We start from the raw sequence: 72,089 nt of genomic DNA, 5'->3' as shown, positions 1-72,089 counted from the left end.
GAGAACAGGAGAAAATACTTCTATTGAGATTTCTGAACGGTCCAGAATGCAGCCCATGTGAGTGGTTCCTACTTCACTGAAGCCCATAAGCCGTGCGCGCCGCCTGTGCTCTGTACACCAGCTGAAGCTGGGTAGGCAGAGAGGGGCTGGACAGCAGCATCTCCCATTGATCTTGTTTGCTAGTTGGCGGAAAGAAAGGAGGGTGCTGAGGGCTAAAGATGCAAACCCCGATTATGTAGCAGACTGTTCCTCTTTCTGAGCAAACTTTACATTCAGCGTCAAAGCGATTCGCGTGCATTAAGTGAAGACGCCTCGGGTGCGGAAGGAGCTGAGTTGTATGAGCCTTACGGTACTCTCTCGTTCTCTGCAAAGGTCAGGGTAAGGCGGAGGAGGTTAGTTCAGGAGGTAGCCACGATGATGGCGTACTGCTGCCCTCGATGTTGGGTGGCGTCTGTGTACATAGCTGCATGATCCCCACTGAGGGTGGTGTTGAGCGCGTGAGCCCGTGCTTTTCGGTGACCTTCTTCGTGTGATGGGTTTATATTTCTAAGCAAAGGGAGCGTCTGTAGTGCTTGTTGCCAAGAATCCGGGAGTACATCAAGCGGAGTGATATTCTGTGCTGCCGAGCCAATCTGGTGAAGGTTGAGGTGACCCCCCGCAGTTATGCTCAATCGTAACTTCTGGTTAAAAAGCTGGCCCTCTATTAGCTCTTTCACTGTATTATGGAGCCCCGTGCTAAGCAGCCTCTCTGTTGACGCAGTCATGGGAAGACCAAGGGCCTGCTCAACCGAAATTCTAATCTATATATAAAGCATCTTGATGTCCTCACCGCGAAGAAGACTAGGTCGACGTAAGTATTTCTCCAGAGGAAAAAAATGCTTGAATTAATCAAAAGGTATTGGATTCCTTGAGGCGAAACTTCTTGGTGGAAACTCGCCGGATCATGTGTATGATTCGATTGATGCTGTGTTTCAGTCGCTGCAAGGATACGTCACGCTTGGTACTGGCCTGAAGATGTAGGCCCAGGAGCTTGATGCTCGGGCTTAGAGTGATGACCTGGCCATCAAGGGGTATTCGAATGTGTTTTTGATGTTTGCTTTGACCTTAAGGCGAATGACAAGGAGTTGTGATTTTTTTACGTGAGGAGTAGAGGCCACAGGCGTTAGCACATTGGCGTACTAGAAGTGGGATGCCATGCATTGGCGTGAGTTTCCTTTAATTTTTGTAGCTCCTAGAACATGCCCAAGCCCGCACAGGGCCGCTACACCTGCCGTGGGCGGAGCGCACAGCGGCGTGAGAGGTCGCGTGATGCTATGACATGGCTCTTAGCGAGAATGCACGGGGTAAATCCGTTGGTGCGCTTGGTGAGTGTACCACCTGTATCCTGCATTTGTGCTTGGGCTTGTAGCTAAATCGGTAAGACAACGGGCTCTCACTTTCTTATATTATTAGTTGTAGGTTTGATTCCTGGCGGTGCCAGTAAATTCTTTTATTTGCTCGCGGGAGTTTTCTGTTCGCGGGAGTTTCCCCAAAGAACCTTTGGGGGGGTAGAGGTAAAACACTTTGCTTTAAAAAAAAGTGTCCCTTGTGTGATTTCAACCTGAGGACACCGGGCCAGTCCAACCTTACGGGTAGCCAACATTGCTGTCAGACACTTTACCAACTACCTTATCGACCCAAGAAGTGCGCGTGACAGAAAACTGCAGCATAAAAGCCGCTTTACATTTGTAACCCACCACTCAGGTGTGTTTTCATAAATACTAGTCAGCTTAGAGCTTTCACTGCCCACTTATGGTTAAGCGTTTCCGCAGTGAGCCAAAGGGGAGCATACCCAATCAACAAAACAGCTTTAACAGCATTGTTTATTAGAGGAAACAGGAAAGCAATCGCACTGCGTGATGGCGGGACTCAGCGCTGTGTCCCTGCTTCTCGCTAGTTATTTTTGTGCTTGATGAGTAAATGACGGGTTGGTTTTAAGTTTCCACTCGTCGAAGTTCCTTCGATGAACGTGTTGGGTAGTAAATTCTCCTTTTAAGCTTTTGGTCATTAATCTCCTCAGGTCAGAGGCTGCACGTCCGCGCAACTCGCATTATAGGCTACGTGAGACAGACGTCTGCGGTTTAAACTCGTGCGAAACAGAGTAAACAGTTTACAAATACCCAGTTTACTTTCAACCTGCTTACCTGAGCCTGCGTCACTTGCCCGCATTGTTAACTGCAAGTTTGACCATGTTAATCAGTCGCATCAGAGATCAGACATTACCCGTTCAGTTGCAAGGTGAATTTTATTGTGGTGCAGATTTATCTGACCCTTTGCGAGCCCGCTCTTTGCCGACATATGCGGACAAGGGGGAACTGTGATTGGCTTCTTACCAAGAGGTGACTTCACAATTTGAGCAGGAAAGCCCCGGCAGACATGAACTGCGTTTTTTTCCGATTCGCCAATATTGGACAGAAGAACGGTTATGCACTGTTTATTGAGGTTCCACAGTTATAAGTACCCACACAACACAACTTTTTTAGAAAATCTCTTCACTACCCCTTTATTGTGCTTTGCTGTAAGCACTATGCAGTTCTGCGCTTGAGACTAAGCTCGGTTGTTGTTGCTTTGTTTGTGGTTTTTCCGGAACAGAAAATTTATCACTCATGGAACACTGCTTGGTACTAGATCCACTAGGCCTGAATAAAAGTGAAGGGACATGCGGGTAGCTTCTCCAAGTCATCCCGTTTCACCTTCAGTTATTGACGTAGGTGGCCATAAACACATGAAGTACATATGGGGAAAGTACAGATAATAAATAATTTAGCCTCCTACTTTAACTAAATTGAGTTAAAGGGACAGTGTAAATAACTGGGATTCATAGAAATCTTAGAATTATTGCAACTAAAGGAGGGAACTACATGGTTTCAGTGTCTTCTCTATCACCTTGAGCAAAAAAAATCGAGCTTAAGTTCATGTATGAAATTGCAATTGAATATTCTTCCAGCTGCATCACCATAGCAGACTTCCCAGTGAACATTTTGCTTTTGCTGTTTCTTTTGCACTGCCCAGTAGTTAAGCCACTTTTGTGAAGAGTTGCCATTTTTCTTTAGTTACTAATTATCTTCGTTCAAATATCCACCAATTCAAATTTTTACATTTTTTGCTGGCCAAAATCTTTGTGTGTTTCTTTTTAGGCACACTATAAAGGTGCAAAAACAGTCACCTCGTTTGATAAAGTATTGAGGAAAAAGTTGAAGCGTTTTATTTTTGTAATAAAATCCGGGTTTTTTTATTTATGATACAAAAATTTCGTGAGTGCAATTAAAGTGAAGACATTTGATGCAGACCAGCACAAGATTGAAAAAAATGTATTCATCAAATTGCAAATGTCATCCTCACTAAATATGGCATGTGTTCATTTGACAGACAGATTTGCTGATTTGTAGATGTAATAGTAAAAGGAGAGCAAGATAATGCCATTGTTGGTGTACAGTTGTCCTTACAGTTAGGTAACTGGGATAGGGAAGCTAAAATAATTTTCTACAGTGATGGAGACAAGTTGAATCTTGGAGGCACACTTTCTGGGTAGAGTTTGTTTTAGATAGTTCTAATGGATTCAGTTGTCATAATGGGGCTGTTGGATTGCCTTGTAGTGGAAAAGTTATCTGGATCACTACTCAGTATCTGCTGTATGTAACTTAAAAATGCCGCCTGTGCTTGGCACCTTTGCAAAGAAATGAAATTTTTAACAGTTTAGGTTTTAACTCAGGTCATTTCCTTGCATTGAAGCAGAAAAAGCAATTCACCATCTTATTTCTTGCTACACTTTAAGTTGTTGTTACCATCCCCATACACCAAAAGTGTTGGGTGAGCTTGTTTTGCTTAGGGTAAATTGTGAAGAGCTTGCGCTCTCTGTCCCTATTCCTGTTCACACCGAATTTGGGGTCTGTATACTAGCGCGTTAGCTAATGGGAGCAGAGTGCCTCTATGGTCAAAACATTACTTTAACAGCCTTCATTGTACTGTCTCAGAACCAATTGTCCAGCTCTGTTTATTATTGCAGCAAGCTTGCATAGTTGCAATAGCTGAATAAACTTTTTTCCACGAACCAACAGCCTGCAATTTGAAGATGTGGCACTTGGGCTCAAAAAGAGGTTTCAAGTTTCTTCACAATGAAGTAGCGCAGTTTAAATATAAAATATTGAATTGGAGCATATGTTGCTTTTTGGAGTTGCAGTTGGTTTGTTAACTACAAACGAGGCACAATAATTGCAAGCGTAAATGATTTTGTAGAAGTGTCTTGCTTGTTGTTTAAGCCAGCAAACAAGTCATTGTCAGTGAGCTCATGTCGGTATGAACTATTTGTGTACCGACTGCAACGTTCTGACAGCAGCCACTGAACTGTGGGAAACAGCCTAGCTGTGCTTTATGAGTAACGGTTATGGATAAAAAATGGTTTAAATGATAACTATAGTATAAATTTAGAAACTCCCACCGTTGTCTTGTGTCAGTGAGGCTGGGGAGGCCGGTCTGGTAAAACATTGTGAATATGGTTAATTTGTATTGTTTCCTGTGTACTGGTTCACTTTTTTGAACCAGCACATGTTTGAACCAGTTGTATGTTTGAAAAATGGCTTTGGGCCATACATTGTTTGAACTTCCCCTAAAGCTTGTCGAAATTCCTTGTAACTAGACAACAGGTACTGGTAACTGAAGATTCAGGATAAACGTTCTTTCTGGAATTTTTGCATTCTTAAAGGGAGGCTGCTGCACTTACCATCGACTGTTTGGAATGTGTTTTGGTTTAAAGTCTATTGTCCCAGCAATCTCCTCCCACAATAATTATTGAAATCTGGTCACTATAACCGAAACTACGCGCGATGGGAAATCGCGCTAAATTGTTCGCTCTCAACTCGACTGCAGACAACCGGACGAAAGCTGTGCGCTCTCTCCTGGAGTGAGGGCGGGTGGCGGCATTTTCGTTATGTGCCTTCACTGTATCACAGGCCGGGGAGTTTTCTTCGGTTCTCCGCAATGTGGAAGGGTATTTCCGATGTGGTGCCACAAAAAGGCTGGTATTGCATCGTGATAACAAGTACGCGCCCAAGCTGCTAGGGCGCATTTAAAGCAATGAGCGTTTGTTGTCGAGTTGTCTCGTTGAAAGAAAGTATTTAGTTCATCTCTCAAACTCCGTGCACTCAAAACACAAAAAAACCTCAAAACTGTGCATACAGGTTCAGGCTTAGAAGAGTTTGGTCCACAGCGCCGACGACGGCGGATCGTCGAAGGCGGATTTGAGAAATAAGCCGCGAAGTTCACCAGCAGCAGCCAATAGGACAGCCATGGCTGCAATGACGTCGTTTAGGCCATTCCAGGGGTGCATAATGAGAAAATTGAAAGCACAGTTGGTTTTTCTGCGTCTTTCACAGTGATTTGCGCGCCCACTGCTTCACATCAATGTGTATTATTTGGCTCAGGTATCCCTGGCAGTGTAATCTAAACGTCGCGCAGGTGTAGTTCTGCTCAAAGAGTGTGGCAGGGTCCCTTTAAAGCAAGATCCATTGCACATCTGCATTTCAAATATCTGTAGAAGCCTCGAACTGCCTTGCTGAGTGTGGGGACTTTTGGCTGTACAGTGGTGTAACTCATGCTTTTTTTCTTTTTGTTTCGTGCTGCAGGCACTCCTGAGAATGGCAGCTGTGATTTCCATTGGACCAAAGCAGCTGTACTCTGTCCATGACCACCATAGAGGTGGCATCAAATTGAAGCAGCATCCCTGTATGGGCAGCAATTCAGGGAATACATCTGCCGTACATTTTGTAATAAATACAGTCTTTGTCAGTTGCTGAATTTATTTTTTTCCTTAAAAGCATGAATGATTGCTGTTACAAGGTTATACATTCTGCTCTTGGCTGTAGAAACAGCTTGGCTATACTTATTTTAAGGCTGGATGAGAGCTGCAACACCACAATTAAAAACCCTGCTGCAGTGGAACGGCTGAAGTTCAACCACGGTTGAGGAGCTATGGTTTGACAGCTGGCCCCTGGCTAGGATGAAGAGCCGTCGTCTGTGAAAGTTGAAGGGCCGTGGGTTATTAAAGGTTCAACTGCCGTCGGTCAACAAAGGAACGGCAGGACGGTGGCGAAGTCTGGCGGCCGAAGGGCGGTTGAAGGCCCCTTGGCGATTCGCTGGTCAAAGGTGAGCAGCTGTTCAGCTTATGCCAGGGAACTTTCAGCACATGGCCAAGGCCCACGTTTGAGTATGGGCTTTGCACTCTGATGGGGGAATGGCCGTGCAGTAATTACCTGGCTAGACATGCTTAGCCGTACATGCGTGTGCTGCTTGGGTAGGCGGCTTCGTACTGCTTCAGGTAAAAATCAGGTTGAGAGTGTACCGCTACTATGGAACGGACCATGTGCATTCGTGCGCCTCCATGATTCTGGTAACCTTTCTGAACAAGGTACCAGCGACACGCAATCCTGGCGATCGACTCCTGTTCGGCATTACTACTCTTTGAAAGCTGACGCAGCCTGTAATAGAAATCGTCGCTATGCAATTCTGGGCGCCTGAAGAGCGCAACTCTTTTTGGGATTCTCCAGATTTCTGTAATATTTCCTCCCGTTTTAAGTTTAATTATAAATTGTAATGACAGTACATTGGCTCTTCTGAAAGCGTATGTTCTGCTTCATGCCTATTTTTATTTTGAATTGGGTTAGAACATTCAACACCTGCGGTTGGGGGATTAAAACCCCGTGGTATAATAAATTATTGTTTCATTTTGACAGCTTGGAGCAGGGAAAACAAATGGGCTGGATTGCTACTGTTGCATTTAATGGATAGGCGGAACAGCCAATATGGGCAATTCATAAACCACTATAAAGCTGGGGACTGTTGGTCGTGACTTGGAGAACTGAAAATATTCACATTTTGCAGATTTCAGTGCCCAAGATACACGTAGAGTAAGGCACTTGCGTTAGCCAAGTGTTCCGAAATAATTTAGAGAACTTGTGCATATCTAAGTTGCGACAGAATCCCGACACACGGCGATTTGGCTTTGGTTTCCATTTTGAAGTGGTGGCTCCAGAAGGGACATAAAATGTCAACTATGGGCTCAGGAGCAGGAGATTTCTCTAGTAACAAGCAGCAATGCAATGTAATGAGTATGTTTATTAAGCCATCATGTTTTTGGGTTGTAATGAACGTAAACACTAAAAAACAAAACAAATATGAATATACGAATAATTTTTTTGTCATATTGGAAGAGCAGGTACCAACTGTTTTTGCCCGGTGCACTCATTTGGCTTGAAGTTTTTAACTGCCTGTGCTGAACCAACCTTCGCGTGCAACGGACTTCGCCAATGCTCGACAAAAACGTAACAACTGACCGTTAATACCTATGAACGGTGAACTTTTTTTACAGTCAAAGTTATTGCAATTCTTGTTTCTTTACGCATTGCTCAATTTAGCAGTATGTTATGAACGCCAATCGTAATGGGAATATATAGTCTGTAGTGCATTTGCCTGCAGTAGAATGTGTTGAAGTGGGAGTAGATAAAAAAAACAGCTAGAACTGCACGTGAAATATGCGAAATATAAACTTCCCGTAAAATGGAGTTATTAAACGTACTTATCACGAGTTAAATGTTACGCGATGTTTCGAATGAAACTCGTACTATCCAAGAAATGGAAGACAGTCACCACAAAATCATACATAATCCATGAATAGTGCTTGGAAGCAAAAGGCAGTTGTTGTGATTATTCCATTTATACAAAAAATTGTTGAAATTGTGCGATGCCACTCAGAATAAACAGTGCTGAAATTGCACTGGTTATTTTTCAGGACGGCGAGGTTGTTGATTACTGTGCAGTGTGGGTGGAATGGATGTGCCATAAAGTACATGCAAAAAACACGCTGTGCAAAGTAAGTAACCAGGTTTCTTCACAAAAAGGGACAAAAGTCTTTGGTCATGGCTTGAAACTTGAAAACAAAACTCAGAAAGTTCATTTCATTATTTTTTTAGTTCTCGGGGGTGTACGAAAAAAAAAGCGACCAGAACCTCCAGCGTCAGGTATATGATAAGATTAAGACGAAGCTCTACACAACGCTCTAAGAATTAAAAAGAGAAATAGTAATAACGTAGCAGGGAATATCCAAATCCTTGGTCAGAATAAAAAAACAAAAATAACCCCTCTTTCGATTTTGTTCGTGACGCTAGCCAGTAAGCCTATACACACTTCCTCTCTGCTGTGCGCGGTGAATGGCGACGTTTGCTGAGGTGGCTGCGCTAGCCAATTCGGGATCATTTAGCTGGTAATGTGCAACACATTTTCGCGACCCGGGTTGTATGTTTCGCGTCGCTCGTGTACACGTGTTTTTTTAACTAAGGTGTAAAAGGTTTGTTGTTACGAATAGGCAAGAAAAAATATCGTAAAGGGAGCGTAAGGAAAAGAATGCTGTGGGCAAGCAGAACAACATTTATTTCCCGAATGGCAATAAAGCAGCAAATAAAACGCCGTGTGCCCGCATTTGGTTTTGGTAGGCGGTCAAAAGTAACCACTGGGACGGCATTAAGCACCGTCGTAATCTTCCCGTCGGGGATCTGCTGAAGAAGAAGAAGGAGAAGAAGACAGAGCTTCGAAGAGAAGCGCGTGTAACAAATACAGTGACAGCGATGCCGAACTGAGCGGGTACATGGTGTGTGGTCGAGCGTCATGTACAAACAACATCATGACTCCCAACGCTCAAGGCAACGTTAGCCGTAACGTTGAAGAAGACAATGCTGCGAACGCAGTTATATCTTGCGCTGATCTCATATTAGAACTTCTATGGAACTTTGCGGTGGCGCTCATTACAACTTCAGCAGCTTCGCGCACAGCACCCTCCAGAACTTTTACTGCTCGATTGGCATCGCCAGAATACTCCGGGTGATCTGCTGTCAAACGTTCGGTCGAACACTTTGGCGGCACTTGTCACCACTAATACAACAACCTCCGAAGCGCGTTCCAGTCACTTGCCATTGCAGGAGAATACTGTTTTCCTGCTCTATATTAGGCTTCAGAGAATATGCGCCCGTCACCACTTCAACAGCCTCTTGAGAACATCCTCCTAAGGGGCATTGCGTTCGCAAGCGCAAACTATTTCTTGGGCACAGTCGCTTTTTCGACGAAGCATCATCCTACACTCCTGTTTCATTGGTTTTTCGCGTTCCTAACACGCAATCCCAGGGCCACGCTGCCAACTCGCGCCCTCCTCTGGTGCATGAACCCTAGATAATGCCCACCGGGTCGGGAAAGATGAACTTAAAAGGTATGAACCTGAAATATTCTTGTTTGAAGCACTCGCGTTCTGTGTATTATCTACTCGCGAAGAAATTCTCCCACTGGTCTTTAGAGTTGTGGAAATATTATGCCTTTTTTCTCGCTCATACCAGTAAATGCCTCTCTTTTCTGTATAGGGACCGTGTCACGCACTTGTCTCCTCGTCCACAATAGAAACGCTGGAGGATTACTGAAGTGTATTCAATTTGCCGTGTTACACTGCTTCAGCAACATTTATTAGAATGTTCTGTTGCGGGTCAACTTGGAACGCCATCGACAGGCTCAGATGCCAGCGCTCTCGATTTTCTGGGTGAAAGTAGTAATCTTAACGAGTAATCAGGGGCGGAGCTGCTCTTGCTCGGACACTGTCCCGGCCGTACACGGCACATTGTACTTGGCCCATTGATGATGATTGTTGCAGGATCACCCTAGAGATTGTGCAAACAAAGATTTGCCGAAGAGGTCATAACGTTCAACGCGTTCGTTGCTACCCAACAAAGACGAAAGGAAGAGATTGTCGTTCGTCGCCCACGAGCTGAAATCTCTTGTTCGGGTCCTGTCCTGTCCCTCGTTGCTGCCATACATGGCGGAATGGTGTTGATTGTGGCAGGATCCCCCCAGAAATTGTCCAACGAAACATTGGTCGAAGAGGTCCAAACGTTCAATGCGTCCGTTGCTTCCAAACAAGGAGGAGAGGAAGAAGAAGAGGTGGTTCTTTGCCTGGGAGCTGAAGCCCGGGGGTACGTGACACACGATTGCGTAGAAGAAAGACGCCGAACAAACTCTTCGTCGAGAAGCACAGATTCCAGGCCAAACATGACTGAATATATAGAAGTTTTAAAGATGTAGCGCATTGTCCGCCAAAATTCCAGACCAGGACAAAGTTGGACAGGCGCTCAAAGGCTTTGCTGAAGGCGAGTACCGTTTCATTGTTACCAAGGAAGAGCTACCCCAGCCACTGGCGTTGCAGGCCACTACCACGCATTTGAAGCACTGAAGACTACGCATTACACCCAATTTTAGCCCCCTTTAAAACGTCACTTCCATGGCCACCGTGGATATCAGTGCTACTCAAGACATCGCCATGTTTCTTCGACAAATATTCCGAGCAAAGCTTGAAGAACACTTCTGGACGCAGGCACAAAACCTGCGTACAACAATCCGTACAGCAATCCAGATCTTGTCAATTTCCAATGCACCCTACAGCAAGCGCTTTCTGCCAAGCCTGTTGCACCGTGAATTCGGCCGAGCTATAGGAAGCGTCTGCTCTAGGTGTGAGCGGTATGGGCATCGCACTAACTGTGTGTACAAACATCTGCAAAATGGTCTCAGCACTACCACAACCAAGAAAATTGTTATAGTCAAGTTATCAAATCCAGAAACGGCAGTGTCCCTCAAATAAAATGCTCAACGACATAAGAAAGATTTAAACTAGCATACAAAACATTCAACCCTAAAGTAAACACAACATTCTATAGTAAAAAGTGCAAAACGCATGAGGGGCTTCGCTTCCGGAAAGAATGCGGACGCAGCTCCCAGGGAATTGGAGCACCGTATAATTTTTGCAGGCACTGAATGCTGCGTGTGGTACTGCCTCCTCTATCCGCCCCACCCGGTTGCCTGCTCATCCCGTCACTGCACATGTGAACATACACCAGTTTTCGGTGAGACTAACGGCGTCGGTAGCAATACAGCTGTTTCCGGCCCACGCGTTCCCACTACACCTAAGGAAACAGAGGAGGTGGGCAAGGGGAAATTGCCCTTACTGCCTGTACCAGCATTTGTACCCCTGACGACACGACGGTGACGCCTTAGGCAAAGGACCCAGGATGATGGACACACCATTGTCTAGCTTCAAATGGCACCCATGCCTAATGTACATGGGCAATGTCGCGGTATAGCCAAAAGCATTTCAAAAGCCCTTGGTGACCCTCGCTAAGTTTTGGAAGTCAGTTCCGCCAAGCTGTGCCTGAAGTCGGAGGAGTGCCGCTTTGGTCACGCTGGATGACCGCGGCCCAGAGGCAGTCGTACAGTGCCAGATGATGTGGACCTAATTGTGCTGAACAGATGGTAGCGCGCTTCCACTTGCATAAAACGTACCCGCGTGTTCCGAGACCAAAACGCGATTAGCGAAGGGCTATGCACGAGCGTGGTACCAGCGTGGGTGGGCGAAGTTCCTTCGTGGTCACCGCACGGCTACAGCTTACTAGCACAGTCTGACTGGGCCGAATGGGTAAATATGGCATAGTAAGAATTGGAGACTTCAATTCACGTCACAAATTCGTGTTGCGACCGGTACACTTCAATGAGCCCTGACAGCGTGTGGGCTCAAAAGGATTTATTGAGCCGCGAGAGCCCACGTCAGCGTGTGTGTCGTGAGGGGTGCCCGGGGTTGTCAAGGCGTGGCATAGGCTTTGCCGCGTGAGCCGCTACCACCTTCGTCTTCGCATCGGGCGGCGAACCCTACGAGTGCCATTCGCTACTGGACCATTTGAACAGGTCGCCATAAACCTGCTGGGACCTTGCCCTCTGTGGTAGCCACGAATTATCAAACTCGGTATTCCAAAACAAAGGCTCTTTCTCGAGGCACTGCTTCCAAGGTTGCTAAGTCCTTTATTGAGAATGTTGTTCTTCGCCACGCTGTTTCCACCGTAGGGATCAGTGACTTAGCTACAGCCTTCACAGCACATCTAAATGAAACGTTTTGGCAGGTCAGTTGCCGTAGCCATCACCGAAAGATAGATTACATTTTATAGGCCAATATGCTGACTAAAGGGCTTACCAAAACCTTTATAGAAACGCTCTCAATGTACGCACACGTAGACAAACAGAACCGAGAGTGCATATTTCCGTATGTAACCCCCACCTATAACACTGTGGCGCCGGAGACTGCACGCCTCAGTGCTTTCCGCTTGGTCCACGACCGGGGCATGATGATAATGCAGGAGTCGATGCTCTTGCCTCAAGAGTCTACGTCTGCTGCCATGGACACTAAAAAAATCACCCGGCGAGCAGAGGTCAGACGCCAGCTTACACGCCAAGGAATTAGTTCCAAGCAGGCAAGCTACGCCCAGTGATATGAGCTGCGACACCGACAAATAATGTACAAGCCAGGAGACCAAGTCTTAGTTCGCTGCTGACAATTCGAAACGGTAATGCAAAGATATTTCAGCCGGTACACGGTCCTCTGGGGAACAAATTACATTAAAAATGAAGTTCTTCCTGAGGGAGTGTTGTGCTCCTCTTGCATGACACCATGGTCGGCAGTTGCTCACGTGGTAAGGATAACGCTTTATTCTTCACGTTAACCCGCAGCACCGGTTAGGTGCAGCACAGCAGCAGCCTGTCGCATTTCCTTCGGCACGTTTACATGTGCAGTGGTTTTTTCTTCCAGTTCCGCTCTCCGAAGCACCGGGAAAACACCTGCGCAGGGAGGGAGGTGATGGCACATGTTGGATTCTGGAACTTTGCGAAGAATCACTCTCGTTCATATGTTGCGCGCATCCGACAATGAAAACAATGCAAGACGAAGAGAACGCAGAAGAGTCGTGTGGAAGTTCGGCGATTTGTGGTAGTGCCGGCTGCTACCTTAGCTTTACGGATTCGCAGCGCGTCGTTACCTAAAGCCCTATTTTTCTTTGAAGTGTTCGTGATAATATAAGGGTGTTTGAAGTGTCGGCGGCATTGAATGCGTTTGTACTCCGCTGGGTGCATAAAACAAGAGACCCTAGACAAGCGTTGTTTTCAGTAATATGTGTTTGTATATGGTGGGAAAAAAGGGTTTTTGGAGTTATAAGCCAATCCTAATAGTGTTCGTTCGTGAATTAACCACGCGCGCCGAGTAACCAGGCGCTCTTTTTTGCGAACTTAGAAAAGTCTGATACAGGCCTAATATCTCCCTCACCCTGGACAGATTTTTGCTCACAAACACTTGGAAGGCATCATTGTGGGCCTACTTCACGACATCATTAGAGTTATATGCTTCGCTCATTGACACATCCATGTTACCAAAGGCTGAGTACATAGTCACGGCTGACCGGGAGGGTGGGTTCCAGTACCACAGATTAGCAACACACCTGATGCTCAATATCACGTTTTTAACTTTCCAGCGTCATCCCATTTGTTGTATGTATTTACATCCTGCAGCCATTCGTCAATGGCATGGTAATCAGTTCTACGGAAGATTGCGGTATCTTGTTGGTAAATGTAGCCTCGCAGAAGACATTGGATTGTGGAATGGCATTAAAAAAAGGGTTGCGAACAAGGCGTCCTGTCATTCTGGTTGTGAGAAGGAATAGCAAGTGGTTGTTTTCTGATTCGCAACTACAGGCGCACACTCAACCACTTGCAAAGAGGTGTTCACGTGGTAGCAATAGGCTCGCAAATACCGATAGTCCGGTATTGTTAAGGCAGAGCGCGACAGCTGACGTTAGACGAGGTGCAACAAGATCTGGGTCAGCCTCTTGCTTGCGCAACGGGCGGTGCTGCGTCACCGTCGTATTCAGGGAAAGCCTCCTTCCTGATCGCCCAGTACATCAATAGTGCATGATCTCACTGGGCATGGCACGGGCCGTTTTGCAACATACTCGTGTATGATAAGTAGTTCTGTTTGTGATGGTTTTGAGCACGTAAAAAACGTTACTTCACGCTAAGGAGCATTGCTTACTATTGAAGCAGAAGAGAACGAGAGCCGAAAACCGACATCATATTATCGAAGATGAAAAGAAAAAAAAATGAAGCGCATTCCTACACAGACTTACTGACCAAGGCTTCATTGTGGAACCTAGAGCGAATACATCAGCGCATACAACAACATGAGCTTACAATTTGCATAAGGAAATTCTGGCAGATGCTCAGTTGCATCCCTATGATGGCGGAGTGGAGCTCCTTTTATGGCACGAGAGCCATTCGTTGTCTAACCAGGGCAGAAGCTACAGCATAGCACAGCCTCACCACCTGGTTAGGGATGTAGTGATTTACACGTGAATGGAAACCTCAGCGTGTGGACCCTACTTATCAACTAGGTTTTTGTGATATCTATGGTATGGCAGAGGGAGCAGGTAGTAGGCTCTCCGAGGGTGGCCGGTACTTCTGAAGGATCGGTCGGCTGCAACGAAGTTCCTGACTTGCCGGTGCGTGGGAACCTATTGGTGATTGCTGTGAGGTAGCTAAATTACGTACGAATGGAGAACCTATAGGCGTCTTAGGGGGTGGGGCAGCATTATATGCCTGTCCGCAAAAGTGTTTCTTAAGTTTTTATCTGCCAGCCACACGATTACCCCTACGAGCTCTAGTTGGTGCAGATACCGCCCCTGACATTCTTTAATCGGCTTTGCATACAGTAACCGAAACGGAAGAAATATGAGTGTCAAGGGAAAGAACAAGCTTTGAATTGGCGGATATGCCGAAATTGCAATTGGATATGCCGAAATTGATGCAATTTACAGTAATACAGTGCGAAAAATGCTTAAAGTATTAAATGTGGCCGGGCAGATTTTATACTACGCTGCACAGTAGCGACTTAAGGTAGGGGTACTAAGGAGCCTAAAAACGCAGCCACCGAGGTTTTATTAGATCTAACAAATATCTTCAAATGGCAGCTTTATCCACAAAAAGAAACATACAACCAAAAAAGAGGCATCACAGCATATTCCCTCAGTAGAGCAGGCAACCGAAATACAGCTCTCTCTTGAATGCTTCTACACATTGAGAGCCTCCTTGGTTGAAAGAACCCAAACCGAGTTCCCATTACTAGAGAGATTAAAATAAAAGCGCTCACAAACTGCAGACTAAATAAAATACTTTCAGTTATTCAAAAACATCGACAGTTGTTTTATAACGGCATAAAAGATACAGAGGGTTTCTAAGAGTTTCAAAATTACTCCCCATACAGTACTTGTCAGCGTGCGTTCCAACTGTCCGTTCAGGTGCAATATATGTCAAGTTCGCCTTTCTATAACCCCCTGTGTCTGACAGAAAATTGCCGTTTGATGAAAGATGATTGTATTTCCGCGAATTTCCCTTTTCGTATGCCTTTACAACCGTTAAGTAATTTGGTTTTAATGAGGGGGAAAATATCGTTTCGAGTTTTGCCTTCCAAAGTAAGGTTAGTTGTAAAACCACGCTTGCTGCGGATGCTTTTTTCTATTGCACATGTCGTTTTCTTTACACCTTAAAAACTTACTGGTCAGAGAGAGAGTTTTAATAAACTAACAAAAACGTAAGATATTGTGTAAAAACAACAAGATTCGGTTTGCTAGCTTAATGTTTGAACACTATCTTTGTGCTCAGATAACGCCATGCATGCGACAAAAGGTAATCATTAGGCAAAGTATATACACTCTACCGGAGTGGCACACAAAGTTAGATATTTGAATGCTATGCACCATTCTCTTTGCAGCTCCCAAACAACCTAGGGAATGGATACTGCGATGGTGGTATATATTGCTACGTGAACAAGCGTCCATGACATCAGCAATATGGGATAAAACAAAGTTTGTTTTGCTTAGTGTTGCATGAAAGCTTCTCAAACCGATACTTCCTAAACGCAGGCAGTTTACTACAACCTTTCGAATCCAATAAAACTTTCGCTTGTGTCGTCGGTACTCTAACTCGTTGTTGTTAGTCGTACTTAGTTGGTGTAAGTCATTATTGTACGAAAGTACATTCTGTGGCTTACTCAGCAAAAAAGAGCGGGAGAGATTACCATCGGAAGTATATCCTTATCTTCACTAGGGGACGTGTGGCTCTATATCGCTTCTATATCGTCTATGCGCTGTCAATTCCCGCAATTATGTTCAACCAACAAGCCCAAATAGCCACTTCAGTATATTATTAGCGAAAACTATGTGTTTTTGGTCCGGCGTAACACAGCAAAAACCAAAGAGCACCGTTTTGGGTGATAGTAGATCGAAATACAGGACGGTTATATTGATGAAAATTGTTTAAAATTTTGTGCAATAAAGTGGAAGGTTGATGTATCATTTATGATCTAATTGACGTTTGTGTTAATTGCAGAAGAATATGACGCTGTGGAACACAACACAAGAATTGAATTACATGCGAGGAGCATGTAAAAGTCTTAGAAAAAATAAACATCTTTACCTTACTTTCTTAAAGGGAGTTGACAGAAGCGCGAAAATTGTGCAACATTAAATATGCATTGGAAGTGCGGCAAAACCTTCGTTAATAGTGCGTCGAACCTTTGCTGTGCATCGAAAGTATCTTGAAACTATCAAAGTGCAGATGAAAACAAACCAAGGTGACGGTTTTTCACTCACTAAGCAATCGCATCTACGAACGGTGTAAATGTACACCGATATGTGGTTTTTATTATAAAGTATAGCGGAGGATATTTCTTCATGATTGATGTGTGTATGGTCTTATCTAAAGTTGTTCTTTTACCGCTATTTAGAAGTGACCGTTTTTACACAACAAAAGCCCAGTTTTATGTAGTCGCTGTAGGTCGAAAGATATGAAAACTGTCCGATCGACAAACCGGTCTATCAGGAATTGTAGTAGCTTCTTGACAGGCCGATATCGCTCCTAACAACAAAGCTTTTGTTTTAAATATTGAAAGCACGTTTACATAACACCTGGGTTCGATCGAAGGTTGTGTGCTCTGTGCACTGACAAATGGTTTGTGTAAAGTAGGTGATACTATGGTCGGCCTTTATCCATACTGCAGATTACAATATGACGTAGGGAACAAGAAGCCAATGTATAAATCTCTTTGTGCTTGTTTATGAAGTGTGAGTGTACGATGCGTGTTGGTCCAAGTTTCACTCCGTATAAAAAAACATGCACACACCCACATGGATTTTCGTTCTTGTATCTGCCCAAAGTTCTCAGGTCGTGTGTCCTTTCATGGTGCAGTACTCACAGTGTAAGTTTCGTCTACCATCATGAGAATGTGACGAAAACATGGAGCACCAATTTTCGGATAGTGTTTCTTGGTTATGCCGCACGCTTTTATCGGCTCCCCAATTTTCCGTACTACAATAATTAACAGGGTCCCATCATACTATTGAGTATTTATAAAGTGGAGGCCGCCACCACCTAGAGGTGGAAGGATACATAAGAAGGGCGGGTGGGGTGGTTGTGGTAGAGGAAGTAGAAGCGCGTTCGCCACGATCACTGGTATCAGTGCCTTCCCGCCCACTGCCTCTCCTTCACCAGCTTCCTTTCTATTTTATTTCTCTACATACTTTTCATGTTTTCTTTCCTTTATTTTTTTATTTTATTTTGTTGGTTTTAACACTTGCTGATGCTACATCTCATGTTTGATCAATTTGTTTTTCTGTATATTTATTTCCTAAATGTGTTTCTTTAATTACTTTGTAATTTCTTTCTGTGAGCGCCCCATTCCTGGCCAATCCCCCTGACTGGGTATGAGCCATATCTTTTGGCACCACCACCACCATTACTGGTTTTAGTCCTGAAGCCACCATATCCGGACTTCATATACTATTACAAGTAAACCCATCGCAACTGTTACATCGGTAACATTTGGTGGAGCGCGCTGCATACGTTCGATCTTAATCCTAAACAGACCTTAAGATCGGCGCAACTGGCGTATCAAAAGGCGTCTCCGCGAACCAACCACCATCGGTTCGCAAGGTCTAGCCCTCGAGAAAATGGCAGACGAGATAAAGGATGCCACTGCCGCCGACTCTTTAGCGTGTGTCCTCCCAAGCGCGAACCACGCATGGTTTTTGGTAATGCTTAAAAAAGTGGAAGAGTGGCTGAATAACTGCCAGCGTGTGAGCGTATATAACGTTTGGGACCGGGTGTTGCAGTAAGCCAATGTTTAGTTTTGATTGATTGGCTCGGCAAGGTTGGGGTACAAAAATCACAAAGCGGCACTATCCACCTGGGGGCAGTTCGTCGGTGAAATAAACAAATGTTTTGGTGACCCGATTGCTTAAAAGAAAGACACCGAACAAACTCTTCGTCGAGAAGCACATATTTCAGGCCAAACGTGACCGAATATATCGAAGAAGTTTTAAAGATGTGCCGCATCGTCTGCCAAAATTCCAGACCAGGACAGAGTTGGACAGGAGCTCAAAGGCTTTGCTGAAGGCGAGTACAGTTTCATTGTTACCAAGGAAGAGCTTCCCCAGTCATTGGCGTGGCAGGCCACTACCACGCATTTGAAGCACTCAAGACTACGCACTAGACCCAATTTTAACCCCCTTTAAAACGTCACTTCCATGGCCACCGTGGATATCAGCGCTACTCAAGACATCGCCATGTTTCTTCGACAAATATTCCGGGCAAAGATTGAAGAAGAGTTCTGGACGCAGGCACGAAACCACCAAAGCCCAGTCCGTACACCAATCCCGATCTTGTCAATTTCCAATGCACCCTACAGCACGCGCTTTCTGCTGAGCCTATTGCATCGTGAGTTCGGCCGAGCTATAGGAAGCATCTCAGCCAATACCAAACCGATATGTGTGCCGCTTTTTCTTTTCAGCCCCCGACTTGGCGTATTTACTTTCAACAATGTAACGCCGCGGCAGGACGGTTGATACAAACCACGGAGAGGAATATTGAACGATCTGTTAAAAGTAAAAATGTGGCGGGCAAAAGACGGCACGCGCAAGTGAACAACCACGTCTTCGTCGTCCTCGTCGTCAACTGTCTTGAGCGATGGCAGTAGGAAGCTTTTCCCGCCTATGTGTCCTGTGACATCAACCCCCGGTCGACGACGACCATCCGGGTCGAAGCTTCGCAACGAGGTGATAATTGCAATGGCCATGGGCAATTCGATGGAGATATACAGTCATAAATTGCTTGCCACTACGGGTGGCAATGATGTGACCGATGTCTTTCGCGGCGACTCAGTTTCGAAGATTGTTGGAGCCACGTCGGAAGAGAGAGCTGGGGACACATTCGCGGTTTGTTTCCTCGCGGCTGATCACGGCAGAACTTGATCGGTGTCTCACGGGCTGGGGGCACTTAGCGGGGGAAGGGGTCGAACTCTGGTCGCGACGGGGCAGGGGTTTGCCCGAGAGGGGAGACGTACTATGGCAAATTGCGTCCTGTCGGAGGTGGGGTGATTCTGTGGCCGTGATGGGCATAATGTACTCGCACACTCCACAAAGATGTAAGGTGGCGGTAGGAAAGATGCCCCGAACGATTAGGAATAATGGTGAACGATATGTTTACAGTATTCACATGGCGGGCATATAATAGCACGCGCAATGGCACAACCATTTCACCGTCGTCCTATGTCTCTCCTGGCTTGAGCCATGGTAGTACGGGGCATTGCTCGCCTATGTGTCTCGTGACAATACGACGAGATGCCCCGTCGGAGACGCAGAGGCTACTACCGACGACATGACGTGGTCATCCCCAACTCCGGCACGCACCGAGCGGAAACCATGGTCCGGAGTTGCTAAAAATGCAGTCTGTCTTGGCATATTTACCAATTTTGCCAGGGGCGCTGGCAACGACGACTTCAAATACTCACTCCCGCGATGCGCGATTGGTTGGCAGAACACAATGCACTATTACCCTTCTGAACCACTTCAGCAGCCAGCACAGGCGACTGCGATGCGCCACAGCGCACCAGTATCCCACCGGGGCTTGTCCCACAGCCTTTGCGCCAAACTCGCTCCGCATTACTGCGTCGGCCTTTTACTTCCCGATGGCTGGGAAACTAGCTGGTGCGGTTGTTGGGTGTAAGGTCGCAACGTTAACACCTTCACGAATAAACCTGCCGGTAACAATGTCAACCAAGAAAGTGAATGGTGATTGGACGTCAAATCTATTGCGTTAATACTTGCTGAAGGCGCTGCTTCGTAATGAAACTTTCTTTAAAAGATTTGTTCGGATGCAAAGTGGTTATCCCTTGCGAACGTACTCTGGTTTTCCGTGGCATTGCGGGCAAAACAATACTTCTAGTTTGGGGCTCAGCAACCGTTACCCCCGGCTCAAGCATTTTAACGTGAGTTCACGGCGGTGAACACGCAACCGACGATGTCATCCTTGGCATCGACTTTGCGTGCGCATACGGGGTAACGCTAGACTACGGATCCGGCGAGCTTCTTTCACGAGCGCGACAAAGTCTAAGAGGTGCTTTAGGTCACCGAGGACATGCATGTGCTAGCAATCGCGCCCTGATCGAAGCCGAACGCAACAACGCGCTGAAGAAAACGTTTTGCGGCGCTTTGCGTTTGTTCATGTAATTCATAGCCCCAGCCAAGTGTAAACAGTGAATAGGTCTGCTGAGCCGGTGATCCTGCCAACTGATCTAAAGCTTGCGAAGTTCAATAAACTCCAGCCGTCACGATCGACGCACTTAGTAACGGTGATAACATTGCCAGCACGAAGCTCCGGCTATATTGCGAGCTTCCCCACGATGATAAACAAATCGCTCTGTTTAGCAGAAGAAATGGCTCTGGCAGGCATCCGAAACGTGTATTCAGCGGTATTTGACTTCGAACAAAAGGGACATCGCCAAACTACTCCTGCCTATCGCAAGCGATCTAACATCAACACTCTGACGCGGCACCGATCTGTCCGGAATTTTATATGGTATCGGTGACTGAACGGAAAATCATCAATTAACAACCTTCGTTAATGAAGAGTCGTCTCACCCATTAGCTGCTGCCGTAATCTTAGAACGAAAGAAGGATAATTATTGAGATTTTGCGTGAACTATCACAGAATGAAAGCCAACACAAAGAAGGTCTTCTTTCTTTCCCGTATATAAAAAAAAGATTGACTGCTTCTTTCATGATTATTCTTCTGTTACGTATATTTAAGGTCCAGGTATTGCAAATGCTGATGTAGCCATTGGAAAAGGAAAAGACAACCTTTGTTGCACAAGATGACCCTTTCCAAATCAGCATAAAGCAATTTGAGTTATACAACCGTCCTGCGACATTTGAGCGATTATTCAACACGATCCCTCGAGGACTGAAAAGGGAAGCATGTATGTGCTATAACCAGAACATTGGCATTCATGACCGCATCTCACATGCAGGTTTAAATTTCAAAAGGAATTCTAAAAATTGTCGCTTTAGTGCAGTAATGCGTGTTCTTGTTACAAAATACAGCATTCGTCAAAACACTGACACTTCCGCTGCAGTTCCTGAATGCCCACCTTCGCGTTTCTTGAAACGCCTGCGATGTTATGATTTATTCAGGATTTCTCTAAAGTAACTCTCCTTCTAGCCACTGTCTACAAAAAGGACAGGACATAAGTTTGGACCCGGTTGGGTGAGTACTCGTTTTGGGCAATTGATATTATTCCTCAGGCTAGGCACTGTTTTGCGCCTTTTTAACGGCGCCACCACCAGAAGAAATTCGCAAAAATGGTGTGGAACTGCCCTGACGTTTGAATGTGGAGCACGCGTGTTTCCGTGTTCTTTTAAAGTGCAACCGCTCGTTACCCTGAGAATGTTAGTCATTTGAAACACACATTTTTTTTGTCAGAAATTAGGCAAGGGCGACGCTTGTTCATTTTATTATCTACCTTATTCCTGTTACCTATTTTTTATTCATTATTCATTGATTGGGTTATTAGTAAAAGTAATGCCACTAGGACTTGTGGTATCAACCTAAATGTCTCAATTAGGGAAATCAAGTGCGACAAAATAAAAATTGCTTTCTAGTTATAGTCATGAGATAGTCACGTGAGTCACTAATTGGGTTAAAAGTCAAAGTCGTGCCACTAGGGCTTGTGAGCTATCAAACTAAAGGTCTCAATTAGGGGAATCAAGGGGGCAAATTAAAAATCGCTTCCTGGTTATAATCATGATAGTCACGTGAGACACATATTGGTTTCAAACTCAAAGTGGGGCCACTAGGGCTTGTAAGGTATCAAAATAATAGTCTCGATGAGGAGAATCACGTGGGAGAAATTAAAAATTGCTTCCTGGCTACAGTCATGAGATACATGAGTAATAGATTGGGTTAGCAGTAAAAGTGATTCCAGTAGGGCTTCTGAGGTATCAAGGTAAAGGTCTCGATGAGGGGAATCATGTGGAACACATTAAAAATCGCTTCCCCGTTATAATCATGAGATAGTCACGTTACTCAGATTCGGTTAAAAGTCAAAGGGGTGCTACTAGGGCTTGTGAGATATCAAATTAAAGGTCTCGATGAGGGGAAGCACGTGGGGCAACTAAAAAATTGCTCACTGGTTATACTCATGAGATACTCTCGTGAGTCACGAATTGGGTTAAAAGTCAAAGTGGTACCACTAGGGCCTACGAGGTATCAAATAAAAGATCTCGAAGGGGGGGATCACGTGGGATAAATTAAAAATCGCTTCCTGGTTATAGTCATGAGACAGTCGCATGAGTTGTGGATTCGGTTAAAAGTCAAAGGGATACCACTAGTGCTTGTGGGGTAGGAAATTAAAGGTCTCGAGGAGGGGAATCATGCGGGACAAATTACAAGCTGCATCCTCGTAATAGTAATGAGATAGTCAAGTGAGTCATGGATTCGGTCAAAAGTCAAAATGATGCCACTAATGGTATTGGGGCATCAAATTAAAGCTCTCAATTAGGGGATCACGTGGGGCAAATATAAATCTTGCGTCCTCGTTACAGTGATTAAGTAGTCTTGTGAGTCATACGTTAGGTTAAAAGTTAAAGTGGTGCCACCAGGGCTTGTGAAGTATTAAATTAAACCTTCTACTAGGGGAATCACGTAAAAGAAATTAAAAATTGGTTCTGGTTATAGTGATGAGATAGTCACGTGAGTCACGAATTCGGTTAAAAGTCAAAGTGGTGCGACTAGGCTTATGGGGTATCGAATAATGATCTCAATGAGGGGAATCACGTGGGATAAATGAAAAATCGCTTCCTGGATATAGTCAAGAGATAGTCACGTGAGTCATGGATTCGGTTTAAAGTGTAAGTGGTGCCACTAGGGCTTGTGGGGTATCAAATAAACTTCTCATTTATGGCAATCACGTAGGCTGAAATTAAAAATTCCTTCCTAGTTATACTCATGTGATAGTCACTTGAGCATTACTTGGTTAAATCTGATTGTGATGCCATTGGGGCATGGGAGAGATCAAATTAAGGTCTCGATCTAGAAGGTTTTCATACAAACTATTTTTTGAAAAGATTACAAAAAATATTTTTAAATAAAATTAGAAAAATAACTATTTTAGGTGATTTAGTTTAGGACATCAGTAGACATCACAAGCCGACACAAGTCCGCCAAAAATCCGTATTAGGGAGGAGCGCGCATTATGGACGCGATTTTCTCTTTACCTAGTACTTGTGTACCTTTGTTTGTTTTAAAAACAATATGAACGGGAAATATGTTTGCAGGCAGTTTTTAGATACCATATTTTTTGGTGTATTAGCAAATTTTCTTCACTGTTATTGCGCCATTGCTGTCGAGGTCACTCAATTCGCCGTTGATGGAGCTCCCGAACCTCGGTTCGCCGCTAGATGTTGCCGCGAACCATGTATGGGTTTGTTTATTTATTGTTTGTTTTTACTTCCGGACCACGCCCGGCTGTGTTATCTGTGTTTGAAACGAAGCGCGTCTTACATGCTTTACTTTTATTGGGCACGGGCTATTAGATTCAGATAAGCAGACTGTTTTGCCCTAACGTCACTAACCCAGAATAATCTTCTGTGATCTACAATGTTCTGGATGTGAATCGATGCTTCCAGAAACACTTGCGTGGAAACATAAAAGCCTGCAGAGCAGACGTCGTGGGATTCTATTCGACGACACTCACCTGTGCAAGTCACAATGTTGACCGCTGCTTTGCCACCTCTGTATTCTTTTCAGTTGTTAGGGGAGCAAACGTTCGCCCCAAAAAACTTGTTTCTCCTTCAACACAACTGCGTCGTCTTTGGCATCGTGACATCTGGTGGAGGCGCGGGGTACTAAGCATTGATGCTCTCTACGACATCTGGAAGCCGCGAAGCCAGTCCAACCAGAGAAAGCCGCCGACTGCAAGGATTGCTACCCGAGTTTGGTGTTTTGCCAGAAGGGCCCAAGAGAAGGAACGCTGCAACCAATATCATGGTGCAAACACAACGTCACCAATCGTCCTGCAGCAGCCCCGAGAACCGCCATCGTTTCGGGGAGCACCCACTGAAAACACCGAAGAATGGTTGGGGAAGCCTGAGCGCGTCCGCGTCTTCAACAGGTGGGACGACAAAGAAACGTTCCGGCATGTCTTCTTTTACTTAGAAGATGCTGCTCGAACTTGGTTAGAGAACCATGAGAGCTCTTTGATCGACTGGACTCAATTCAAAAGGCGGTTCTTTAAGACCTTCACTACCGTGGTTAGAAAAGAGCTAGCTGCGCTTTTGTTTGAAACTTGAACGCAGCACCCCAACGAAGGGGTGCTGATCTTCGTTGAGGAGATGAAGCGACTTTTTCACCGTGCGGACCCCGAGATGACCGAAGAAAAGAAGCTCAAGTTTCTAATGCGAGTAGTGAAGCAAGAGATTTTTGCTTGTCTTGTCCGTAACCCGCCGAAGACGGTTGCAGAATTCGAGTCAGAGGCGGCCGCGATAAAGAAGACGCTAGAAATTCGAAGGAGGTAGTACGACCGCCCTGAAACGCACTGTTCTCGGAGACCATCGGTGCCGCAACGGTAAGCTCCGATACAGTGCGCGAGACCATCCGAGCCGTGGTCAAGAAGGAGCTTCAGATGCTTTTTTCAACGACGCCGCAAGCTCAAGTGGTTTCCCTGACTGCCGTCATCCGAGAAGAGGTTGAACAAGCACTGGGGACTTCTACGTCTACAGAAGCACCCCGTCAGCCCCAAGCGATGACCTACTCCGCAGTTCTTCGTCCACCCCGCCCTGCTACAACCCGCCATCAAGAGGCCGAGCCATACCGCCGTGTTATGCCGTCCGCCCGATGCCCTGTAGACCAATACCAAACGCCAAGGAAGACCGACGTGTGGCGAACGCCTGATAATCGCCCGCTTTGCTACCACTGCAGAGAGGCCGACCACATCTACCGTCGCTGTCTCTATAAGAGGCTCGGTTTGCAAGGGTTCTCCGTCGTCGCCCCACGCCCCCGATACTTCCAGCACCCTGCTGAGATCAAAGAATACCTCTCCAACACCAACCAATTACCAGCCCGCTTCAACCGTTCACCGTCACCCTACCAGTATTAGTCACCGAACCGCGGCAGCACTGCTGACTTCTCACGTTGAAGGTCCCCCAGCCCACGCAGGGGAAACTAAAAGCAGCAACTTTGGGAGGTAACATTGCACAATGGCGGAAAAATGAAAATCCTCCAACGACGCAGCGAGTCGCTGAAGTCCGTGATTCACGGCATGCCCCGACCCCGACCGCCCAATCTAACCGTGACGTGACTCCCTACTCCGACGACAGCCAAATAGTAGTCGCCCTCATAGACACGGGAGCCGACCACTCAGTCATGAGCGGACCTTCTGCGTCTAAGCTGAAGAATGTTATGAGCAGATGGGATGGTCCGCACATTCGCACAGCAGGAGGCCACCTCTTGACGCCAAGTGGAATTGCACATCGCGCGTCACCGTAGACGGCAGAATGTTTCATCCGGCGTTCGTCATTTTGCCAAGCTGCTCCAGCGGCGTATTTCTTGGAATGCACTTTTTGATGGACAAAGGTGCAATAATTGATCTACAGACCAAGTTCATAACTTTGTCCTCCGATCACTCCATGACACCGGAACCGAACCCTGAACACCGTGCTGCTTTAAGGGTTTGCGATGATCATGTCAGACTGCCACCCGGCGCAAGCTTGATGATCACCGTCTACTATGAAGATGCTGTTGCTGACGTCGACGCTATCATAGAGAGTGACCAAAGCTTGCTCCTCGGCCGCGGTGTCTTCGTTGCAAGAGGAATTGCCAGCTTTACGCAACGCCAATCCCAAGTTTTGGTCACTAATTTCAGCTACAAATACCAGCATTTAAAGAGGGGCACTGCCATTGCGTTCCTCGATGAAACGCAAGAAGCAAGTGACGTGATCGCAGTTGCCGACTTTGAACGCACACCCGAAGATACCCTAAAGCTTCCGAATCCCTTCTATGTTAATCCGGCGTTACCGCAAGAAAAACGGAAGAAATTATTGGATTTACTGCATCGCTACAGAGAGTGTTTTTCGTCGAACTCAAAACTACGTGAGACCCCTCTAGCGAAGCACCAAATAATAACCCAAGATAGAGCCCGACCTACACGACAGTCACCGTAACGCGTCTCTTTACACGAGCCTGAACCCATCCGTACTCAAGTCGACGACATGCTCCGCGACGACTTTATACAGCCATCGAAAAGCCGCTTGGCTGCGCCGGTCGTACTCGTGAAGAAAAAAGACGGCCCATTAGGTTTTTCGTTGACTACCGGCGACTGAACAAAATCACCAAAAAGGACATGTGCCCCCTCCCCCGAATCGACGACGCCCTCGACCACCTCTTCCAAGCGAAGTATTTCTCATCGCTGGATCTGAAGACCGGCTACTGGCAAATTGAATTAAACAAAAGAGACAGAGAGAATACTGCATTTATAACCCCAGACGGCCTATACGATTTCAAAATGATGACGTTCGGGTTGTGCACGGCGCCAGCAACGCTTCAACAAGCCATGGACACGGTGCAAGCTGGCCTGAAGTGGCACACCTTCCTCGTATACCTCGATGATGTTGTGGTATTCTGCCGGACTTCCGACGAACACCTTGCAAGGTTGCAGTCTCTACTCGAGGCCATCCGTACGTCAGGTTAACACTGAAGCCTCAAAAAGTGCCGCTTCGCGTTCGAGGAACTCTTGTTTTTGGGCCTAGTAGTCAACGCAGCGAGAGTCCAGCCTGATCCGACAAAATCTCTCCCTATAGCGAATTTCTCAAGACCGAAAGATAAGAAGGGCGTGCGGAGATTTCTCGGATTATGCGCATACTACCGGCGCTTCGTCGCAAACTTCGCCCGCAATGCAGAGCCACTCACCCGCTTCACGAAAGATAGCATCCCTTTCAGCTGGGAAAATGCCCAAGAAACAGCCTTCTGCGAGCTACAACAATGCCTGCAAAGCCAACCTTTGCTCGCGAATTTCGACGAAAACGCCGAAACAGAAATTCACACGGACGCCAGTGATATAGGCTTGGGTGCCGTCCTCGCACAAAAGCAAAGCGGGTGCGAGAAAGTAATCGCCTATGCCAGCCGCAGTCGGTTCAAGGAAGAAAAAAACTACTCAGGCTCTGAGAAAGAGTGTCTCGCGATTATACGAGCCATTTTAAAATTTCCCCCATACGTGCATGGAAGACCATTCGAGGTTGTGGCAAACCACCATGCGCTGTGTTCTCTCGCCATTTTGAAGGACCCTTATGGTCGTCATGGTAGTTGCAGCTTGCGGCCGCAAGACTTCGACGTTACAGTAGTCTGTAAATCCAGGAGGAAACACTCCGACGCCGACTGCCTGTCCTGTGCCCCCATCGATCCACCACCACAAGACTCCGATTAAGACAGTGCGTTCTTTGGTGTCGTGACTGAGAGCGACCTGGCCGCTCAGCAGCGTGCCGACACCGATCGACGCGTCATGATCGACTACCGCCAAGGATGCAATGTCGACGTGCCCAGGGCCTTCAAACGCAACTTACCTGAATTCAGCCTGAAAAACTCCGTCCTCGTGAAGAAGAATTTCAGCCCCAGAACAAGAGAGAATTATCTTCTTGTCATTCCGGCTGACCTTTGTGCAAACATTTGGAAGCGTGCCACAACGACCCGTCTTCCCGAAACCTCGGCACAGCTCGCACAATTGGGAAAACCAAGATGAAGTACTACTGGCCTCGTTTTGCATCCGACGTCACCCACTACGTCTGGAGCTGCCGTGACTGCCAGCGAAAAAGAACGCCACCGACGAGACCAGCCGGACTTCTGCAGCCGATCGGCGTCCCATCTAAGGCCTTCCAACAATTTGTAATGGACTTTTTGGCCCCGTTCTTTACATCCGGATCCGAGAACAAGTGGATTGTTGTAGCGACAGACTACATGACGCACTACGCAGAGACCGCCGCTCTTCCGAAGGGGACTGCACAAGAAGTCGCAAAGTTCTTCATGAGCCAAGTTGTGCTGCGACGTGGAGCCCCGGAAGTCCTACTCACGGACCACAGAACGGCCTTTACTGCGGAGGTGATGGAAGGGGTATTACGCTACAGCAACACAGATCACCGAAGAACGACGGCGTACCACGCCCAAACGAACCGACTAACGGAAGGCCTGAACAAGATAATCGCGGATATGCTGTCAGTGTACTGCGACGTTGAACATAAGACTTGGGACGAAGTGCTACTGTATGTGACCTTTGCGTACAACACGGCTATCTAGGAAACTACGCAGATGACGCCGTTCGAGCTTGTGTATAGAAAACGGCCGACTACGATGCTCGACGCCATGTTTCCGCACGTCGAAGACGACGACCTCAACGCTGACGTCCAAGGATACCTTCAGCGTGCAGAGGAGGCCCGCCAGCTGGCTCGAGTTCGTACAACGAACCAGCAGCCAGTGGATGCCGGGCGCTACAACCTCCGACGCCGAGACGCCGAGTACCAGTCTGGGGATCGCGTGTGGGTTTGGACTCCCATCCGTCGACGTGCACTAAGTGAGACGCTTTTGCGACGGTATTTGGGACCCTACAAGATTCTACGACGTGTGGGGGTAAGTTACCTACGAGGTGATCCCCGGTGGTTATTCCGGAGCATCACGACGACGCACGCAGCCCGAAGTCGTCCACGTAGTTCGCTTGAAACCTTACTATGCAAGATGACGGACTTTTTTTGTTGTTCGTTCGGACTGCCTTTATTTTAGCATTGGGTCGATGCAATGCGATTGGGGTAATGCCGCGAACCATGTATGGGTTTGTTTATTTCATCATCATCATGATCATCACCCTATCTACGCCCACAGCAGGGCAATGGAATCTCCCATCATTGTCCAATTACCCCGGTCCTGTGCCAACTGTGACAAATTTATCCCCGCAAACTTCTTGATCTCATCAGCGCATCTAACTTTCAGCCGCCCCCTGCAACGCTTACCTTCTCTAGGGGTCCACTCTGTTACCCTTAATGACCAGCGGTTATCTTGCCTTCGCATTACATGCCCTGCCCACGTCCATTTCTTTTTCTTAATCTCTACTAATATGTCTTTAACACCTGTTTGCTCCCTGACCCACTCCGCTCTCTTCTTCCCCCTTAATGTTACACCTGTCATTTTCCACTCTATTGCGCACTGAGTCGTTGTCACTTTAAGTTGAACCCTCTTAGTGAGCCTCCACGTTTGTGCCAAGTAGGTAAGTACCGGTAAGATGCAGCTGTCATAAACTTTCTTCTTTAGCGACAATGGTAGCCTGATATTCATTATCCCAGAATTTCTTCCATATGCACCCCACCCCATTCTTATCCTTATAATTATCTCTGTCTCATGGTTGGGATGTGGGGTCGCAACTCTGACTAAGAAGATATATTCGCTTACCACCTCCACTACCTCGCCACCAATCTCAAACCGCTGTGCCGTCCCGAGGTTATTGATCAGTACTTTAGTTTTCTGCATATCAATTTTCAGGCCCACGGTTCTACTCTGTTCGTCCAGTGTGGAAAGCATGCTTTCCAATTCGTTCCCGAGTTACTTATGCTGTATTCGGGTGATCGTTCTGATACTCCGACTCGGAGTACGCCGATGCGCCGCTTCCCCCAATCTGAGCAAGAGTCACCGCTCCCCAACCGAACGCGTACCCGATCTTGGAGTAGCACGCGACCGTGGCGCCGCGGCGCGGCCAAAACGGCAACTGTAAACAGCCAGGCCGGCCAAGGTGTCTCAACAAATGGCGGCCTCCGTATTGGACGCGTCAGCTCAAAGCCAAAGTTCCCCGACATCAGCCGAGCGCCTGTTATTCGCAATGATTGAAGGTAAGTTGTAGCATGAGCTCTGAATCGTAATCCCAGCTTTTTTTTGCTTGATGGGTGACCGTAGGGCCAGGCTAATCTAAAAATATAAAGGAAAACGGTCAAAATACCGCGTAGCTAAAAGCGAGCACCCGCATACCGCCAAGTTATCTGAAATCGTGTTAATATAACATACGGCCTCTGTAAAATGAACTGTTACAGTTATAGTTCGCAGGTTTCGTCAGTCCACACTTTTATACTGGAACAAGCGCAGTGGGCGAAATGACATGGGAAGAGAGCGGGATGTACCGATCCTTTGCTGCTAGGACACGACCGCCGAGACTGGGGCTCTCTTTACGCGTTCGTCGTTGTTTCCGCGAGCTGCTGTATTGCGCTCTTAATCGAATGGAGTCGGTGACGGCGAATGTTAAGGAGGCCAACGTTTCACAGGATCAGTGTTTTAACCCCACATGTGCTCAAGTCTAACAAAGCAGTCTACAGCTTGTAAACTATTTGAGCCGTCGCGTTCATTGTGTTTGGCGTCTTCGCTGCTCTAATATGCGCCATGTAAAATGCTCAGGACGGCTACATTTCTTACACGATGGCTGTGTCATTTGAACTTCCTGTAACTTTTGCATTCTCTCCTACAGGCACACCACCGAGCTCTTATGCTCCGGACGGCGACAAAACTGCGGATTATAACGCAACATGCTCTGGTAAGCCGCCTGTTTATTTAATTGATCTTCACAACGAATATGGACTCTCTCCAAAGAGCTATGTGTCATATTGTAACTCAACGATTGCAACGCACATTTCATGGATGCTATACTCGAAGATAGGTAGTAATTAGTCACATTTGTATTCACAGCGCCAAAGGCTAGAGGCCAGAATTAAAAGTACACCGAAGAATTAGCATTATCCTGGTTTAGCAGGGTCTAGTATATTAGTGCACTGCACGGGCCCGGGCCGGCCGGAATGCCCGAGACCGGCCCGCGCATAGTGGGAGAGTGCAGGCCAGACGAGGGCACTCCAGACACACAATACAACATGACTGTATTTTATTTCTGCTTTTTTGAAATAAAACAAACAGAACAAAGGCGACATAGACTTCGCACTGTCTACTGTTGCCACCTCCGTGGTAGCAAGCGGCTCCTCGGTCACGATGCGTGGCCCTGCATTCCAAGCGCCTGGGCCTCCATAAGAAGCGCGAGACTGAAGAATGGGGGTACAGCTCTTTATTTTGACTGCACACGTCGAATACACTGTTGTGTACAGGATGGGGGTTGGTGAAATAGGCACGAGAGAGGAGACGCGGGGAGAAGCAGTCATTCACAAAACAACACAAACACATATCCCCTGAGGCTGGGAGCCGTAAAGATTGCGTCGCCGGGGTGCGCCTCACAGAAGTTCCACAAAGGGTCATGCGGCCCGCGTCGTCGCTTTGTCTCGAACGGTTGCCGGAACCCCCCCGGTGGTGGCAGCCTGGCTCGAAGTCGTCGTCGAACAAAATAAATGGGTCAGTCACAGCGTACATGCGTGGTCGCAGTGTCGTCGGGATGCTACGGGTCCGTGGAGGGCGAAACCAAACCCTACTGAAGCGGTTCCTCCACTTCGGAAAGCAAGCTGTCACCCAAAAATGCCAAGGCAAGGCAGACAAGATTTGTTGCCATCAGCTGCCGCCTTCAAGGTCCGCACATCCCCATTCTTTTGCCGAACGTAGGAACGCCGGACGCCCACAAGTTTTCGCATGGGCGGTAGTCACAACCGTGCATAGTTTCGGGGACCAATTTTCAAAGCAGAGCCAAAGTTTCGGATAAAAAGTTTTAAAACCATGATTCAAGGCAGAAAAGAAAACAAACGCAGACAAAATAATGCAGCCCGTGCAGTGCTCTATAGTATATACAATTACTGTTACTAAAATCTGTCAGCTGCATGTGATTAATCACCATGTAGGGTGGAATGGAACATCTCACATTTTTTGTTTTGATTTATTGCTTATCTAATTCGCTTAATATATTTTTATTTTTTTAGTACTGAATCATCATGAATCAGGACGTGTCGTCTCATTACAGTAGTTAAAACAGCTGCTCTGGTCTGCTGTCCACCATGTAAGAGGCAAGATATTTTGAAAATATCTCTATTGTTCTCTGTCTTACTCTAATCCTGGCTTTCTCTATCTCCTGTGTGAACAGCACCCTGGGAGGAAGGCGAGACAAGGCTGCTGCTAACCCTGTACTCCCAGTACTGCAACGAAGTTGGCCCGTTAAAAAAAATTTCGGACAAAGCGGGCAATGTACTAGCAAGTTGCCAAAGAAATCTGGCAGATTCTGGGGATACGCCGCTCAGCCGAGCAATGCGACTCGCGCTTGAAAACGATCATACGAAGAAAAAAACTGAGGTAACAAATAACAGAACATCAGGTCGAAGTCGCTGCAGGGTGTCCTACAAGGAAGAATTTGCAAAGATTAGGGCTCTGGACGACAGTATCGAACCAGAAGTCCTCCGAGGTGTCGGTACAGTGTCCTACAAGGCCGCAGCAGTCGATTCACCGAGCACCAGTGCTCAGACAACAGACAGCTCGGGGAGTGCTGACCCGAGCCCTCTTCCGTCATTTCCAGAGACTGAAGGGGACTCCAGTGGGAGCAGCAGTTTGCCGGAAACAGAAGGCACGCGGGCAAAAAGAGCGAAGAAAGATCGCGCAACTCGACCAAGCACGGGCCGAATGCAGGACATGGCATTCTTTTTCCAAGAAATGAGGAAAATAAACGAAGAGCGCGAGCAGAAGGAAGAGCGAGAAAAAAGGCCCGAGGAGAGACACCAAGAGCTCCTTCAAGCCCATCAGCAACACATAGCGGCACTGAGAGATCTTGCCAGGAGCGACGAGGACATCTAAAGAAACTCTTTGCTTTATTAAAGGAGCAATAAACTTTGCGAAGATGTCGTTGCGTATGTTTTTACAGGCTGGTGTTTTTACCTGCTCTCGTCAGTGGCGAAGCTGCTGTGCCAGGCAACTTCTTTTCAGTTCCCCCAGGCGTCGCAGTGAGCTTTCAGGCTCTGTCAGTGGCTGTCGGTTTGCTTGCAGCTCCGCACGGTTCTCCCTTATGTGCAGAGCCAAGTCCTGCCTTCTTTCTTCTCTCTCTTCGTCAGTGAGCAGGTCATCCACATCTGTGTCCCCACTGTTCAGGCAAATATTGTGAAGAACACCGCAGCCTACTATGAATATTGTAATCTTGTCGACTGTTGTGAGCTCCACGTACCGGAGCTGCCGAAACCTCTATTTAAGCAGGCCAAATGCATTCTCGATTACGACTCTTGTCGAGGTATGGCGGTCGTTGTATGCGTTTTTTTCTGCGGTCGCGTCACCGTAGTTTTTGTAAGGTGTAAGAAAGTGGTCCCGGATGGGGTATGCAGCGTCCCCGAGGATATGGTCCGAGGATATGGTCTGACCTGTTGATTTCGCAAAGCGTAGGCAAATCCTCTTGCACAGGCGACAGCTTCAAGACTCTTGCGTCATGAACTTTGCTGGGGGGGCCCGTGAAAACGTCCTGAAATCTCCTGTTTGAGTTGCAAACTCCCTGCATCGTGATAGACACCTGGTCGTGCCTGTTTATGTAAGTCGACCTGACTTTGTTGACCAGGCAGCGGACGGGGATGTAGGTGCCGTCAATGCACCCAATGACGTTTGGAAATCCTGCAAGCTGCAAAGAGAAAACGTATGCAAGTGTAGGCTTATACGTGGCATTCACACGGCCATTACTGTTTGGTAAAACACATAGTCAGCGAGTGCACTGGTGAACATAGGTGAAAGTGTGCTACAATAGTCAGGTATTCATTGTGTTAATGACTGGTTAAATACTTTTTTTTTTGCAACTGGTGTTGATTTTTATTACTGAATATATTTTTTGCATCATACTTTAAATTCCAAATCGCGAAAAAAAAGGAGAAACCACTGCTCACTTTCTTAAAATCCCTGGCCAGAGCCTCCTTGTCAGGTGCGAAGTAAATGACTTCTGGGGCAATGGCAACCAGAAACCCAAGCACCCTGTCAATGACGGTGAGCTGCGTAGAGTCCGCCATGTTGAACAGCACGGCAACCTCCTTGATTGAGGCCTTGTTGACCACGTACCTAAAAAAACAATTGCCACAGTTTAAACTCTAAAAACCTTCCTTTGCCACCAATAAAGCAAAGGTTTAGTTCGTCATATGCATACATGGCAAGACAATGCGGGCAGATTGCGAAGCCATGCATTGACCTAACTGCGTGGTAACAATAGGGCTTCAGAATTTTTTTTATTTAGACAGCCTTACAGACGAGAAATACCATGGTGAGTTGCCGTATGCCGTAATGACCAAAATGGGATGACTTACTACTCTGAGAAGAATGTTTTCTAGAGGTATTGTTATACGATGAACCAACAAGCCTGAACAGTACAACATTCTTTAAAGCACACAAACGAAGTGCTGACTTTCATATTGTTTATACTCTCCACAACAAAACCCATTTTAAGAGCCTGAATTATTAATAACCTACGCCAAAGGACTCGTAGCATACAACTAGTGCTTTCAATTTCGCTTTATTTTTATGTACTCTATGTATGCTAGAAAGGCAGGTAATAAACAGTTGAGAGTCAGTATTTGCCCTGCGTGTTTTCATCTTGGCGCAGCAGTGCAAACATAACAATATTTGACGTTTGATGACCATTAACGAGAATACAATACACTAACGACGGGGTGACTCTCACCCGCACAGGAAATGCCCGGAAGCGAAACACCACACTGTGCCACAAGCTTAGTAATATGCAAGATTTAGCTGGCTTACCAGAGAAACGAAAGAATGTGCTCTTCCGGAGTCTTAGCGGGAGTGCCTGTGTGGTGCCGGTCGAAGGGAAAGAAATGGGACTTCTCGAACTGCCTGATAAGGTCGTAGCAGGCTCTCCGAGGCAGGCGGAAATTCCTGCGAAACTGCAATGAGCATTAGACCTCGACACATTAATTTGATTTTCAGCTTACCTTCTCTTCAGAATAGGTGTGCACAACCTTGCGAACGTATTCCTGCACTTTGAATACTGGAAGTGGTTCGGCGAACAGTTCGGCGAACTTCGCAGCGGAAACGTGCGAGTCATCGTCGTCTGAGCTGCTGTCCTCCCCGGCGTCGATTTCGAACTGCAGAAGTAGCGGAGACGGCTCCCCTACGCTCAACAGGCGTCTCCGTTTCGACATGATGCGGAGAATAGCACAAGAAGCAAAATCGTCGAAACACTCCCACAAATAACCGCTGTCGAGGCCTCAGCACAGAAACGGAGGATTCAGCGAACGCCACCGACTGGGCAGGCGAGCGGGGCGAGCCACAAAGGCGAGCCGCGGTGGTCGGGGTCACGTGACCCAATCGCCTCCGGATTTCGGTGGCACTCCAACTTCTGAGTCGGAGCAGTCGGAGGCGCACGGAGTAGAGTACGACGCTCTGAGACGACCAACCGAACATACGTCGAGCGCTCGATTTCGACCACCCGAACACGGAGTCGCTTTTCGGAGTGCTCTAGAGCGCTCTAAAACGACCACCCGAATACAGCATTAGCAAAGCAACGTCAGCAGCAAACTGAGGTTACTGAGGTATTCTCTATTAACCCTTACTCCAACCTGTTCCCAATCCAACGTTCTGAATACTTGTTGTAAACATGCTGTGAATAACATTGGAGAGATTGTGTGTCCTTGTCTGACACCCTTCCTTATAGGTATTTTACTGCTCTCCTTATGGAGGATGACGGAGGCTGTGGACCCATTGTAGATATCCTGAAGTATTCTTACATAATGCTCATCTACCCCCTGCTTCCGTATTGCCTGAATGACTGCTAGGGTTTCGATAGAGTCAAATGCTTTCTCATAATCTATGAAGGCTAGGGTGTCCCAGCTATCATGCACCAAGATTAAAAAAAACAGTAATGGCGTAACTCGAAGAAAACCTAGTGGATAATGTTTGCAGTACTGTGGTGAAGCGGACAGCATTTTTTTCGTTAAGGAGACTTAATATATATTTGTAATAATTATCTAACTCGCGAAGTACTGTCCTAATCACTAAAGTGGCAAGAGGCACTTGTAGGTACCCACGAGGGGCATCTAACTGCGGTATTTCCAGCGACGAACTAATTACGTACACATTTATTCTGACTGTTAAAGAAAACCCGCGAAATATGAAAAATACCACGTGACGGCGCGTCCGCGCGCATCGTAAAGCAACGCCCTCAAACAGGCTGCCTCTGAGTTAGCCAGAATGAAATAAACAAAAGAAAGAAAGAAGAAATCGCCACCGAGTTTGTGCCTTATCTGCGCTGTCGTTTCGGGCGGGTAACACCGGAAGCAGTTGCTTTCAATCAGCTTATTTGGGGATGCTGCTTTACAATGCGCGCGGATGCGTCGTCACGTGGTATTTTTCATATTTCGCGGGTTTTCTTTATCAGTCAGAATAAATGAGTACGCAATTATTTCGTCGCTGAAAATACCGCAGTTAGATGCCCCTCGTCGATACCTACAAACGCCTCATTGACACTTTAGTGATTAGGACAGTAATTATCGAGTTAGATTATAATTATAAATAATTATTTAAGTCTCATTAACGAAAAAAATTGTCACCGCTTCTTCACAGTACTAAAAACATTATCCACTAGGTTTTCTTCGAGTTACGCCATTACTCTTTTTTTAAAACTTGGTGCATGATACCTGGGACACCCTGTATATAGGGGTTCAGTATACTCCGCGCACTTATTTATCACCTGATTGATACTGTGAATATGGTACATTGTTGAATAACCTTTGCGGAACCTTGCTTGTTCTTTAGGTTAACTGAAATCTAAGGTTTCAAAAATTTTGTTAGCGATTACCTTGGTAAGTACCTTGTAGACGACTGACAGTAAGCTGATCGGCCTATAATTTTTCAATTGTTTCATGTCACCGTTCTTATGGATTAAGATGATGTTCGAGTTCTTCCAAGATTCCGGTACACTTGCGGTCATTAGGCATTGCGTATACAGGTTTGCCAGTTTTTCAAGTACAATTTCTCCACCATCCTTTAAAAGGTCTGCTGTTATCTGATCCTCACCAGTTGCTTTGCCCCCTTTCATTTCTTTTAAAGCCTTCCTTACTTCTTCGGTCTTTACTGGTGTGATGTCTATCTCCTCTGAAGTACGGTCTCGTTCGGCCTTATCCTGGATGTCCCGGCTACTGTACATGTCCCTAGAGAACTCCTAGGCCACTGTGACTATTTTATCCCTATTTGTGACGACATTGCTTTGCTTATCTTTAAGTGCATACATCTGATTTTCCCCGTGCCAAGACGCTTCTGCACTGCTTTCAGGCTACCTCCGTTCTTTACAGCGTATTCGATCTTCTCCATATTATTTACCGTGTGTCAGCTGTCTTACGCTTATTGATTAACTTCGAAAGCTCCGCTTGTTCTATTCTATCAGCTTCAGTAGAGATTGTCATGGTTTGCCGTTTCATAATTAGATCTTTCCTCTCCTGTGAAAGTTTACCAGTATCCTGTCTAGCCATTGTGCCCCCTACGTCTACTGCAAACTCCGTGATAATGAGTGTAATGTTTTCGCTGGCTTCCTCTTCGTACGCTCGGCTTCATCGTTGAGAGCTGAATATCGGTTCTGCAGCGAGTTCCTGAATTCTGCTTTACGTCTTACTGTTAGCTCATTTATCAGCTTCTTTTGTACTAGCTTGTTGCGTTCCCTCCTCAAATCTAGCCTAATTCGAGATCAGACCATACGGTGGTCACTACACTTTACCCTTTCGAGCACTTCCACATCCTGCACGACGCCAGGGTTTTCGCATAATATGAAGTCTATTTCAATTTTATGCTCCCCGTTTCGGCTCCTGCTGGTCCACTTCCGACTATCTCGTTTACACAAGAAAGTATTCATTATGCGTAGGGTATTCCGTTCGGCAAACTCAACCAGTAGGTCCCCCCTGCTATTTCTACAGCCCATACCATATTTCCCAACTGCCTTGTCTCCAGCCTGATTCTTGCCTACTTTAGCATTGAAGTCCCCCATAACTACGGTATACTGTGTTTTTACTTTAGCCAATGCCGATTCCACATCTTCATAGAAGCGTTCCACTTCTTGGTCGTCGTAGCTGGATGTGGGTTTGTAGCCCAGCACCACCTTCGGCTTGTACCTCTTATTGAGCCTAATTACAAGACCTGCTGCCCTTTCGTTACAGCTATAGTATTCTTCTATGTTGGCAGGTATGCTTTTACTGACTAGAAATCCTATTCCCAGTTCTCTTCTGTCCTCTAGACTCCGGTAACATAGGACGTGTTCATTTTTCAGCGCCGTAAATGCCTCGCCTGCCCTGCTAACCTCGCTAATCCCTATTACATCCCATTTAATGCCATGTAATTCCTCGAACAACACTTCTACACTCGCTTCGCTAGATAAGGTTTATTTAAGGTTGTTTATTTATTTTTTGTTATTACCGCCGAGCCACACCCGGCTGTGTTATCTGCGTTCCAAACGAATCGCGTCTTACATTCTTTACTTGTATTCCGCACGGGCTATCACATTCAGATAAGCAGACTGTTTCGCCTTAACGTTACTAGCCCAGAATGATCTTCTGTGATCTACAATGTTCTGGATGTGAATCGATGGTTCCAGAAACACTTGCGCCGAAAGACAAAGATTCGATTCGACGACACTCGCCTGTGCAAGTTACTTTCTTGACCGCTGCTTTGCCGCCTCTGTATTCTTTTGAGCTGTTAGGGGAGCACAAGTTCGCTCCATTGAACTTGTTTCTCCTTCAAGGCAACTGCGTCGTCCTTGACTTTTTAAGAATATCATTCACCTGAAACGTCTTTCGGTGTTGTCGTGTAGCGCTGAAATATTGTCATTTAAAGCGAATGTAATTCTCTCGAAAGATAATTTGACCTGCCTTCTGAGAGTTGTATAACACATGGTACGCAGTTTCGACCGTAATCGATATTATTCTTCATAAAATAAAAAATTAATTATAAGCTGAAGCATTTCTATGGCAGTCGCTTGTGTACCCAAGGTAATGCGGCCTTCGCAGAACACCCCTTGCCAATACATGGCTTCCACAAAGCTCGCGTCGGCCGCTTGCATAATGTAGGTGGCCCAAGCGGGGTGCGATGATGAAGTAACTCACGGGCGAGGAGGGAACACAGTGAGAATTTCACATGTGTTGCTCTCAGCCCACGCCAGAAAATATTTGTACGGGGTTCTTTTTAATACGGGCGGATTTTTCTCAGCCACTGCAAGAAACCGTTACTCGGATGTGGACATATATACTGTAACAGTCGAATGAAGTGAGCCTCAAAGCTATGCTGTCTGATGAGGTACAAGATGTCTAGGGGACCTGCATAAGAACAATCGTTTCAATAATATTCATATCCACTTCTTTGTCTTCGCCTTGAATTCATACGGTATTGGAATGAAAGTGGGCGGATGAGTATTCATGTACTGTAACCACACATGTGGCAAAATTTGATCTATTACCTTAAGCGTGAATACAAGCAGGGGGCCATAAGCCCGCTCTATATGGTCCGAATAAACAACCAAATTCATAGCTGTGGCGTCGCAAGTGCGGCAATATGTCGTTTTGCTGCACAAGCAAAACAATCCAAGCCATCGATTTCGTTGCTGCCGAAGCTACAAAATTGCTTTCACAGGTTCAGAAGTACATTTGGAGAAGACGAAGCGAGAAGGTACTTAAGGAGAACAAAAGGGGGAATGGGCTCAAAATACAAGAACAAGTGAACACTCCTAAGATGGCGTTACCGGTTGCACGAAAGAGGTTGTCACAGCCTCTCCTAAACTTTCCTTATTTTCATGGTGGAATAGTTTAGAAATGGTGGCGCCATATTCAAATAGTTGTGAATAGTTGTAACGAGACGACACCGACAGGTATCTCTATTATTGGATACATGCATGTTGATTTATTCATTGCACTATTAAGGAGCCGAAAAAAGTATAGTGGTGTCACGGTAAAAAAGTAACCCTGCGAAACGTCTTGCAGGGCGCATCATGGCGCTGTTGCGCCGCGCATTTCCTAAGAAAAGGGTGACGTCGCCAAGAGTATTCTTGGTGACAATCATCCTGGACGGCGCATCACATGACGGTGGCGTTACTCGTTGCGTCGGTGGATTGCAACGTACTTTCTAGAGCATGAAGTCGTTTATAGCAAATTTCACTACAGGAAATTCTGGCACTGCAATCAGGTACCGTCATGGGACTGCTGGAAATGGTTACCTTTTTACTTCACCTGCCTTTCAAATTTCTGTGCTTCGTGATTGACGACTCTTTTCCCGATGGTGGCTCGAGTTTCCTTTCCCTCTAGCAGCAGGACAATCCCTATTCACTACCTTTGAGAAATGACTGCTTACTTTCTTGAGACGCTGTGTGTTGCTTCGTGGCAAAGAGGCATAGAAAAAAAATCACGCCATATCCACGGAATGAATGATGATAAGTGGGGCGAAGCTCGAGAGGGGGAGATCATCGGTAACCGTAACTCTCTCGTGAAAGTTCGCCCAAATACATCATTAAGAAAGACGTAAGACTGTGTGCGTACATTGTACAAATCAACTTTTTTTTGTTCTTTTAGTTTGTTCTTGTTCGTTTGTTGTTGTTGGTGTAGGGTTCGTGAGGCTGCAAGCAAGCGCTCGTATCGGCAGGCAAACCCCGATGCAGTGAGAGCTCGCGAGGCGGCTGCAAAACGCATCAAGCGAGCTCAGCCCGAAGCTGCCGACGCGCGGTTTAAGCGCGACTTTCCAGAGGAGATGCTTCGGCCTCTCTTTCGCGCACGGCGGGATCCTGTCGGCGAGCGCGCGCTGCCGCCGCCCTGCGCGCCCTCCGCTCCGCAGCCTTGTCAACAACCTCCTCCTTCATCCGGTGACTCGTTGCGAAAGAGGAAGCGCATCAACAGCAATTGCCTTTTATAGTGTCAGTCACGTGCGAGTGACGTCATCATGACGTCACTCACACCAGCGCCACCTGCGAGTGAGTCATCGAACTAGGCGGTCACGTAGCGCCACCTGCGAGTGAGTCATCGAACTACGCGGGCACGTAGCGCCACGTGCGAGTGAGTAATCGAACTAGGCGGTCACGTACTAAGAGACACAAAGAATGGACAGACCCACGGCTTTAGGGGCGAGCTCTGAACAGATGCAGTGAGCGTAGGAGAGTCGGATCAAATTGAGCAAACTTTCACTGCAAGACCCGGGTGGGGGGGGGCGACAAAGAGATTTTACAGGCAGGTATGGCAGAAGACTACTCTCTTTCGATGACATTTGCAGCAAAGGACGGAGATACAGGGCCTTTTTATTATTTCAGTGCAAAATTCAAGTTAAGGGAGTTTAATGTGCCGCGGCTGTACACCTGGGCCACGAGGTCTCTGGATTATTTTTGAGCACCTGGGCATGTTTAACGCACGACGAAATCTTGACATACACGCGTCTTTGTTTTCTCCTCCATATTAAAAGCAGAGATCGCGAACGGGATCAAACCCGGCGTCCTCGGGCTGAGCAGCATAACTGAGCCACTGCAGCGTGTGGTTTATTCAGTTACTGCTGTAAGACTGACAGGGTATGTAAAACGGCTTCTGAAGTGCGCTGGTTTGTCATGTGTATATTTCTTTACTACCATAACAACGTAAACCACCGTACATAGGTTTACCATCCTGGTACATTATTGTTTTGGTGCTACGTAAGTTTCTCCACATGGCGTATCAGCCACAAGTAACGATGTAGCAATAAGGAAGCAAAACAAATTAACATATTTAATTCTTATATAAGTCAAAAGAGTGGTCTCTAATTGCAAGGAGATGCTATCTGATTAGAGTTGTAAGTTTCCATCAAATAGTGAAGGGCTCGAAAAAAATTTTCTTTTCATGTTTAAAAAAAATATCAAAAATATAAAAAAACATGATTCCAAACATATGAAATGCTCGACATGCTTATAAAGGGCTGCTGAAGAGCTGTTCAAAATATTTGTTGGTGACATTTCTTTATAGTTTTCATGACGCTCAATAAGGAAAAGGTATTAATTTTTTTTAAATACACCCAACCAGCTTTTTTCGCGAAAGCAAACGACCCCTGCCCATTGAGTGGTCAGAGCACTGCATGCATTTCGCGATGGGGGCCCAGAAGATAACGTCACATTCGGAAGCCCCGGAGCTGCATCAACCACTCAGCCTGCAGAGCTCATTCTGTTTCCATTCAGAAATGGGTCAGAGTCCCTAGGAAAATTGAAGACGTACAAAACGTTTCCCCAGAATTCAGGAAGCACAAACTGAACAAGTGTGCTCGCGGCTAGCTTAAAAATGGAGGTTTCCCCGAACGACTCATCGCCGGCTTTGGAATTTGGGATGCAGAATCTTGTACAGGTATGGGATTGTCGCTTTCATTACCAGAAGAAAACACATATTCCTAGCACAATTTTCAACACCCCATCAGCCCCTTTGTCGCAAGCGCAGCTTTCTTTTTACATTAAAGAGCGCGATAACAAACTATAGGGCATCACTTTCATTGTTACCCCAATCTATGACTCACGGCACTATCTCATGACTATAAGAAGGAAGCAATATTTATTTGTCCCACGTATTTCCCCTCATCGAGTCATTATTTCTGATGCCCCACAACCCCTAGTGGCATCACTTTGACTTTTACCAAATCCATGACTCACGTGACTATCTCATGACTGTAACGATGGCACAGCTTGTAATTTGTCCCCCATGATTCCCTTCATCGAGACCTTTAAGTTGATGCCCCACAAGCCCAAGTGGCATAAATTTGACTTTTAACCGAATCCACGACTGACGTGACTATCTCGTGACTATCGCCACAAACAAATATTTATTTTTGTTGTACGTGATGCCCCTAATGACGCCTTTAATTTAATATCCCACAAGCCCTGGTGGCAGCGATTTTACTTTTAACCCAATCTATCACTCACGTAACTATCTCATGACTATAACGAGGACGCAGCTTTTCATTTGGCCAACATGATTTCCCTTGTTGAGACCTTTTTTTGATACTTCAGAAGCTCCAATGACACCATACTAAATTTTAATCCATCTATGTCTGACGTGACCATATCGCGACAATACCCAGACAGCGATTTTTAATTGTTCCTGCGTGATTCCCCTCACTGATACCTTTATTATTAAACCTCGCAAGATTTATTGGCATCACTTTAACTTTTAACCAAATCCATGACTAGCGTGACTTTCTCATGACTGTAACCATTAAGCGATTAATAATTTGTCCCACGTGATTCCCCTAATCGAGACCTTCAATTTGTTGACATTTAACCCAATATATGACTCACGTGACTATCTCAAGACTAAAACTAGGAAGCTATTTATAATTGGTCTCATGAGATTCTCCTTATCCAGACCTTTAATTTGATACCTCACAAGCCCTAGAGACAACAAATTGACTTTAAACCCATCTATTACTCCCCTAACTATCTCGCGACTATAACTAGAAAGCCATTTTTAATTTGTCCCACGTGATTCTTCTCGTCGAGAAAAATATTTAATCTCTCACAAGCCCTCTTGGCATCACTTTAGCTTTAACACACTTTATGACTCACGTCACTATCATGACCATAGCGAGGTAGCAATTTTTAATTAGTCCCACGTGATTCCCCAAATCGAGACATTTATTTGATACTGTTGAAGAACAGAGGCGGGGACCGCGGGACATGGGTGATTCGTTTTATTGGTAGATGGCACTTCTCAATGATGGTGATAATTAAGGGCAGCTGCTGATAGCCACCTCTTCCTCTTGTAATATTTTTAACATCCTCCGGCCGCGCGATTAGCACAGGGAGGTGCTGAAACTAGAGTTTTCAGTGGCCATTTAGCGTCGCCCCCTTTGTTTCACCGAACAGCAAAGCTCACTAAAGTTCATTAATCAGTCCATGAATCAAAGCGATGTAATGTCCGTGGTAGCTGCACCGGAGCTGTCCATACTTTTTTTTCCACCTATGTTTCCAGCGTCGGTGGCACAGCCGCTCTGTGGAACCAGACCGTCCTAAGTGGTGTGTCTGGAGCGTCGGTCGTCCTCGATAATCACGTAGCGATTCCCGCGGAAGCATATTCCTGAATGCGCATCGGACAGCCTGGCGTGTGTTGGGGGAACTACTGTGCTGGTTGGGTCCTTTCGTCCGGATGTTCATCGCACACCTTTCCTTTCTCGTTATTTCAATCAGACGCCAGTTGGTCAGGTGCTTTGGGGAAACCTTACTTCTGTTAGTTGCCTGTGTGCATAGTGGGGCCTCGGCGTTTCGCTGTTTTTGTGGTCTTCGTTTGGAAGTCGGTGTCTTCACGTTTCCACGTTTTACATGGGCCAGTAAAATTCTTTTCAAACCTTTGCTGCAGCAAAGGCGACATCTATCCGGCGTCTCCATGGGTGAGTCTGAGTTTCTTTGGCTTCAATAGCTCTGCTGTGCTTCTGCGTTAACGTGTAGTTTTTCATTAGGCCGTTTCTTGCAAATTGATATCGTCGTCTTGTCGCTAAAAACTTGTACACAAGATCGATCAGCAGGTTCCTGCACAGCCGTCTTGTTGATCAAATTATTCGTCCTTTTTGTTGCAGGTAATCGAGATATTTTATCGTTGGGGTTGCAGTCGTCTGAGCGAGCAACAGGAACGGGTGCCTCCGCTTGGTTATTCTTTGAACTAGTCCCTTGCTTGAAGGAAACAGCTTGTTCCCTGACTTCTGGCTCATGATGAAGTTCTTTCAGAGGCGTCGTCAAATTGCTCTTTTCGTTCATAACGTGACCGTTTTCCAAAGCCGATTCATTGACGTTTACGATACCATCCTGCTTTTCCAGGGCTATTGTAACGATGTCATCGGTAGAATACTTTTCCAATTCTGGAAACAATCGCTCCATTCAAAATTTGGTCAACAGGATAAGAGCTTCGAAATCATAGGCGGCTTCATATTCTTTCTCTAAATCATCCAAGTCGAGAAGTACTCCAATCTCGCTGTCAATCTTTTTTAGGAGCACATGTTTTGTAATTAGGCTTTTCTGGAGCGAAATAAGCTCACCGATTGATGGTGTCTCGGTATTCATCCGTGATTTTATGTCCTTGATTAGGGTAGTGGCGTCGTTGCGGATTAGGTTTCTTCATTTGGACAGGGCCTCAATGTCGATGCTCGGCGTCGTTAATATCTGTAGGTCGCCGAAAGAGTCATGGTAGGCGAGAAACCGAAGCTGTTGATTCCGTTGGTCCCCGCACGCGTCCGTTCGGTAGCGTTGTGAGGGCGCCTGGTCGTTAGTTGTTTGGTGAGCCCTCAATTGATCCGTGGGTAATCACGTCCGCCTGCGGCCCTGGGTCAGCGGTCACCATTCAGTCCCATCGCAGCCCTGTCACTCGCGTCATCGTTGATGGCGGTCCGCACACTCCGTTCTCCAACTGTGTAGATCTTCCCATCCTGGTCACGGCACCATTTTGTTGAAGAACAGAGGCGGGGACCGCGGGACGTGCGTGATTGTTTTAATGGAAGATGGGACTTCTCAATGATGGTGATAGTTAAGGGCAGCTGCTAATAGCCACCTCTTCCTCTTCTAATATTTTTAACAGATACCTCACAAGCCCTAGTGGCTCCAATTTGACATATAACTGAACCCATGACTGACGTTACTATCTCATGACTATAACCAGGAAGCAATTTTTAATTGGCCTCATGTAATTCCCCTAATCGAGAACTTCAATTTGATACCTCCCAAGCCCTAGTGGCACCACTTTGACTTTTATCTGAAGCCATGACTCTTGTGACTATACCATGATTATACCCAGAAAGCGATTTTTATTTATCCCAAGTGATTCTCTCATCGAGACCTGTATTTCATGCTTCACAAGCCCTAGTGGGATTAATTTGAATTTTAACCCAAAATAAGGCTCACGTGACTATCTCGCGACAATAACCAGAAAGCGATTTTTAATTCTTCCTGCGTGATTCCCCTCACTGAGACCTTTTTTTGATACCTCACAAGCCCTAGTGGCATCATTTTGTCTTTTAACCGAATCCATGACTCACGTGACTACCTCATGATTATAACCAGGAAGCAATTTTTAATTTGTCCCCATGATTCCCGTCATCGAGTCCTTCAATTAGATGCCTCACAAGCCCTAGTGGCATCCCCTTGACTTTTAACCCAATCTATCACTCACGTGACTATCTCATCATTATAACCAGGAAGCGACGTTTACTTTGTCCGAAAATATTTCCCTCACCGAGACCATTGATTTGATACCTCAGTAGCCCTAGTGGTTTCACTTTGACTAATAACACAATGTATCACTCACGTGACATTATGACTAGAACCAGGAAGCAATTCCTAATTTGCCCACGTGATTCTCCTAATCGAGACCTTTAATTTGATACTTCACAAGCCCTCGTCGCATCACTTTGAGCTTTAACCCAATCTATGACTCCTCGACTATCTCATGAAGTTTACTGAATTAAAAGCAAACTGGAGTACATTCCCAGAAACATCTAAACTACACAAGAAGAACGGAAAGTGGGTCTAGTTGGTAGGTGTTCATCTTGGTGGAAACGAAAGCGCACAAAAAACAGGGACGTAGACAGCAGGGCGCTTAAGCGCCGTGCTGTCTACGTCTTCCTTTGTCCTTGTTTTTTGTGCGGTTTCGTTTCCACCAATATAAACTACACCACACATACATAAAACACCTACACGTGGAGGAAGCTGCTCAACTCATCACGGCGCACATCCTCGACTCCGTGGGAAAGTTTATTCCCCAGTACTCCGGTGCGTCTTGCAATCCAAGGAGGCCCTGGTGAAACGATGACTGTAGGCGGGCGCGAGAGGCTCAGAACTAGGCGTGGGGTGTCCTTTGCCGGTACCCCACGTCGGAAAATATCAGTTTCTTTAAAAGGGCAAACGCTTTTGTGGAGCGTGTGCGTCGGGAGGCGAAGAGAGAGAGTTGGCGCGCCTTGCTCACTTCCATCACCTCATACGCCGACACTCACATAGTCTGGACACGAATACGCAAACTTAAAGGTTAGCAGTCACACAGCCTACCCCTGGTTAGCACAACAGGGGACACAATCGAAGACCAGGCTAACACGCTTGCATAATACTTTGAACACGGGCCCAGTTCAGCACACTACACAGACACTTTCATAAAACACAAAACATCTGCAGGAAAGAAGTTGCCTCGTGATAACAAGTCGCAGACTTCCTAGAATTACCCTTTTTCAATTCATGAGATGAAGGCCTCTCTGACCACATGTAAGCCTTCAGCTCATGGTGCAGACAAAATCACATACATCATCATACAACACCTACACCCAGACACTCTTGAAACCCTCCTACAGCTTTACAACAACATACGGCTTGAGGGGCACATTCCAAACTCTTGCAGGGAGGCTATAGTAGTAGCGTTCCTGTAAAACGGGAAGGACCCTTCCTCTCCCGCCAGTTATCATCCTGTTCCCCTCACAAGCTGCCTGTGTAAGCTCCTTGAGAATATGACAAACAGGAGTCTCGTGTACTTTCTTGTGTACAACGGTCTTCTCGAGGGCTAGCAGGCGGGCTTCAGGGCCGGGCGATTACAAGTGACCAAATTGTTGCACTTGAATCATACACCAAGGATGCTTTCATTTACAAACAGATTTGCATAATGCTATTTTTTTACCTTGAGAAGGCCTATGACACCGCTTGGCGTTACAGGATCCTGAGTGACCTGGATTCTTTCGGTGTTTCGGACTATAGGCGTAACACCCTTGCTAGTTATTTGTCTGAAAGAACGTTTCACGTGAGAGTTGGTAATGCAATGTCAAGGATTTATTGGCAAGAAAACGGCGTGCAGCAAGGTACAGTTGTAAGCAGTATTCTTTTTATATTAAAATGAACTTTCTTGGTAAGGCATTGCCACCTACCATTCTTACTGCCGAGGGAAGACGTGTTTTGGGTGGGAACGAGCCCACTCGTCACAAGCCCACTCGTCACCGCAAAACTCGTCGTAGGCCAACTCGTCACACCGGCCTTTTCGTACTATGCCATCTCGAGATAGGAACTCTTGTGCGAGGTGCCTTCTCGTCACATGGATTTCGTTACACCGCGGCCGTGTGAACGAAAGCCCAGAAGCCCTGACCGGAAATTGGCGTTTAAAGCCGGTCTGAGGCTGGTTTCTACATAGGTAAATTCGTTACGGCTCTTTAAGAGGGGTCTAGGCGTGCGGAGGTGTGTGAGAGCAGCAGGTGTGCATAAAGCGTTGTCTTTTTTCGTTTGCTTGGGAGGTGGGGAGAGGTCAGCGCGATTTGCACTTCTTCAAGTGCTGATCGTCAGCGGTGTTGAATTGGTGTACGTCCGTATTTTTGCGCGTATAACCTGCCCTTGCATACAACCCGCACCCCCATTTTCAGTCACCGAATAAAAAAAATCAAAATTGGCGAAGCTTGAACCAACTCGCGCAAAGCTTGAACCATTGCTAAGCTGGATGATTTTTTTCTAGGTAAACACTGAAGGACACATCACCCGGCATTGCATTAGGTTTGAAATTGTTTATTTTTGATTTGATTGATTGTGGGGTTTTAACGCGCCGATGCTACACAAGTGACGAGGCGCGCTGTAGTGGAAGGCTCCGAAATCATTTTGACCACTTGGTGACTCGAACACACGGACGTTTTCGCTTTTCGCCTCCATCAGAAAAGCGTCCGCCGCGGCCGGGAACCGAACGCGCTTCCTTGGGCTCAACAGCCCAGCTTCATATCCACCTGCGCCACCGCGGCGGGAAATTCTTTTTTAAATAATAATAATAATCTTTATTTCACTGCACTGAATACATATTCGGGCTAGCCCATGCAAAAAAATTTTGTGGGGCCTTCTGTTAACCTGATCTGTTGTCGCTTTTCACGGTGGAGGTAGTAGTCATCGTCGGACGGCACCCCCCACTGCTCGCCCGCAAATACCAAGATGTCAACGATCGCGTCGCAAGAATCCTGGCTGATCACGACGGCTGAGCCACAGTCAATACGCTTCGGAATATTGTCAGGAACTAGAATAGACCCGCCGCGGTGGCTCAGTGGCTAAGGCGTTGCGCTGCTGAGCACGAGGTCGCGGGTTCGATTCCCGGCCGCGGCGGCCGCTTTTCTGATGGAGGCGAAAAGCAAAAACGCCCGTGTGTTCGAGATTTCGGCGCACGTTAAAGATCCCCAGGTGGTCAAAATTAATCCGGAGCCCTCCACTACGGCGCGCCTCATCGCCTGAGTTGCACCGGCGCGTTAAACACCACATTCAATCAATCATTCAACTAGAATAGATAGGTAATCTAGAGTAACACCAGCTTCTCCGGCATCTCGTCGCGAAAAAAAGGACACCCCCATCACCAAATTAGAGTAGAAATTGACCCAGTTACAGATTTTAAGGACGAATTTGAAAAACAGCCCCCCCCCCCCCCCTTTTTAGGACTTTGCTTGCATCTGGTCTAGCCTGTAACTCCACTCAGCGGCAAGCTAGAATTACCAAACTTGTACCGAGTATTCGCTTTGAACACCCGACGACAGCAACACCTTGATTGCAAAGATCCGATCAATAGTTTATATTTAGGAGCCGAAACTTACAAAAATTTAACTTTTCTAAAAAAAAAACTGAATTCTCTGCTTCCCGCTAAAATCTAACAGCAACACAGTTTTTGGATTGTGAACCCGATCAGAACCACACCAACCGCGCCTCGATTGGACCATTTTTCACCTTTTTAATCGCAATGTGAACTTCCGACAATCTCTGCCAACAAAGGAGCCACACACGTGGTTGCTTAAGTTAGGAACCAGACTCGGTGGTCAAATAAGAGCAGCACCAACAATTTCGGCGTCCCCTCGCGAGAACAAGGACAACCCTATCATCAAAATTCGTTAAAAATTGACCTAGTTACTGATTTTTGACTCGAATTCTGAAAAAGGCAGCACCCCCCGGGGACAGCGTTTTTTTGTTTTGATGTGGTCACCCCGTAATTTCGCCCAGCTGCAAGCTACGATAACCAAAATTGCACCAACGGGTCGCTAGGACCGCCCGACAATAAAGAGCCCTGGTTTGTTAAACTTAGGTAATTAGTTTTTAATTAACAGCTAAAACTTTGAAAAACAAAACGGTCACGGAAAAAATGCTGTTTTAAAAAGCGAGAGAAAATCCGGGGATACCACCGGGTCCGAGATGCCTTATCCAAAACAACGATATCTGGGTCATCAAAATCTACCCACAAATAACTATTTTAGAGCTGTTTTTGCAGAAATTGTGCTCAATCTTTGTTTACTTTTGGGGTCACCCCTGTAACTCCGCACGGCGGCCAGATAACACAGCTAAACTCCCATAGAGGGCTCGCTAAGAACACGCGCTTACAGCAACATCTTTTTTGCTAAAATCCGGCCATTAGTTTTTAATTGGGAAATAAAAACTTGGTAAGTCGCTTCTTACAGGAAGCCACTGCACACCTGGTAGGCTAAGCTGAGAGGCACACGCGTCAGAGAACGAGCGGCATTTCCATCGCGCTCGGCTGAACCTGACCAAGAAAAAGACCCCTCAACTGTGAAAATCTAACCAAAAATGGGGTAATTACATCATTTTAACAGAAATTTTTCGTGTGGGTGGACTTTGAAAATTTTAGCCCACCACAGCAGAACAAGCACAATGCGTGCTCTCCCTGCAAGCGAGGCTTCGGAGGTGTAATTGGTTGGCGCCAACCAAGCAGTGACCCGGGGACGGGCACCGGTGCCGCCCCCCCGTGCTCCCCCTCCTTTTTTTTAACCCGCTTGGGTTAGAGAGGCTGGGATGATGAAGCAAGGCAGGCAAAGCCAGGCGTCAGCTAGGCGGGTCACAACTGACATGCTGGGAAAGAAAAAATGGGACAAGGCGGATTTCGTCAAAACCATCGATCAGTCGGAGTCGGAGGACGAAGACACGGCTTCCGAGCTCGACACGACAGCAGCAGGCAGCAACAACAGTACGCCGGCAAAGGGTACATCCAGCCACACAGCAGAGTTGGGTCAACTCACACAGTTCCCTACCCTACAGGAGGGAACAGAGGAGGAGCTCCTGACCAGGACAGATTCAGAGTTCCTCAGGCAGCTGTTGCAGGCACAAAATCAGGGGTTGAAGACCGAGGCAGCAAGTGTGCTCCTGTGCGCATTCCAGCAAATGAAGAAACTAGCAATCAGGCAGTCCTTAAGGGTGGCCCGACTGGAGGGGATGCTTTGGGGGGGGGGGGGGGCAGCAGTCAACAGCAGCCCCAGCCGCAGCACCAGACGCAGACGCTTGGGACGACAGCGACCTACTGTCAGGTAGCGGTGACGGTAGCCGGGTTAACGCAGCAGGACACAGTTAACGTTTGCAAAAATCAGGAAACACACCTTGCGGCGCTGTTGGTGGAGTCGACTGACCCGCAAGCCATACAGCCAGAGAAGGTGGGGGAATTTCTGAAAAAAACTTTCCAGCCGGAGAAACTTGGGCTGAAAAAGGTGGCGCTGCGGCAGATCTCTAAGGGGGTGGCGGTGCAGTCTAACGACGAGGCAGGACTGGAGAGGCTGGTAGCGGCCATTCAAGAATCCTCGGCCTCCAAGGCACTATCAGTAAGGAAGGGAGGGGACAGGAAGGCGGTGTACGAGCTGGTGCGGGTGAACCCGGGGGTGGGCGCCGACGCCATCCTTCTACAACTGTTTGAGAGCCAGGCGGAGGAGTGTGGCATCATGAAGGACTTCGTGGGCAGGGGGGGGGGGCGCGCATGGTCATAATTTCCGTCCCAAGACAGGTGAGCCGGCAGTTGATTGCAAGACAAAAGGTGCATGTGGGGTGGACGGTTTGTGCGGTGTATCTGAGCCCCAATCTGCCAAGGTGTACCAAGTGTGCAAGCTATGGCCACCTCAGAGGGGCATGTCGGGATCGGCAACCAACATGCATGCATTGCTCGGGCAGACACGAATCCGACCACTGAGGGGCGGAATGCCGCAACTGCCCTGCCTGCCGGCGTCAGGGTCGCGAGAGCGATCGTGAGCACTCGATGTTCTCCACTTGGTGCCCGGTGTGGGTCTAGGAGAACTCGTTAAAATTGAACTCGTCGCAGCCAACACGTCATAGGTGAATTCGTCACATAGGGCAAGTCGTCATAGGCCATCTCGCACTAGGGAAACTCGTAACCTAGGGCAACTGGGCACTCGGCCAACTCGTCACAATTTACGTTTTTCGTCTATCCTGTTCAAATGAAAGAGTACAGAAGCTTGTATAATTGTCATCTTATGCGCAAACATTCTTACACTGCTCCTTCAGTTCACTCCCCTAATGTTTCCTTTGTCGCCTTCGAGGAACGCGCCAGCCAGACAGCGTATGTTTTTTCTTTGGGCAGCTAATTACGTGAGTCTTTATATTAGATTTAGTTTTGCCTGTTCTGTTTTTCTAATACTTTTTTTAATTTTTCGTAATAAGTGACGGTGCTATATTGGGATTTGCAATTTCGTTCTGTGTTTTTGCTTTTTAGTATTCTGATCATTTGTTTGCATGCCTGCTGACAAACGATGATTGTCAAGCTGGGTAACTTTTGTTTTGTTAGTCTTCAAATCACCTATACAGTCAAACCCGGTTATAGCGAACTGTAATATGCACCACGATTAGTTCGATATATCCAATAGTTCGATTAGCCGAACCCGCTTATAACGAATTTATTGTTACGAGCTCGCAATACGCGGGAATCACTGCATGCAGAAACGAACAAAATAAAGTATGTCATTACCATCACAGAACAATCATTTTTGTTGCAAATAATAAAGCTACCTTCCGCCTTAACGCCGTAACTACCTACTTCCAAAAAAAGCGGTGATGTTTGTTTTCCCTTTCGTTTTGGCAGCTTCAACTAGCACATCCTTTTTACACGAGACATTGTTTGCTCCAGTTCGAGTCCGTGTCCTTCAATATCGAAGAAAGATTGGCGGAGGACATCGACTGCCGAAAGCACTGCATTAAGCATCGGACGGTTTTCATTCGCGACATCCTCTGCTCCTCGGTGCTTTTCATCATCATTGCGACGGTGCTGCTGACTGTGACCTTGTCCGAGGGGCTTACAGCGACGGCAACGTCGTCGTCGACACTCAGAAAATCTGTGAAGGACACTCCTTTCGTCACAGCATTGTGAAGATTGGCGAGCTGCCGTCTTGGTCCGGACTCACTGACTGGGCGGGTTCCGTTGAGTCCCGCGCGTCGGAAACAGGTACGGAAAGTGTCGGGCTGCATGTCGCTCCACATGAGGCGCAATGTCTCAGTCGCGGCCTTTAATCAATGCTCAAGACCAATCAGCATCTCAATGGCTGCTCCGAGGCCATGCTTTTTGGCGGCCTTTCTAGGCACGCCGAGTTTGATATATCAGCTGTGAACTTCGTTATAAGGATTATGTTTGGCGTGAATTTTCGTAAATGATTTATTTTTTTCGATATATACCATAATTCGCTCTATCCGGGTTCGTTATAGCCGGGTTTTACTGTATATGGGAGCAAAAGTCAAGGCTTGACTTCAAAGTTGACCCCCCCCACACATACTCACACAAAAAAGAGTTACGAATATTTTTTTAGAAGGAGAAGAAAAGCAAAAAAAGAAACCGGAAGTTGTGCTGAAACCGAAAAGCCAATTTCAACCACCACCTAGAAACAAGCAAGAGGCCAACATTTTGGCTTATTTATAGATATATACACAAGCAGGCAAAAAGCTTCAAAAGTTAACGCAAAAAAAAGAAAAGAAACAAAAGAAAACGCAAAAGAAAGAAAAAGTCAACCCCCCCTCTACAGAAAAAGTGTGACGAATAGTTTTTGGAATGAGAAGAAAAAAATAAACCTGAAAAGAAACCCTTTACCCAGTAAAAAAATGTGAATTTTTTTTTTTTTTGAAAGAAGAAGGGAAATAAGAAGGGGACAGAGGAACATGTGTTAAAATAGACAAATTATTTCAACCACCGCCTGCAAACTAACAAAAACAGAGGACTTCCCGTACTCTGAAGAGGTGAACCTGGGAAAAATTACAAGATTAGAAGCCACTAACTTCCTCTCCCCATTTGCTCGACATCGGCCAAAAATGCAACCGCGATACGACTTTTGCTAGCACGAGAAGGTCAGTGCTACCACTTTTTCTAGTACGGGATCACCTACAACGAGATGCCCTCTTTAACCAGTTTTCCTAGGACGCGTTGGCTGCGACGAGTGGGCCGGTTTCCGCCCGGTGTACAGGGAGTTGGTGGCTAAGGCCTCCAGGTTTTGGGCGTAAAAATGAAATCCCTAAGTCTTAACCAGACTAACCTACTACGCTCATATAAAGCCAACAAAAATCTAAGCATTTTTTCTCAAGAAAATGCAAATGAAATTACTCTCATTCAAGAACCATATTTATTGCATAACAATTTAATTGGATTCCCAATAAAACACCGAATAATTGCAGCCTCGACAGGGTCTTAAGTGGCCACCATAATTAATGATACTAACATAGAGGCACTTCCCATTCGGGTTCGAAAAACCTTGATAGCCGTTGGTATAACATGACGGAAACAGAAAATTTTAATTATTAACTGCTATGCACCCCCCCCCCCCGAGGGGATATAAACGACACTATGCAGGAAATTCAAGAGGTTTTGGAAACAGTCAACTACGAAAAAATAATACTTTTAGGAGACCAACGCAAAAGCACGGTTTGGGGGGGCAGTAAGAAAGATGATAGAGGTAAAATCCTGTCAGAATGTATAATTACAAAAAATGGGTACATTCAGAACGACTGCAACTCACTCCCCAACTTTCAGACAGTCAACGGCAAGAGCTGGATAGATGTTACTATAATCTCTCCAAACCTAACACGGGAGGTCCAGGAATGGGATGTCCTTGATCATCCGACGGCTGGTGATCACAGGTACAGTCATCAAAAGTGTTAACAACAACAAAGAACGAGGTGCCAGCGTACGCACAGAGGGGCAGCTTGCTATAGCGCCCTGCGTACTCAGCGAGGTTCTGCGCATGCGCACGAGCTGCCGAGCGCGGAAAGCAAGCCTGGGGAGCAGCAATTATCAGCCGCCGGAGATACGCCGTTGGCTATCGTAATCTGCCGTTCCATGCATAGGCTGCTACCCGCTTCTTCGTTATTGTTAACACTTTTGATGACAGTACATTAAAATTACATTATTCCAAGCCTCTGAAGAGAAAACAAGGAGACTTACAATGAAAGGTGAAGAAATGGTGCTTCATAGGTTAGAGGAGGATAACTGGTTTACATCTGCGAGGCAGCAGAAATGACAACCGCAAGGGAATTGGATGAGACTATCGACACATTGTACGAAAAGATCGACAAGTGGCGGGAGAAATACACTACACTGGTGCAGCATAATAATGAACAAGCGAAACCATGGTGGTACGTGGAGCTCGAAATAGAGAGGAAGCGAAACTTAGCCTTACGTAAAAGTTGTCAAAAATCAACGGGACCTGAACGGGAGGTGCACAAAAAGAAATACTACGAGGCCCACAAGATTTACGTGAAGAACATATTGTAGCGTACTGCGAATACGTCCTCCGGGTAGTAGGGGTTTTTAATGAGGCACAAAAGACCAAAACAGCAACAGCCAGGGGTTTAACCTAAAGATCGAGAGCCAAGGAATCGGGCCCAGCGCGCGCGATTCGGAGACGAAGATTCTGTCTTCTGCCTCGTCGTCGACCGTTGCGTGTGCCCTTTCTTATACAACACGTGACATTTACCTCCCCCCCAGGGGAAGCATCGTCCCAATGCTCTGGTGAAAGTGTGGTGAAACAGCGATCCAGTATGGGGGTGTCACGTTCTTGCGAAGTAAGGCTTCATGTGGACGATATGAACCACTTCCGACCGGCGTTGACGACGCCGGGATGGAACACCGTCTTCCGGAATAACTGCGTACCTGACGTAGCTCAGTTGTTTCAGAACTCTGTAGGGTTCAAACTAGCGTTTCAGGAGTTTTTCGCTTAGCCCTCGACGTCGGATGGGGGTCCACACCCACACATAGTCGCCCGGCTCGAAGGAAGTGTGCCTGTGGCGAGCGTTGTAAAGAGAGGAATCCTGCACCTGCTGTTCTCTGATGCGATGCCGAGCGAGCTGCTGCGGCTCTTCGGCGCGCTGCGCGATCGCTTGCGCAGTTTCGTCGGCATAACCGTGGTCGTGTGAGAGCATGGCATCCAGCATCGTTGTTGCCTCGCGTCCGTACAGGAGAGCGAATGGCGTCATGGGCGTGGTTTCTTGCCGGGCCGTGTTTTATCAAAGGTCACGTATGCGAAAATTGCGTCCCAATTTTTGTGTTCCAAGTCGAAGTACATGCTTAGCATGTCTGCAATGGTTTTGTTTAAGCGTTCGTTCAGGCCGTTCGTCTGTGGGTGGTAGGCCGTAGATTTTCGGTGTGAAGTACCTCTGAGATCCATGATGGCGCGTACCCACGCCGAGTTGGATGCGGTTACCCTGTCCGTGATCAAAGTTTCTGGTGCTCCATGGCGCAGAACAATGTTGTCCATGTAGAATTGAGCCACGTCGAGCACAGTGCAACGCTGAAGAGCTTTTGTTTCAGCGTATCTGGGAAGGTAATCGGTCGCGACAATTATCCACTCATTTCCCGAAGAGGAGGTTAGGAAGGGGCCCAAAAAGTCCATGCCGATCTGTTGCAAAGGTGTTTTCGGTATTTTTACAGGTTGCAGTAAACCAGCTGGGCGTCCAGGCGGTGTTATGAAGGCGGTCTTCTCGCGGTCGCGCTCATCTACCTCGATTTGCCAATACCCGCTCTTTAAATCCATGGAGGAAAAGTAACGGGCGTGGCGAAGCCGGTCTAGGGAGTCGTCGATTCGGGGCAACGGATAGACGTCTGTTTTGGTCACTTGGTTTAGCTTTCTGTAATCGACGCAAAGCCGTAAAGTGCCATCTTTCTTTTTAACCAAAACGACGGGCGACGCCCACGGACTTCGAGAAGGCTGAATGACATCGTCTTGCAACATTTGTTCCACTTGGCTACGAATTGCTTCACGTTCCTTGGAAGACACACGATAAGAGTTTTGGCGAAGAGGTCTTACTGCGTCATCAGTGATGATACGATGCATCATGAGTGGCGTCTGTCGGACCGCAGATGTCGAAGAGAAGCAATCCATAAACTTTATGAGCAGTTCGCAGAGTTCTTGGCGCTGCGTGAACGGCAAGCTGGGGTTGACATCAACCGCGGGAACGGGACTGCTCTCGCCAGGCGGGGCGCCTTGTAAGGCGAAGCAGTGTTCGTCTCCGCCAGGAATGTCCTCGAAAAAGGCGACTGCAGTATGTTTGGCTACGTGATGGTGCTCATTACTGAAATTGGTCAGCAATAATTCCGCTTTGCCGTCGACTACGTGCACGACACCTCGGGCAACTGCAACGCCGCTACTGAATGAAAGCGCATCGACACGTTCTGCGATGCCGTGTACAGTGCTTCGCACGTCGCAGTTGACGGAAACGAGCATGCAGGAGAGCGGCTGTATGTTGACGTCGTCGTCGATAACCCGCAACGATAAGCGACATTCTTGGCTTTCCGGCAGGCGGGGGCTCGGCGATAAGGTGATTAAGCGCTCGCCCACAGCGATGACAGCGTTATACTCTCTTAAAAAGCCCATTCCTAACATGAGCTCCCGGCAGCACTCTGCTAGGGCCACAAAAGTGCCTACGAAAGTAGCGTCTCCTATGCTGATCCTGCCAGTGCACTTCCCCACCGGCGTCAATAAGTGGCCACCAGCAGTGCGAATTTGAATTTTAGGCCATGGCGTCTTAACTTTTTTCCACCGATCAGCGAGGGTAAGGCTAATGATTGAGTAATCCGCTCCGGTATCAACAAGGGAAACAACTTCATGTCCATCCAAAGATACGACGAGATCGGCGCTTCCTCCATCGGCGATAGTCACTCTCGTCGTCTTGTTTTCCTTCGGCGGCTTCGCATGATTTCGAAGGTCATGCGGGGTTTTGCTATCAGCAACCCTGCCTTCCGGAGTTGCTGCTTCTAGTCTACCCGCCTAGGGCTTGGGGATCTTCCCCGCGGCATATCTGTAGCGTCGCGGCGGCTAAGTGGAGCGCCGTTCCCTGGGGACGGTGATCGATATCGGCGGGACGGCGAGGGCGAGGCATTTCGGCGAGCTGTGAGGAAGTCTTCGATCGCAGCAGGTCGTTGCACGAAGCGACACCAGGAAGCAGCCGGAGAAAATCCGGGAAGGCCAACCTCGCGGTACGGGCAACGGCGGTAAACATGGCCTGCTTCGCCACAGTGGTAGCAAAGGGGTCGGTTGTCACTGGCACGCCAGAGGTCAGTCTTCCGCACTTGTCCTCGGAATGAATTTCCCGACAGCCAGGGGCATGTACCGGCGTCCGCTGCCTGGGAACAGACGTCGGCTTGAGGCATACAGCTGGGCGCTGGGGCGCTCGCAGGAGGTGGTTGGCGACGCACTGCCGACGCATATCCCATTTGGAGCGGCAGTGGTTGTTGTTCCGGGGCTGCAAACGTTAAGGCCTGCCTGATTTCTTGGCGCACGATGTCGACGACTGATGGAGACGCCGGCCCGGGCGGAACGAGTCCGTGCACCTGCTACTCCTCCCGAACGATAGATCGTGCGAGCTGCCGCAGTGATCCATCAGTGTATGCAGCAGTCACCACATTGCCAGTGGTGCTGCAGGATCTGCCGGCCCCACGGTCGTACTGTCGGCACCGCTACTGCCGGGCTCGCTCGATGGCTGTCACCTCTTTGATGAAATTCTTTACAGTACGAGAAGGATTTCGCACGAGGCCCGAGAACAGCTGCTCTTTTACACCGTACATTAGGTGTCGCAGCTTTTTCGGCTCGGACATATCGGGGTCGGCTCTCCGAAATAGGCGAGCGATGTCCTCCGCGAACATTGCGACCGTTTCGTTGGGCTTTTGAATTCGAGATTCCAGAAGTCGCTGGGCGAGCTCTCGGCGGTCTGTGCAGGCAAACGACTTCAAAAGCTCCCGCCGAAATTCATCCCACGTCGACAATTCACCCCTCGCCTCTCGGTTTTTTTGAACCAGGTCCTGGCGCCGTCGTCCAGCGAATAGTACACATGCCCAAGTTTTTGTTGAGGGTTCCACTGGTTGAACGACGCGACACGCTCAAACTGCTCCAGCCAGTCCTCGACGTCTTCGAACGTTTCACCACGGAAGACGGCAGGAGTGCGCGGCTGGTGAAGCGTTACCTGAGAGGCAATTGGTTGCGTCATTACTTGCAGTTGAAGCACTTGGAATCTCGGCGCGTCGCTGGAAAGGAGACCGTACTCAGGAGGCAGGCCGAGTAGGCGGTGGCTAATCCGATGAAACGGGCTGTTATAAACCGTGGCCGTACCGGGCTGCCAGGAGGGGTCCTGGACATCAGGTGGTTGTACCCAGCTCCTCCACCAGTGTAGCTTATAGCGAATACGTGCTCCGGGTGGCGGGGGTTTTTAATGAGGCACAAAAGACCAAAACAGCGACAGCCAGTGTCTAACCTAAAGCTCAAGAGCCGAGAGATCGGGGCCAGCGCGCTCGATCCGAAGACCATGATTGTGTCTTCTGCCTCGTCGCCGACCGTTGCGTGTGCCCTTTCTTATACAACACGTGACAATATCAAAAGCAAAAAAAGCTAGCTGGAAGGACTTGTGCTCAGCGATGTCGAAGGGGAACCCATTCAACCTGCCCTACAAGATTGCTCGAAATAGGCTGCGGATACCCCTTGCTTTGGGACTAACCCAAAAGCAAAACTCCGAACAGACGGCAACAGAGGAAGAGACAGTTAGATACGTAATTGAAAGCCTTTACCAAACCATGTCAGAGTTCCCGGGACCAGAACGGCGGGAGCCAAGAGAACGGGAGGGGGGCTGGGCTAGCGAGCACCCATTTAACTCACTAGAAGTCGATATCTGCTTCCAGAATCTGCCTAATAACGTAGCTCCGAGACCCGACGGCATACGGACACCTTTTTGGAAGAAACTACACAGTTAGCACCCAGTTTTTTCCCAAAATATCTTTAACACACCACTAAGAATAGGACATTTTCCAAAGAAATGAAAAACATCGAAAATCATACTAATCCTAAAGGCAGGCAACTCCACTGGGGCAGATGCTCCGAAATGCACCAGACCCATTGCAATCAACTCAATTCCTGGAAAAGCACTGGAAAAGTTAGTGAACAATCGCTTGTACTACTTCATGAGTCAAAAAGGGCTCGTGCACAAGCATCAATGCGGATTTAGGCACCCTACATCTATAAGAAACGCACTAAGGAAAGTAACGCAAACAGTGCGGGAAATAAAAGAAAGGGGCGAGAATTCCACTCTAATTGCACGAGATATCTCAAACGCATTTCATTCCTTTACGCAGACCATATAGTAGAATGCTTGCTAAGTTACAAATGTCCAGGAGACCTGCTTACATTGTGTACAGATACTGTAAGGAACAGAAGTTTAATGTATCAGTGCGGGGACAACAGGCTTGAGTTCAAAATTTGTAAAGGTTCCCCTCAGTGCTCCCCCCTAAGTCCACTTTTATGGAACATTACTGTGTCCTCATTATTAGACCGCATCTTTCCGGAGGGAATACATGTACAGGCATTTGCTGACGACATCCTAAGGGGGGTGGGTGCCCGCTCCCGGAGTATACTGGAGCAGAGAGCAAATTCTAGTCTACAAATTGCATTCGAATGGGCTAGAGACACGGGAGGGAAATTCAATATGGCAAAAAGAAAAATGCTGGTGATGGATGATAAGTATAGGACTAAGCCGCCGAGAGTTGCATGGATTGGGAAAAAAAGTGGTGTATAAAAAGGCCATTGAACGGATCATCGTATATGCTGCACCAGTATGGTATTCAAATCATCCACATAAACTACGTAAGTTACGGGCCATCCAAAGACCTTCTTTATAAAATTACACAAGCTTATTGTACGTCCTGCCAGTACACCTAACCATAGAAAAAGAAGTGGCACTATACGGAATGTTACAGGAAGGACAGTCATTTCACTGGGAGGGGATCGATTTCCAGAAGGACAAAATATCCACAATATTCAATATCTGGAAACAACATCCCACTGAAGTAAGCAGCATACCTTTTGATGCGCAGTATAACAGAGGCATAGAGTTAAGAATCTACACAGACGGGTCAGCAAATGAGGAGGGGTTGGGCAGGATTTTGTGGTTTTCAATGAGGCAGGAAGTCAAATCGAGGCCGTCAAAATAAAGATACCAAAATATAACAACTTTGAGGCAGAAAAAGTGGCACTTCTTAAGGCAATTGAATACATGGAAACTCTTACAGAAGTTCTGTGCATACAAATCCTCACTGACAGCTTGTCATCGTTACGTGCACTGGCGAACCCAGGCAATCAAAATGAACTTATTAACTTGATAAAGGATACATACAGGAGAGTTAAAGAAAGGGTCACAGTTTATTTTGTATATGTGAAAGCGCATAGCGGAATCTACTGAAATGAAATTGCTGAAGAATTAGCAAAAGAAGCAGTCACAACCGGGACGTATTTTGAAACTTCAATTTCGAAGAAGTTCCTAAATAAAGAACTAACAAAGGCAGCGTACGAAAAATTGAACAAAATGTGGTCGGCAGACAACAAGGAGGCCTCACTGTATCAATGGATAAGAAATGTAAAGCAAATTCCAGAGCACTTCCCGACAAACCAGTTCACGTCTCAAGCTTTAACAGGACATGGAAAGTTTGCTTTCTATCGTCTCCGATTTGGTATACGCGAGGATACGAATTGTAAGTGCGGGAGCACCGCAGAAGATATAGATCACTACTTAAATGATTGTACCCTCACAAAACAGCTAAGAGAAGACCTCGCCAAGAGACATCGGGGAAGAGTATTAGTGGCGAAGCCAGAAATAGCAACAGACAAAGGCTCATTACTGATAATAGAAGAGATGATCAAAATAGGGAATGAACTGGCAATTTAGAATCAAGGATGGAGGGAGGATGTGCACAGGTGACTTGGGACGTGGGGCAAAGGCGTGAGCATACCACGGGCACTCTTCGGCCTGCCTTCTTGAAAACTGTTTTTATTTATTTATTTTTTCTCGTTCGCCCTTGTTTGTTGAATGCTCCTTATAAATCACAGGCCACTCGGAGGCAGTTCCCTCTCCATCACCAGTATCATCCCGTGCACTCGTTTTGAAGGGCAAAATGCGTTAAAACATTCATTGGGAAATTGGAGTTTAGCTCGGCTCCGAGCAGGTAAGGTAGGGTTGTTATACGGACTCCGTGTTTAGAGATGCACTGGCTGGGATGCACTGGCCGGCTCAGGGGTCTTTTAGAGCAGTAACATGCAAGTTTCCTGGGGCTGCCCGCTTCAGCACGGTGGGAGAGGTCTGGAGGGCGGGCCCCCCTCGATCTGGTAGCTGCTTAGAAATAAGCTGCCATCGGCCCAACGTGAGTATGGCTCAGATAGACCCCATTTAGTGGTCGTAAACCGATGTCCCATTTATGGGCAGCTCCGGTGGCCGCCAAGGGCGTCAGTCTCACCGACAACGATGGTCCAGCTGCCGCGCTAATGACTCGCAGGGTATTTGGGCTAGCCTCAGACCCCAACTGAAGCAGGGGACGGTGCATCTCTGTCGTAGCACAGGAGTGGGGCTGGACGGGAGAGAGTGGCAAGCACCACTCCAAGCCCTCCTGGCCTTAGAGGTATAAATTGGAGTGGTTTCCGCTCTTTCTTAAAGGGTGGTAGGTTGTGGATCTCTTCACTTTTGGTTTTTGTTGCGTTTTCACGTTTCGCATAGTGTGTCGGTTTCTCGAGTGAGACAGAGGTAACGTGCCATAAGTGTGCTTTATTCGTTTGTCTGTTTAGTCATCGCATATTCAGGGGGTGGCCTTTGTTTGTCCTTCGTTGTTCTCTCCTTGATGACAGCATTGGCTCTTGTACAGTGGTGGCCCTGGTCGGTCACCACAAGGGGGTCTTCGGAACTGGGGGTGGGCGGGGGGCACAAAATCCTTATTTTAAAAGGCAAACTGCAGGTGCAGAGACGGCAAAGCAGGTGGTGGAGGCTGCCGGACCTTCGTTCATCCTTCAAGAATCTACAACTCCGACCAACAAGCTAAATGTCACCCTTGGAGCGCTCTCAACAATAGCCAGGATTGAAACAAGTTCAGAAGTCATCAGTGTCTCCTTACCTTTTGGTCACGAGAGGATGAGACCAGTCCCATCACCGTGGAGGGGGGGGTGTTTTTTAGCCCAGCCAGGAGAGGGAGGCATGGTTTTTCACCCCCCAGGAATGGGCTAGTACACCCCATACTCTCGAGTGCAGTTAACTTAAGCACCCTCACCCATTTGGGTCGACCTGCACCTGCACACACGTATTGGTTAATAAATGCCGCTGTTTATCTGGTGCCTCCCGTGGTTCGTGGTAGTAGACTCACTTCTTCCTTTTTCACTCTTCTGAGCGGGATGCTCCCTGCTCCTTTCTGTAGTCAGCTGAATTTTTTTTTGTGGTCGGTCTTGTTTTTTTTCCCCGACAAAAGGGGAAACAAGACCTCTTCTAAATTTCCTCTTATACTCTACCACTTTTCCTTCTTTATTTTTGTTTTTCATCTTTTTTGACCGGCTGTACTTAGGTGGTACCGGTTGGCAGCTTTGCCAATTTACACAATGTACGTATGTGGTTGTACTTCGTGTGGAACCGGTCGAGGTAGCTTTGCCTTATTTTCTCACTGTATGTATGTAGACGACGTGCAGTGATCTTTTAAATCTTGTAATATGTCAATCGTTGAACGACAGGTTCAGCTTGGTGTTCAAAAACTTGCCAGCTGGCAGAGAAGAATGGTTTTAAACTCAATCCAATAAGAAGTTCATGTTGTGTTCTTATTGAAGCACGGCATCAATCCACACCCAGATATTAGTCATAATGGCATTTTATTACTGTTAAAAAGTAGTACAAGTTTTACAGCATAATATTTGATAACAAGCTAACATTTGTACCACACTTGAAACATCTTAAGCAAAAATACCTAAAAACTATATATATTTTTAAAGTTCTCTCCCACCAGTCGTATGGTACAGACAACCATCTCCTTCTGCGTGTTTATAGTGGCCTAGTCGGATCCCACTTGGACTACTGCAGCGCCGTAGAAGTGTGCGCAACAAAAACGGCACTAAAAATGCTGGACACGCTGCTGCGTTTAGCGCTACGCCTCGCATGTGGTGTTTTTTTCCCGCCAGGGGGCGAGGAAAGTGAAGATGCGCTCACATCGGTCTCCGGTGAATTTGACTTTTTAATGGTCTTTTTCATCTCAGGCTCATGTACGCGTGATTTCTGAGTGCGCGGTTGTCTAGTGCACACCTCGACACCGAATCCCGGATGTTTCACGTGAGTAGACGCTTTACCGGGCAAGTTCTAGCCCACTCGGTGGGTTAGGCCTAGGAGCTTCGCCGGCTGCTTGCAGCACGTGAGCAGAGTGCTGAGGTGGCCCCATGCTCGACGGCACGAGCCTCGCGCCCGACGGCACGTGCCCCATGCTGGACAGTGCGTGTGATGCGGCTGTGGCCGCTAGCGCACCCCTTCCACTGGCGCAAACCGATCTTCTTTCTGGCGCCTCCCTGACGGCCGCTGCGGCGAAGACGGAGACCATCCTGGAAGGAGAGATGTCCACCTCCATGGACACCGACATCGAGGACACCAATGCTACTATTACTACCATTACCACCACCGCTACTACAACCACCCAGGTTCCCGAGTTCGAGAGGGACGGCAACCACCGGCAAGCGCCAACGATGCAAGTCAACTACACGCAAGGGAGGATGTCGGTCACAGTTGCCGGCGAGGATATCCAACACCGAAGGAGGGCGGAGAAGGCAGATGGCAGGAAGCGAGGCGAAGGATGCGGCGGCGGACGACCGGGGAGGAAGCGGCCGGCGGTAAGTCGGTCCCCACTTCTTCTGCCGCTTCCGCGGCCGCGGTCGCGTCCGTTCCCGCGCCCGCCGCAGCCCCCGTTAAGAATCAGGCAAAGTTTGTTAGGCAGGTCGCGGCTAGGCTAACGAAGGCAGCGCGCATGCCGCGCGAGCTACCGAAGGGTGATTTTAGAGTAATACTCCGGCCACGTGGCGGGCTTAACGTAGCTCGCACGGCGGCACCGCTACTCATGGAGGCCATCTTCGAGATGGTGGGTACCACGTTGCAAGAGTCTAGGGAGGACGCGATCTGCACCAACGACTTGCAGAATATTATAGTCATTAGCACCCCGAACGAGCAGAGAGCTCAGAAGTACTCGAGCATCAGCTCGCTCAGGATAGCGGGCAGGATGCACGAAGTATTCGCGTACGCACCGGCACCCGAGGGCACCGTGAAAGGAGTCATCAGGGGCATTCCGACCGTGTATATGGAGCAGGACCTGCAGGAAATTATAGTCAGCGAGGAGAATCCAACGGCGCTCGAAGCGCACAGAATAGGCAACACCACCACGGTGATCGTAGCCTTCGAGGGCACCAAGGTACCAAATACAATAAAGTTAGGAGTGGCAATCACCAAATGCAGTCTATACAGGCAGCACTACGAAGTGTGCCGGTGCTGCGGCAGGTTGGGGCACCGCGCGGACGTGTGCCCTTACCCAAACACTAAGATATGCTTTGCGTGCGGAGCGTCCAACCCGGGCCCCGCGCACGAGCGGGAATGCAACCCCCGCTGCAAGCTATGCGGCGGGGCTCACCCCACCGGGGAGGCGGGTTGTAAGAACCGATATAAGAACCCCCATTTGGTGAAGCAACGAAGGTGGTAGCGCCGGCGTGCAGAGGAGGTACAAAGGCAGCAGCGGCAGCAACACTCGCCGAAGTTAGGCCTAGCTGACTTCCCGCAGCTGCAGCAGCAGCAGCAGCACGCACCCGAAAAAGGCGCGAAAATGCAGCAGCCAAGGCAGTCGTATCCACGAAGGAATGCGGCTGACATCAATAACGGCAGAGAGGCGGCGGCTGGGCCAGCTGGAGCGAAGCCCGCTCGAAAGGTCACGGGAGCCGCAACGGCAACGACAAACGCAACAAATGGCAGCGCTCCGGCGGCGGAAAGGTCAACCGGCAACGCGGGAAACCGCGGAGGGAGCACCAGCGGCGGTGGCGGACAGCTGCAAGAGGGAATCACGTGGGCCAGGACAGTAACAGGAGAGGCGGCGGCGGTACCACCGCCGCTGCCAGCACCGCCGCAGCCGAGGCCACAGCAAAGGCAACTGCAACAACAACATAAACCAATGGCGGAGACGAACGAGGTTGCACGTCTCAAGGCGCAGCTAGCGCAAAAAGACAGGCAAATACAGGAACTCAGTGCCAAAATGGACATGATCCTCAATCAGCTACAACAACGGCAACAATGTCAGCTGAAACAACAGCCATCGCTGCAGTTGCGAACTCAACCACCGCAGGTCGCGCGAAGACAGGCGCCCAGGCGAGCGCACGCGCGAGAAGAACGAATGCAGCTGCAGGAAGAGTCGGAGCCGGAGTACGCGGCTGGCCTGCAGACGGCGGGGTCCACAGAGGAGAAGGAAGAAGAAAGAGAGGAAGAAGAAGTAATGGCAGCTACGAAGAGGAGAAACGATTTTACAACTGCAGAAGAAGAAGAAGAGGAGGAAGAGGAGGAGATGGAAGACTTCAGCCCCAGAACCAAGAGGCGGGTTATTATGCTAGACGCGCTCGAATGCCGCCAACAGCGGGTGGAGGAGCGCGTCGACCACGAGGAAAAAGAGCTGGAAGCCACCAACCAGAGGCTGGAAAAGGTGGAAGCCGCGACAGCGGACATGAGCACCCTCATAGCTAAAGTAGAAGCCGTGACAGCGGACATGAGTACCCGCATAGCGAATGTGTAAAGCCTGTTACAACAACTACTAGCGAGAATCCCTGACATCACCCACCACCAACAACAACAGCAGCCGCCGCAGTCGCCACAGCAACCACTACAGCCACAACCACAGCCGCCGCAGCAACAGCAGGTGGCCAACGTCACTCGCCCAACATGACCGGAACAACGCTAGCGCGCGAGCTTGTGGTTTGGTAGTGGAACGCGAATGGCCTGCGAGGAAAAAAGGCAACATTACAACAATATATCAAGAGTGTCGGCAAGAGACCAGACGTCATATTAATACAGGAAACGCACATGGAAGACCCCTCCCCAGGCTTGCCGGGGTACCGCTCCTATGCCAGCCCGCCCAGCGCAAGAAAGGCCGGGAAAGGCGCGGGGCAGGGAGTGTGTACCCTGGTGAGGAAAGGAATCACGTACATAGAACACGGCTTACTGCAGAACAGTACCATTGAACACTTGGCAATTGAAGTCGTGACAGGCCGAAAGAAGAAAGAAAGCACGTATTTATTCAACATCTACAGTAACCCCAAGCAATCCCAACAAAAGTTCAGATCACTCATGCAAAGAACAAAGCAGCTTGCCGGGGACGACACCGCGCTCGTGTGCGGAGACTTTAACGCGCCGCACACGGCGTGGGGGTACTAGAAGACCACGGCCAAGGGGCGAAATCTGCACGACGAGGCTCTCGAGGCGGAACTCCACCTGCTCAACGACACGAACATCTACACGCGACACGGCACGTCGGTGCAGCGCGATACGAATCCGGACCTCGTTTTCTGCAGCAAAGCCACCGCGGGAGTAAGCTGGCGGAACACGGGCGAGACGTTGGGCAGCGACCACTGCGTCCTGAAAATTGCGGTGCCGCTGCCCGGCCGACCCCCGGTCACCCGCAAGCAGGCCATCACAGACTAGAATAAATACAGATCGGAGCTGGACGCCCTGATCATCGGACAGGCCCAGGCAGAGGAGGATGGAGACATCGAGAAGTGGACGCGAGCCTTGAACGCGGCCGCGAAAACAGGCACCAAGGAAATCGAGGTCGACGAAGAGACCCCACAGCTGGACAGCCGCCTCGCGCACTTGCTGGAGGCGAGGAACTCGCTGAAGGCTCGATGGCGGAGGCAACGCCACAACAGAAGGCTCCGCAAAAGAATAGCACTGTTAAACATCAAAATCGAGAAGCACAGCGCGGTGCTCTGCCGACAGCAGTGGCAGGCGGTCTGTCAGGAAGCGGACGGCCAGATCCATAAGAGCAGGACCTGGCATCTGCTCCGGCACCTCCTTGACGAAGGCAAAACGAAAGGGGCCCAACATCACACCCTCGCACGGACGCTGCACAAAGCGAAAAGGGAGCTCGGCGAGGCCGAGGTCCGCCGGCGCATAAACGACCAGTACCTCCCGTCCACCCCGCCGACCCCCCTCCCAAGTTACGCGGGTGAGGCCAATGCCAAGCTCGACGCCGACATCGAGGAATGGGAGGTGCGGGCAGTCATCCAAACGATAAACAGCAAGTCCGCCCCAGGGCCGGACGGGGTTACCAACAAAGCGCTACGCAACCTGAGCGATGCGGCGATAAAATCGCTGACGGGGTACTACAACCAGTGCTGGCGAACCGGCAAGCTCCCGGCCAGCTGGAAGGAGGCAAAGACGGTCCTGATCCCGAAGCCGGGAAAGGAACCGAGCATAGACAACCTGCGGCCGATATCCCTGACGTCCTGCGTGGGGAAGGTGCTGGAGCACGTCCTGCTCAACAGGTGGCAGACATACCTCGAAGAGGAAGGCCTGTACCCGGACACCATGCTGGGCTTCAGGGCCAAGTTAAGCACCCAAGACGCAATGTTGCTGCTCAAGAACGAAGTCATCGACTGGCCGGCCGGCTCCATGGACAACCGGGCGGTGCTCGGCCTAGATCTGAAAGGGGCGTTTGACAACGTCCGACACTCAGCCATCCTGGACCAGGTCTCGCGCCTCAACATGGGGGAGAGGTCGTTCGCGTACATTCGCGACTTCCTCTCGGGCCGCACCACGAGGATCGTTGCCGGTGACATGGAGCTGCCAAAGAAGAGCCTGGGGAGCACTGGGACGCCACAGGGCGCCGTGATCTCGCCGACGCTGTTTAACATCGTAATGATCGGGGTCGCCCAGCGCCTCCAGGGCATCCCGAAAGTCGGACACACCATATTCGCAGACGACATCACGCTGTGGGTGTCCGGCGGCAGTGACGGCGAAATCGAGGCGTCCCTGCAAGAGGCCATCGACGCAGTCGAAGATTACCTAAAATACACGGGTCTGACGTGCTCCCCGACCAAGTCGGAGCTGCTGGTACTAACACCAAAGAGAAGAGGAAGCCACAAGAGAGGAGAAGAAGAAAGAAACAATAACATCCACCTGAAGACGCGGGACGGGACGGCCATTCCGAGGATGAAGACGCTGCGAGTCCTCGGACTACACATCGACGCCCACGGACACAACGGCTTCACCGTTGCCAAGTTGGAATCAAAAGTCGAAATGGCCTTGAGGTTGATCAAAAGAGTGGCGTCCAGACACGGAGGCATGAGAGAGGCGAATCTCCTCAGGCTGGTCCAGTCGTTCGCCGTCAGCCACGTTGCATATGTAGCTGCATTCCACAATTGGATGGTGGCGGAGCGAAGGAAAGTGGACGCTCTGCTACGCAAAGCTTATAAGACGGCCCTGGGCCTATACGCACATACCAACACAGAAAGGCTTCTCGAACTGGGGGTGCACAACACCCTCAGCGAGATAGCCGAGGCCCAGGGCACCGCGCAGATCGCGAGGCTTACGCAGACTAGAACTGGTAGGGCTATTCTACGTAGGGTAGGCTACCGGTCGGAATTAACGCGAGAAGGCGAAAGCGAGAGCGGCGGGTGCGGCGGCGGGAGCGGTGGCGGTGGCGGTGGTCGCGGTGGTGGAGGCGGGGGGTGGCCGGCGAGCCGGCCGCCGATGCCGAAGCCGGCGCGGTCACTACCGCGCGGGCTGCTCGCCCTCATGCATGTGCCACCGCTGCCGAAGCACATGGACCCAGAAGAGAACCGAGAGCGGCGAGCGGCCAGAGCGAAAGCCCTGACGGACGTGCACGCGGCGGACACCAACGCCTTCTACGTGGACGCGGCGGAATACCCAGGCCGCCGGGGCACGTACGCCGTGGCCGTGATTGCAGCGACCTCCGGGAAGCTGTGCTCGGCGGGCAGCGTCAGGGCCCGGGACTCAACGCAAGCGGAGGAGCTGGCGATCGCGCTGGCCCTAGTGAACCCAGGGTGCGCGACAGTGATCAGTGACTCGCGAAACGCGATACTGAGCTACGCTCGGAACTCGGTGTCGGAGTGCGCGAACAGGGTGTGCCGGGCCCTGCCCCGACGGACGCTACCGGTGGTCCTCAAGTGGTTCCCGGCACACGTGGGACCGGTGGGGACCGGGACCAACCGCAACGAAGAGGCGGACCGAGCGGCGCGCGTGCTAACGAGACACGATGGCGCCGCCGTCGTTGGTGCGGCCGCTGCCGCGGCTGCTGCTGCTGCGGCCGCGGAGGGTGCGGCGGCGGCTCGGGCGGCGGCTGCGGCCGAGGCGAGTCTGTCCCCTCCTCCTACTCCGTCGAACGCGGAAGACTACTACAGGGAAGAAGAGGAGGCAACCCCGGTCAGCTCCTACAAGGATGTGCTTGCGTGGTACAGAGAGACTAGGCGCGCCTTCCCGCCGCCACACCGTAAACTCACCAGGAGTGAAGGGGTGTTCGTGCGACAGCTCCAAACGCGGGCGATATGGACGCCCGTGGTCGCCAAGCACGTGTGCCCCGAACTATACCCAACGGACGAGTGTGCGCTGTGCGGGAGCGCTCGTGCGACCATGCAGCACATGCTGTGGGGTTGCCTCAATCAACCACCGACAACAACAACGGAGGAGGACGATGATCCGCTCCCACCAAGCGTGAGAGACGCGGTAACAGCGTCAACTACGAACTCCAAAAGATGGCTGCCGAGCTCGCGCTCGCGGCCATCGAACGCCAGCGGCCGAAACTGCGACTTTCCACCACCCCTTGCACGGGGTCCGGCGAGTAGCGCCAGTAGGTAACCCACCGGGTTTACGCAGGCCTAAATAAATGTTGTTTCTCTCTTTCTCTCGCATGTGGTGCTTTTCGCACTAGCCCTGTCCAAAGTCTGTATGCAGAATGCAATAAATGGCCGCTTGATCCCCAGAGGGTGTACAGGAACGTTTTATGTGACTCACAAAAATATGTCGGTGACAAATCATCCTTTTACTCCGACCATTATTGGTGCATCCTCACAGCAATTCTTTTTAAATCGTCCATCAATGCCCATGCCATTTCTCTAAGAGTGCGAAATGAAGCTTCTGAGCTAGGAGTCCTGTTTTCAGGCATCCAGAAGACACCTATGGTTGATTCCATTCCACAATGGCATCTCCACCCTGTGTCATGTGACCTGTCTTTTATGCAATTTAACAAGAACAGGTCACCAATAAATGCGATTCTGCAGCCTTTCTTCTTGGTGCAGGATAAGTACCGTTGTGCAAAGTTTTACAGTTACGCGTCCAAGACTGCAACTGCTGTGGCTTGTGCTGGGCATGGGCCAAACTTTCACGTCCCTAAAACAATGAACCATTGTAGGAGTATATTCACATCGGAAGCATGCGGTATATTATGGGTACCAGCTGACATAGTCAAACATCAAATCTTAAAATCTATCGTGTACACAGAATCTCAATCTCTTAGCATGGTCCAAACACTTGTATAAGGAAAGCATTCTAAAAAAATTGCCATCAATCATGTTTTTAAGGCTATCATGCCTGCATATGCATCAAATCTTCAAATACGTTCTGTTGGGTTCCAGGGCACTTTGAAATTGCTGGAAAAGAAACCGAAGATTGATGACCACTGCTGCTACACTCTTGAATGCAATGGAACTAGCATCAGTGCCATCACCGACATGAAGACACACCTCAGACACCAACCTCGGAACAGATGGCAAACACACAAGAGTGAACAAACAGATTACAAGTTACACGTTATAAAACCATGCTTGGGACAATACACCAGTTACAC

General features: G+C 48.2%; 1 protein-coding gene and 1 pseudogene across 1 annotated transcript; one reads left to right on the top strand and one right to left on the bottom strand.

The window, feature by feature from the left end:
• Nucleotides 1-30,094: 30,094 nt before the first annotated feature.
• On the top strand, nucleotides 30,095-33,048 carry LOC144139867 (uncharacterized; annotated as a pseudogene).
• Nucleotides 33,049-34,970: 1,922 nt separating this feature from the next.
• On the bottom strand, nucleotides 34,971-35,375 carry LOC144139409 (uncharacterized). The gene is made up of 2 exons (XM_077671752.1): nucleotides 35,166-35,375; nucleotides 34,971-35,117 (listed from the first exon to the last, which is right to left on the bottom strand). Exons 1-2 carry the CDS (start codon nucleotides 35,373-35,375, stop codon nucleotides 34,971-34,973), a joined length of 357 nt encoding a protein of 118 aa, XP_077527878.1.
• Between the last annotated feature and the right edge of the window lie 36,714 nt (nucleotides 35,376-72,089).

Source organism: Haemaphysalis longicornis, unplaced genomic scaffold (genome assembly GCF_048455015.1).
Source record: "Haemaphysalis longicornis isolate Haplotype H1 unplaced genomic scaffold, Haemaphysalis longicornis Haplotype H1 scaffold_5, whole genome shotgun sequence".
NCBI classification, from domain to species: Eukaryota; Metazoa; Arthropoda; class Arachnida; order Ixodida; family Ixodidae; genus Haemaphysalis; species Haemaphysalis longicornis.
The sequence above is the reverse complement of the archived record's forward strand: the minus strand, read 5'-3'. Positions and strand labels throughout refer to the sequence as shown.

Bases quoted from the DNA above. Each gene is read 5' to 3' on its own strand.
- LOC144139409 (XM_077671752.1), bottom strand. From the start codon at position 35,375: ATGTCGAAACGGAGACGCCTGTTGAGCGTAGGGGAGCCGTCTCCGCTA. The intron at 35,118-35,165 runs GTAAGCTGAAAA...TGCTCATTGCAG, and splicing joins ACACCTATTCTGAAGAGAAG to TTTCGCAGGAATTTCCGCCT.